The 69,129-nt window shown below is 40.1% G+C and overlaps 2 protein-coding genes and 3 pseudogenes across 2 annotated transcripts; 3 read left to right on the forward strand and 2 right to left on the reverse strand.

Annotated features, from left to right (window-relative positions):
* Positions 1 to 4,014: 4,014 nt before the first annotated feature.
* Positions 4,015 to 5,078, reverse strand: LOC137027558 (trace amine-associated receptor 13c-like). The gene has a single exon (XM_067395746.1). The coding sequence runs from the start codon at positions 5,023 to 5,025 to the stop codon at positions 4,015 to 4,017; it is 1,011 nt and encodes a 336-aa protein (XP_067251847.1). The 5' UTR covers positions 5,026 to 5,078.
* A 15,816-nt stretch (positions 5,079 to 20,894) lies between these two features.
* LOC137029488 (trace amine-associated receptor 13c-like) lies at positions 20,895 to 21,962 on the forward strand (annotated as a pseudogene).
* An 18,500-nt stretch (positions 21,963 to 40,462) lies between these two features.
* On the forward strand, positions 40,463 to 41,530 carry LOC137029489 (trace amine-associated receptor 13c-like; annotated as a pseudogene).
* A 4,904-nt stretch (positions 41,531 to 46,434) lies between these two features.
* Positions 46,435 to 60,456, reverse strand: LOC137028300 (uncharacterized). The gene is made up of 11 exons (XM_067397072.1): positions 60,370 to 60,456; positions 59,948 to 60,052; positions 59,330 to 59,434; positions 58,712 to 58,816; positions 58,094 to 58,198; positions 57,476 to 57,580; positions 54,250 to 54,312; positions 51,564 to 53,547; positions 51,385 to 51,453; positions 50,631 to 50,759; positions 46,435 to 46,655 (listed from the first exon to the last, which is right to left on the reverse strand). Exons 1-11 carry the CDS (start codon positions 60,454 to 60,456, stop codon positions 46,435 to 46,437), a joined length of 3,078 nt encoding a protein of 1,025 aa, XP_067253173.1.
* A 5,055-nt stretch (positions 60,457 to 65,511) lies between these two features.
* Positions 65,512 to 66,569, forward strand: LOC137028301 (trace amine-associated receptor 13c-like; annotated as a pseudogene).
* Positions 66,570 to 69,129: the final 2,560 nt, after the last annotated feature.

Here is a 69,129-nt window from a genome sequence, read left to right on the forward strand (position 1 = left end):
CTACAATATAGGTAGATTTAAATCCAAGTAATCACTTATATCAATGTAACAAAGTTCGTAGATAAGGAAGAAGGAGGTGGGAACCAACGAATGTTAAACATAACTTTAATTCAAAATAAACCAATACAAAACGAAAGAAATGCCGGCAGACGTCCGTGAGGGTCATACAAACATAATAAACACACAAACATAATAAAACATAAAATAATATCCAGGCCTGGTCCTCTCTTGTCCTTCACTGTCATCGCTCCTCCTTTTATGCTTCCGGAGCTCCTCCGTGAGAGAACATGATATAAACATGATCCAGAAGTGCAGGCATTTTCTCTGGACCAAGGCTCATTTAAAATGGACTGTGGCAAAGTGGAAAACTGTTCTGTGGTCAGATGAATCAAAATTTGAAGTTCTTTTTGGAAAACTGGGACACCATGTTATTCGGACTAAAGAGGACAAGGACAACCCAAGTTGTTATTAGCGCTCAAGTCAGAAGCCTGCATCTCTGATGGTATGGGGTTGCATGAGTGTGTGTGGCATGGGCAGCTTAGACATCTGGAAAGGCACCATCAATGCTGAAAGGTATATCCAAGTTCTAGAACAACATATGCTCCCATCCAGACGTTGTCTCTTTCAGGGAAGACCTTGCATTTTCCAACATGACAATGCCAGACCACATACTGCATCAATTACAACATCATGGCTTCGTAAAAGAAGGATCTGGGTACTGAAATGGCCAGCCTGCAGTCCAGATCTTTCACCCATAGAAAACATTTGGCACATCATAAAGAGGAAGATGCGACAAAGAAAAACATTCCTATTCCTAAACTTGAGCAACTTGTCTCCTCAGTCCCCAGAAGTTTGCAGACTGTTATAAAAAGAAGAGGGGATGCCACACAGTTGTATGGCCTTGTCCCAACTTTTTTGAGATGTGTTGATGCCATGAAATTTAAAAACAACTTATTTTTCCCTTAAACTTATAAATTTTCCCAGTTTAAACATTTGATATGTCATCTATGTTATATTCTGAATAAAATATTGAAATTTGAAACTTACACATCATTGCATTTATTCACAATTTGTACAGTGTCCCAACTTTTTTGGAATCGGGTTTGTATATCAATACAATATATACGGTATGATTTTACCTCAAAATCCAACAGTTTGACACAAAATGATAACTGCAAATCCATGTTTCTCTGCTTGCAGTCCAACTGTTTCTGTGCATTGCAATGATCCTTTTGCTTTTTTTTTCCTGTTGCTTTCTGCAGTTTTTAAATATATACCTCAGGTTTTGTGTCAAAGCTATTTGTGCAGTCAATCACAAAGCTCTTTGGATTTGTTTTGGATGTTTTTCGCTGCATTCACGCCGAAAATCAATGCTGCCTCTCAGTTTTTTGCCACTTAGTGGGCGTGACCGTAGTCCTAACGGTCGATGGTGACGTCATGTGCATACCCTCCATATACACCCGGAGGTCTGAATACAAATGCATGCCACAATTTTCAGATATTTATTTGTTAAAAAAAAAAAAATGGACACCATTTATCATATTCCTTCTTCTTCACAATTATGTGCCACTTTGTGTTGGTCTATCACATAAAATCCCAATAAAATACATTTTTGTTTGTGGTTGTAACGTGTCAAAATGTGGAAAAGTTCCGTGTGTATGAATACTTTTGCAAGGCACTGTATCCTAATGGACCTGTTTTATTTCTGCAGATAGGTCAAATCTTGCTGCCCTCCTCGCCTTTTCTAGGCATGGCTTCATGCGATGGCACAGGGAGTTTTGCCCAGGATAAAATTGTACAACCAAACACAACTGTCGCCATGTATGAATAAACTGTTAATGAAAGTGGACCTGACTGAATTGATTTCAAACAGGATTTGAGCTTGACTTGAGCTAATAGCAAGATACTTTAATAATCATAAAATACACAGCACACACAATTGCTAGCTAAAACTGTCCATTTTTAATTACACAGAACTATTTTGTATATATGTATTTAACTGCTTAATGAATTAAGTTTATATAAATAGTATCAACATTTCTATTACTTTGCCCACATTTACTTTTTTTTTTAAAAAGTAAACAAAAATATTGCCTTAAAAAATATTGAAAATATTTGAAAAAAAAATATTGAAAAAATATTGAAAAAAAAAAATATATATATATATATATTGCCTTGTCCATGAAGGATACATGTCATGCTGCCTTGGAACATATAAAAAGATACTAGGCAATATCTGACAGCTTCAGTCATCATTCACTGTCATTCACATTCTTTTTTTTTCCCCCTTGTTTTTTTGTCCATACAATAAAACTGAAATGTGACAGAGGCAGTCATAACATCTCCCTAAGTGTTAAGAAAGTCATACAGATTTGGACCAACCTGACGGTAAGTGATTATTTTTTAAATGTTTGGTTGAACTCTCCCTTTATTATTAGGTTAATGTTGATCACTGGATTGTATGTGTCATTCCTGTACCTGAACACATGAATACATAGCACATATTTTGTAATAACGGTATTTGTGCATTTTTAGGTATTGAACTTCTCAAGTTGTGCTCAAGTTAAACAAAAATTCATATATTCAATCATGAATGACATTCTGTAAAAATGTCCATCAGAGAAGATGCTGGCTGAAATATTCTAAGAGTTAGGATGTGTTTAACTGATATTTTAAACCAGCGGTAAAATAAAGCATAGACAATAGGATTCAGACCTGAGTTCATATGAAAGGTCCATACTAGCAATGTCATTGTAGTGGATGAAATAGTTGTGGTTTTTGTTAGAGAACAGATGTAAAATGGAATCCAGCAAAGCAGATAAGCTGTTACAATGATTCCTAATGTCAGAGCAGCTTTACTCTCAGATTTCCTCCTCACTGAAACTTCCATTACACATTTTACACCATTCATTTGAGAGTTAATAACCTTCACTTGCTGATGTGCAACATAAAATATCCTCAAATATGCAGTGATTATCACAGTACAAGGAAATAAAAAGGAAAAGATCAAATCAATGATTCTCCAAGCAGGAGTAATCAAAACCATACACTGACCATAACACATTGTTTTCTCTGAGATGTTAAAATATCCGTTACTAATTACATACCAAATATTGTAAACTGAACAGCAAAACCAAGAGAGACAGATGCTTGTTAAGGTTTTAGTTATGGTTATTTTCTGTGGGTACAATAAAGAGTAACACACAGCCACATAACGATCAACAGCAATTAAAACTAAATTACTAAGAGATGTAGAAAGAAGCAACCTAACAATAATTACAAACAGTCCACAGTCCACAGTCCACTGTGACTTGAGCTAATAGCAAGATACTTTAATAATCATAAAATACACAGCACACACAATTGCTAGCTAAAACTGTCCATTTTTAATTACACAGAACTATTTTGTATATATGTATTTAACTGCTTAATGAATTAAGTTTATATAAATAGTATCAACATTTCTATTACTTTGCCCACATTTACTTTTTTTTTTAAAAAGTAAACAAAAATATTGCCTTGAAAAAAATATTGAAAATATTTGAAAAAAAAATATTGAAAAAATATTGAAAAAAAAAAAATATATATATATATATATTGCCTTGTCCATGAAGGATACATGTCATGCTGCCTTGGAACATATAAAAAGATACTAGGCAATATCTGACAGCTTCAGTCATCATTCACTGTCATTCACATTCTTTTTTTTTCCCCCTTGTTTTTTTGTCCATACAATAAAACTGAAATGTGACAGAGGCAGTCATAACATCTCCCTAAGTGTTAAGAAAGTCATACAGATTTGGACCAACCTGACGGTAAGTGATTATTTTTTAAATGTTTGGTTGAACTCTCCCTTTATTATTAGGTTAATGTTGATCACTGGATTGTATGTGTCATTCCTGTACCTGAACACATGAATACATAGCACATATTTTGTAATAACGGTATTTGTGCATTTTTAGGTATTGAACTTCTCAAGTTGTGCTCAAGTTAAACAAAAATTCATATATTCAATCATGAATGACATTCTGTAAAAATGTCCATCAGAGAAGATGCTGGCTGAAATATTCTAAGAGTTAGGATGTGTTTAACTGATATTTTAAACCAGCGGTAAAATAAAGCATAGACAATAGGATTCAGACCTGAGTTCATATGAAAGGTCCATACTAGCAATGTCATTGTAGTGGATGAAATAGTTGTGGTTTTTGTTAGAGAACAGATGTAAAATGGAATCCAGCAAAGCAGATAAGCTGTTACAATGATTCCTAATGTCAGAGCAGCTTTACTCTCAGATTTCCTCCTCACTGAAACTTCCATTACACATTTTACACCATTCATTTGAGAGTTAATAACCTTCACTTGCTGATGTGCAACATAAAATATCCTCAAATATGCAGTGATTATCACAGTACAAGGAAATAAAAAGGAAAAGATCAAATCAATGATTCTCCAAGCAGGAGTAATCAAAACCATACACTGACCATAACACATTGTTTTCTCTGAGATGTTAAAATATCCGTTACTAATTACATACCAAATATTGTAAACTGAACAGCAAAACCAAGAGAGACAGATGCTTGTTAAGGTTTTAGTTATGGTTATTTTCTGTGGGTACAATAAAGAGTAACACACAGCCACATAACGATCAACAGCAATTAAAACTAAATTACTAAGAGATGTAGAAAGAAGCAACCTAACAATAATTACAAACAGTCCACAGTAAGTGTCTCCAAAGTACCAACACGTCTCAATTTGCTTGATGCCCTCTATGGGTATCACAATAAGTCCAATAAGCAGGTCGGCCACAGCCAGAGAGAGAATGAGCAGGTTGGTTGGAGTGTGAAGCTTCTTGAAGTGAGAGATGGAGATGATCACCAGCAGGTTCAGAAACACAGTCCATACTGAGAGCAATAATACAAAAATGTAAATGATATTATGTTCAAAACTGGAGCGTGTTCCCTTGATACATGATGAGTTGATGGCAGGAAAGCAGTATTGAGTCTTATGCTCCTTATCATAGGCCATGACATGAGTGAATCTCCTTCTGTTAGGAGTTTGTTCTGCTCTCCTTGGTTTCCTTTTATTTATATAGTCTGGCTCAGGCTGGCCCACCCATTTTTCACCCAATCTGATGCTGCATAATGACATAATTATTGTATTATCCAAACTTTTGATATGATGGATATACACAACTGTAATTAGAAGCTAAGTCTTACTCCTTTTTGAAGCATAATACAAATCACAATAACCCTTATTCTTGTGAGCATCAAACAATCATTTCATAATTATTAAATATGCACCGGTCGATCAATTAATCCTATTAATCCTACCAATCAATCGTAACTGGACGGTTTTTGCTCCAAACACTTGAGTGACAGCCAGATTTTTTTGGTTTTATTTTGGCTGATCTGTGTTCCAGACTTCCAGACTAAAGAAATAAAATAGGCTCAAAGAAAATAAATAAATTGTAACTTTGCAGATACTGTTTATGCTCAAGTAGCAACATTACACACTAACTAAAGTTAAAAAAGTGCAATCGCATTGAACCACCCCTTTAAAATATAGAAGCCACTTGTATTGTGTACAGCGGTAACCAAGGAAATGCTATATCACTGCAGCAGAGAGTGAATTTGCACTTTCATTCAGTCTGTCTGCTGTTTTTGTTTTGTGCAGGTATGTTTAATGTTGCATGATTACACAAAACTAAAGACTTCAAGATTAAATCTTGAAATTATACAATCTTTGTTAGGCTCGTGATTGAAATGCAGTGGTTGCCTGTAATTTCAAATTGCTAAAGCCAGTTTGGCCTGTGATAGTGCAAATAAAAAAAAAATAAATTTGCTCAAAGGATTAATCATCTAGTTGTAACATTTTAACACTGCATCATTTCACACTGTACAAGTTTGACACCACAATGTGGAGTTAACACCACAAAAGCAGTGCTAACCCAGCTCCAGAGCAGGGTTTCATAACCCTGGGTAAAAAGCAGTGCTAACCCTGCATCTAAATTACAAGTGTGATATGCTCCTTTAACCGGGGTTAAAAGCAGTGTTCAGAATGACGATAACCCTGGGTTAAGTGCAGGGAAAAACCCTATAGTGGACTTCAACAGGGACCAATGGGTTGAAGGTCCAAATTGTAGTTTCAATGCAGCTTCAAAGGGCTCTATGTGATCCCAGCCGAGGAAGAAGGGTTTTCTCTAAATAAACCATCGGTCATTTTCCCCCAAAAAAAATAAAAAATAAAAATAAAAATTCTATACCTTTAGGCCTGGGACGGTATTGAATTTTTCTTACCGAGGTTGAAAAGCAATAAATTCCCGTGGTATTGTGGTAAACTGCAACCCGCAAACCTTTAGAATAAGAACATTTAGAACAGAAATTATGTCTGAAAAAAAAAGTGCTGGCTAAACGAAAGGCGCTATGGTTTACATCCCAGCCTTCATATTTTTTGCTAGAAAAACTAGCATGTTCACTTTGTCAGGTTTAAGGGAGGCCCTGAAAGACGTAACGACGTTACCTGCAGCACTGAACACACGTTCTGAGGGAATGCTTGTAGCGCAAATAGTCATATATTTTCGGGCTACTTTGGAAAGCAGAGGGAATCGGACACTATTGTCCCGCCACCAGACAAGAGGGTCTGTGTGGGAATCCAGGGCTTCCTCCTGCAAATACCTTCTGATCTCTGTGTCTACACAAATTCTCTTGGGGGTCGGAGTAGATGTTTTTTCTTTTTTTTCTCCAAGTAAGTCAGCCAGATTCGTTTTTTTGGGAGGGTTGGGTGCACTTGCTCCCTTTCCATCACCGTCATCACGCTGCTCTTCGGGGACATTCATCATCTCCTCCATGAGCTCATCCTTCACCTCGTCAGAAATGTCAATGTCCTTATACCTAGGGTCGACAAACACGGTCTTTGCCAATAGCTGTTGAGTTGAGGGTGCACTGTATTTTTCCATCAAAACGGCAGACAGTCTTTCTTTTAGGTTGCGCGTCATTTGGGTTTATAGGCCTATGTCTCGTGTACGCTTTGGTCTCAGTGTGGTACAAGGCTATAATTTAACGAATGCTATTTAATTTAACAAAGTGTCACACACTGCCGTGATTGTAAGCCTGGATATCTTTTTCGATGGCCTTTTGATGAAAATGGAATTTCAGAATCACATACTATAAATGTTTAATTGCCTTAAAGGCTTGCTTCTTGACTAAGTTAAATGGCAACTTTTCCTCCACTAGGAGGCGAGTCACACTATCCGTCAGGGTTCGCCACTGATGGCTGTTGCGTTGGTACTTAGTCCCTTTAGCAAATGAGTCTGCGATGCCCAGCTGTCGTCCCTGGCCTGAGGTTGTGGGCCGATCTTCAGACGAAGCACTGGGCAGCAAATGTTGCCGGATGATGGATTCGAAGATGCGTCCTCAGGTTGGACGTATTTGAACGTGATACCGGAATCTTTTTGTAGCAAATTCTACAAATGGGCTCATTAAAATTGCCTGGAAGTCCTTTTTCATCAGGTTCAAGTTAGCCACCAAGTTAGCCCTCTCTGCCATGTTTCGATGGAATAGTACCTTAAATGCGCAATTGTCGGCTGCGCAACCACGTGAGAGAATTGTGTTAAGCAGAATAAGCACGTGCAATTAAAAACTGAGGTCCTGCTTTTTTGGCTTTCTCATGAGTCATCCGCCTGTATTTTATGCTTTAGTAAAATGAAATGAAATTCAATATATAGGCTACAAGACATTACACAGGTACTCCAGGCTTAATAGTCAATACAAATGGAATGCTATTAGCCTATTAGAGGCGCATAGATACATTTTTTAATCTAGATTAATCTCACTGTAATCTTGGAATTAATCTAGATTAAAATGGCTCATTTGACTTCTGCCGAAGGCATTCAGATGTGCAGGCCAATGTTTTTTTTTTTTTTTTTTTGCTGTGATGACGGTTACAGGTTTGACGCGGTAGGCGTCACGTGACCGCAGTATTGCGGTAATGCGGTAACTGTCCCAGGCCTAACCTAAAATGCTCATCTTGCACTACCTCTGAGATGCACATCCATATCTTCACTCATTACTGTACGTAGTCATGATAGTTCACGCATGACGTAGGCGAGTGACATTGTTGAGTGTTGATGACACTAGGGGGGCAACGGTTCAAATTGCTCACGGTTCGGTTTGTATCACGGTTTTAGGGTCACGCTTTCGGTACATGCTATTAGCACATACTGAACCGTACCGAAACCGTGACCCTTAAAATAGGACTACTGTCAAATAAAAATAAAGAAAATAAGAACAAACAATCAAACTACAAGCAACATCACAAATAAGTACAATAAAGCAAATATTCAAATAAAATAAACAGTGCTTTTCAGGTATCTAACAGTAGTTTTCAGGTACAGAAAATGGATAAAGTAATGAAATATAAAATAACACTGCATATTATCTTTACTGTATAAAATAAATAAAGATGAATCATTATTGAAGTTACAAAAACTATTCAGTCAAGAGCAGTGAGTGATTTCTTTGTTATTTGTTGTTTGATTTAACATTAAATACAGGCAGCAGGAATAGTTTTTTTTTTCCCTTTAAGACATGCACGATCCAGTACATATACTGTTACACATGCGCTGTCTTTCTCGACTGTTATACGTTCACTTAAGACATAACCGACTATGTTTGCTAGGATACTCGACAAGACGGGCATGTTGACATCATTTTTTGTATGAATGTGGCCGTCAAAGCGCAAGACTTGAAAGAGAACGTCTCAGGTTACAGATGTAACCCTGGTTCCCTGAGTAGGGAACGAGACGCTGCGTGGTAACGCATTGGGAACCTTCTGCGTGATGTCGTCACTGAAGCACTCATGTATCTAGCCAATCGCGAAGCGAGACGTCACAGACGGGTGACGTCACGGACCAGGAAACTATAAAGCACACTCAGATGCAGAGCACGCCAGCTTCTAAGTAAGTCTGAAGCAAGCACTTGCAAGTGTGCAGGGATACGGCAAGAGACGCAGCGTCTCGTTCCCTACTCAGGGAACCAGGGTTACATCTGTAACCTGAGACGTTCCCTTTCGTGGGAACTGTCGATGCTGCGTGGTAACGCATTGGGAACGCAATCCCAACTGAGCCGTAGCTCAAGCACTTGCCAAGGTTATCTTGACAGGACAGAGGACCCCGGAGTGGAGCCAACATCAAGGTTATAATATTTAATAAATGTGTGCTGGTATGACCATCCAGCTGCATCACATATGTCACTCATGGAGAATCCTGACATCAGAGCTTTTGATGCCGCCATACCCCTGGTAGAATGGGCGCGAACATTCAAGGGAGAGGGCTGTCCGGCCGCTTCGTATGCAAGTGAGATGGCCTCGACCACCCACTTGCTCATTCTCTGTTTTGATGCTGGGCCCCCTTTTCTAGGGGACCCATAACAGACAAACAACTGATCTGACTTACGCCACAGGGCAGCTCTGTGGACATAAGTATCCAAAGCCCTTACTGGGCATAACAGATTCAATTTTTCCTGATCCGCAGATTCAAATGGAGGAGGATAGAAAGACTGAAGCACAATGGGGCCTGGGACATTGGTAGGGACCTTTGGGACATACCCTGGTTTAGGATACAGGCTTTCACCATTCCTGGAGCAAATTCAAGGAAAGAGGGAGCAACAGAAAGTGCTTGTAAACTTCAGAGAAGTGATAGCTAATAAAAGAATCGTTTTCAGAGTGAGGAACCTCTCAGGAACCTCCTCTAATGGTTCAAAGGGAGCCTCAGCTAACCCTTGTAAGACCACAGCCAAGTCCCAGGTTGGCACCCTTGTGCGCACTGGAGGCCTCAACCTCAGTGTGCCACGGAGGAAGCGTGTGACGAGGGGGTCTCGACCTACTGAGATATTCCCCTCAAGAGGAGCATGATATGCTGAAATTGCTGCAACATAAACCTTTAAGGTTGAGTGAGATAGGCCCTCCGAGAATTTTTTCTGGAGGAATTTTAGCACAAAGCTAACAGAAGAAAGGACAGGGTCCGTATTATTGTGTCTGCACCAGGTAGAAAACAATTTCCATTTGTAGGCATACAACTTCCTCGTGGCGGGAGCTCTGGAGTTAAGAATGGTCTCCACAACCTCGGTTGGGAGACCAGCATTTATGAGTCTGGCCCCCTCAGAGGCCAGGCCCATAGTTTCAGTCGTTCTGGGCGGGGATGTATAATCATGCCGCCCGCTTGAGACAGGAGGTCCTGTCTGAGAGGAAGCTCCATTGGGGAGCCGTTGAGTAACGACACTAGGTCTGAGAACCATATCCTGGTTGGCCAGAATGGGGCTAAAAGTATTAGATTGGCCCCTTCTCGGCGTACTTTTTCCAGAACTCCCGGGAGCAGGGCGATCGGGGGAAATGCGTACAGGCGCAGCCTCGGCCACGTCTGTACCATCGCATCCAGACCCAGAGGTGCTGGATGTGTTAGGGAGTACCAGAGCGGACACTGGGTTGACTCTCCCGAGGCGAACAGGTCGACTTCCACTCGACCGAAATTTTTCCATAGGAGACTCACCACTTCTGGGTGGAGTCTCCACTCCCCGGGCCTTGGCCCCTGCCTCGACAGGGCATCTGCTCCCACATTTTGATGTCCCGGGATGTAAGCTGCCCTCAGCGAGAGCAGCTTCCCTTGGGACCACAGGAGGATCTGACGGGCCAAGTAATATAGTCGGCGAGACCGCAGACCCCCCTGATGATTTATATATGCAACCACTGCAGTGTTGTCCGTACGAACCAACACATGGTAACCTCTCAGGTCTGGGAGAAAGTGTTTCAGAGCTAGGAACACTGCCATCATCTGTAGCCGATTTATGTGCCAAGAGAGCTGATGGTCTTCCCAAAGACCCTGAGCTGAGCGACCACTCATGATCGCTCCCCAGCCCGTGAGGGAGGCGTCCGTCGTAAGCATTACTCGACGAGTAGTGGCCCCCAACACGGGTCCCTGGGACAGGAACCGGGGGTCTTTCCACATGGTCAGAGAACGAAGACATCGTTTTGAGACTTTGATCATGCGAAAGGGATTTCCCCTCGGGGAGAACCCCCTGGTCCTGAGCCACCACTGTAGGGGCCTCATGTGCAGAAGGCCAAAAGGTATCACGTTGGACGCAGCTGCCATCAGACCCAGCAGTTTCTGGAACTGTTTTACAGTGAGTGACTGGCCTAACTTCACCCCTTTCATAGCCATAAGAATGGCACTCACCCGAGCGGGAGACAAATGTGCCCGCATCGTGGTGGAGTCCCACACTACACCCAGATAGTTGGTGGATTGAGCTGGAACTAGCACACTCTTTTTGGCATTGAGCCTCAGCCCAAGCCTCTTCATATGGGACAGAACAGCATCTCGATGCTGAACTGCTAGTTGCTCTGACTGAGCTAGAATCAACCAATCGTCGATATAATTCAGTATGCGAATGCCCTGGATCCTCAGCGGAGCCAGAGCTGCGTCCACGCATTTCGTGAATGTGCGGGGTGATAATGATAGGCCGAACGGAAGAACCCTGTACTGGTAAGCTTCGCCCCCGAAAGCAAACCTGAGGAACTTCCTGTGAGAAGGATGGATGGACACATGAAAGTAAGCATCTTTCAGGTCTATTGCCACAAACCAGTCCTCGGACCTGATCTGTGGTATAATCTGTTTGAGTGTCAGCATCTTGAACTTGAGCTTTTGTATTGAGCGATTTAGCACACGTAAATCTATAATAGGTCGTAGACCTCCATCCTTCTTTGGAACAATGAAGTAACGGCTGTAGAACCCTGACTGATTGCTGGGAGGAGGAACCCTTTCTATAGCTCCTTTTCGCAAAAGTGTCGCAACTTCTTGTTCCATAACCAGAGACTGCTCGGGGGTTACCACTGTGGGAAGAACCCCGTTGAATCTGGGCGGGCGAGACCCGAACTGGATCGTGTAACCCTCTTTTATAGTGAGCAGCACCCATTTTGATATATTCGGAAGAAGTTTCCATTCTACCAGAAAATTTACTAAGGGAACCAGTCTCTCGAGACTGGCCTCTGGTGTTTTTTGAGCACCTGATTCGATGCTCTGAAGCGGCGCACCGGCAGAGAACAATCGAATCAAGTGGCCGGCCCTCCTCGGAGGGTCGGTGGAGACCGCTGCGCCCTGACGCACCCTGGGTGGCAGGGTTGGCATAACGATCCCCTGAGGGCGCCGAAGGGAAGCGGCTTTTAGATGTATTTTTCGCCGGCTCCCTTCGGAGGGGGCCGCCCTCATCGGTTCCTGACCCACAGACATCAGGACCGCTTCGAAGCCTTCCGGGCCAGGATAACGGCGCGCAGGTCCGTTCTGCCCCTAGAAGGCTTCGGCTGAGCGGGCCGACCCGATCCCCAAGCTCTCTGCGGGGGAGCACGGGCGGCCACGCTAATCTTTTGTTGCGCTCTGTGGTGCGCTGAGGAGCTCGTTGACGGCCGAGGCTGATCCCGCTCATCAGCCTCAGGGGGAGGGATTCTTGGTTTGCGGGGGATGAACCTCTGGAATGCCGCAGATTGTTTCTTAGCCTCCTGGAACCTCTCGACGACTGTTGTAACGGCGTCGCCGAAGAGGCCCGCAGGAGACAGCGGCGCGTCCATAAGGGAGGCTTTGTCACGCTCCCTTATGTCAGAGAGGTTCAGCCACAAGTGCCTCTCCGTAGCCACCAATGCTGCCATAGAGCGGCCGATTTCTTTTGCCGTCTCTTTGGTGGCACGGAGAGCCAGGTCAGTTGCCATCCTGATTTCCTGGATGCACTCATACGTGGCCTCCCCGCTATTCTCCACTTCCCCCAGCAGGTCGGCTTGATATGCCTGTAGGAGCGACATGGTATGTAGACATGCCGCTGCCTGACCTGCTGCCGCATAAGCCTTGCCCACCAAGCCTGATGTAGTTTTTAATGGCTTGGTGGGCAACGTCGGGGTTTTCAGCGACGATGCAGACTCGGGGGAGAGATAGCCCGCAAGCGTCTCTTCCACCCGAGGCATCGCCGCATAGCCTTGCTGCTTCAGCCCCACGATGTTAATATACATTGAGGTCTGGGGGCTGAAGACGCGATATGATGCCGGCTTCTTCCAAGACCTCGAGACCTCGGTGTGGAGGTCCGGAAAGAAGGGCAAACCCCGACGCTGGGGTAGTGACCGAGCGGGCAGAAAGCGCTCTGCTGGCCAGTCAATTTTTAATTTGGCCACAGCCCTGGTCACTACCTCCAGGAGCTCCTCATGTGCTGGGGAAGAGGATGGCGGTTCCTCTTCCCCCACGCTCATCACATCAACCTCCTCAGAGGAAGAGAGATGAAGCGCGGGTGCCTCTCTCTGGGGGGAAGAAACCGCAGCGCGTGCTTCCGCCGCCTGAGAAGAGGCACTGGGGCTGGCAGGTAAAGGGCGAGATAAGGCTGGGCCCGTCTCAACCCCCTCTGCCAGCTCCATTTGCGAACCCCACGAATGAAGCCGCCGCTGCGCCTCAGCAACAGCGGGACCCGATCCGCGGGGAACGCCGACCGGAGCACCCTCTTTATCGTGAAAGAGTGCCCGGCGTGATCTTAAAACTCTGAGTGTGAGCTTCTCACAATGAACACAGACAGCCCCCTCGAGAGCTGCCTGTGCATGCTCAACCCCCAGGCAGACAACACACATCTCATGAGTGTCCCCATCTGGAATAAACCGTGTGCATGGGTGAACACACTTTTTAAATTGTCTGCCTTCCGCCATTTCACTCGTGTCTTATTCACTATATATATATATATATATATGTGTGGTGCACAATAACACTCTTGTCCTCAGACGAAGAGATAATGTTTTCCAAAAATAAGCAGGACAAACAACACCAAATAAGACACACAAGATAACATAGAGCGCTTGCTGAAGACACAGAAGCTGGCGTGCTCTGCATCCGAGTGTGCTTTATAGTTTCCTGGTCCGTGACGTCACCCGTCTCTGACGTCTCGCTTCGCGATTGGCTAGATACATGAGTGCTTCAGTGACGACATCACGCAGAAGGTTCCCAATGCGTTACCACGCAGCGTCGACAGTTCCCACGAAAGGGAACTCAGTATTTGCGTGCTGACTGGAATAAGCGTGAGCGCACACAAATCTTCTCACAGCGCGTGCGAGTTCTCTTTCGCGACTTGTTCTTGAAGGTTTAAATCAGCAAGGCTTAAATGAGTTTAGTTTAAACACAGATAGCAATGTGTGCTGTTCAGGTCTCACCTGCGCTCGCGCGCTATCAACACCCGGGTGATGACGGCGTAAATGACTGGACATTAGAGCATACGGCACTAGCTGTTAACAGTTTACAAAGAGTGACTGTTTTGTCCACGCTTTTTGATTATCTTTGTTGTAACGTTTTGTGCATCCATCGACTGAAACATACATTACATTGTCTGTTTTCCACGTTGCTATTTTAAACAAACCATATTAACCAATAGATACGCTGAGCGCTGGCTGATGGCTGCATGTCTCTGTGGTGTACGTCATCACGCAAATAGCCAATCTTGTTCTGCTCTTTCTAACCGCTGCGCCTCAAGTCAGTGAGAAATGCTGTAATGTATATATCGAAATACCGGAAATGTGTTTAAAAATCATATCACCGTTATCGGAAAAAATTATACCGCGATATATATTGATATTTAATTATTGTCCAGCCCTAGCCACACCTATAGTTCCAATTGTTAAGAAAAGTGGTGAGGTACGAATTTGTGGTGACTTGTGCAGGTGGACCAGTACCCATTGCCTCGCATTGAGGAATTCTTTGCGTCACTATCGGGTGGACAGCGTTTTTCAAAAATCGATCTGGTCCATGCGTACTTACAAATGGAGGTAGAAGAATCTACAAAAAAGTACCTGACAATAAATACACACAAGGGTCTCTTCCGCTACAACAGACTCGTTTTTGGGGTGTCATCAGCACCAGCGCTGTGGCAAAGGAGGGTCGGTGGAGACCGCTGCGCCCTGACGCACCCTGGGTGGCAGGGTTGGCATAACGATCCCCTGAGGGCGCCGAAGGGAAGCGGCTTTTAGATGTATTTTTCGCCGGCTCCCTTCGGAGGGGGCCGCCCTCATCGGTTCCTGACCCACAGACATCAGGACCGCTTCGAAGCCTTCCGGGCCAGGATAACGGCGCGCAGGTCCGTTCTGCCCCTAGAAGGCTTCGGCTGAGCGGGCCGACCCGATCCCCAAGCTCTCTGCGGGGGAGCACGGGCGGCCACGCTAATCTTTTGTTGCGCTCTGTGGTGCGCTGAGGAGCTCGTTGACGGCCGAGGCTGATCCCGCTCATCAGCCTCAGGGGGAGGGATTCTTGGTTTGCGGGGGATGAACCTCTGGAATGCCGCAGATTGTTTCTTAGCCTCCTGGAACCTCTCGACGACTGTTGTAACGGCGTCGCCGAAGAGGCCCGCAGGAGACAGCGGCGCGTCCATAAGGGAGGCTTTGTCACGCTCCCTTATGTCAGAGAGGTTCAGCCACAAGTGCCTCTCCGTAGCCACCAATGCTGCCATAGAGCGGCCGATTTCTTTTGCCGTCTCTTTGGTGGCACGGAGAGCCAGGTCAGTTGCCATCCTGATTTCCTGGATGCACTCATACGTGGCCTCCCCGCTATTCTCCACTTCCCCCAGCAGGTCGGCTTGATATGCCTGTAGGAGCGACATGGTATGTAGACATGCCGCTGCCTGACCTGCTGCCGCATAAGCCTTGCCCACCAAGCCTGATGTAGTTTTTAATGGCTTGGTGGGCAACGTCGGGGTTTTCAGCGACGATGCAGACTCGGGGGAGAGATAGCCCGCAAGCGTCTCTTCCACCCGAGGCATCGCCGCATAGCCTTGCTGCTTCAGCCCCACGATGTTAATATACATTGAGGTCTGGGGGCTGAAGACGCGATATGATGCCGGCTTCTTCCAAGACCTCGAGACCTCGGTGTGGAGGTCCGGAAAGAAGGGCAAACCCCGACGCTGGGGTAGTGACCGAGCGGGCAGAAAGCGCTCTGCTGGCCAGTCAATTTTTAATTTGGCCACAGCCCTGGTCACTACCTCCAGGAGCTCCTCATGTGCTGGGGAAGAGGATGGCGGTTCCTCTTCCCCCACGCTCATCACATCAACCTCCTCAGAGGAAGAGAGATGAAGCGCGGGTGCCTCTCTCTGGGGGAAGAAACCGCAGCGCGTGCTTCCGCCGCCTGAGAAGAGGCACTGGGGCTGGCAGGTAAAGGGCGAGATAAGGCTGGGCCCGTCTCAACCCCCTCTGCCAGCTCCATTTGCGAACCCCACGAATGAAGCCGCCGCTGCGCCTCAGCAACAGCGGGACCCGATCCGCGGGGAACGCCGACCGGAGCACCCTCTTTATCGTGAAAGAGTGCCCGGCGTGATCTTAAAACTCTGAGTGTGAGCTTCTCACAATGAACACAGACAGCCCCCTCGAGAGCTGCCTGTGCATGCTCAACCCCCAGGCAGACAACACACATCTCATGAGTGTCCCCATCTGGAATAAACCGTGTGCATGGGTGAACACACTTTTTAAATTGTCTGCCTTCCGCCATTTCACTCGTGTCTTATTCACTATATATATATATATATATATGTGTGGTGCACAATAACACTCTTGTCCTCAGACGAAGAGATAATGTTTTCCAAAAATAAGCAGGACAAACAACACCAAATAAGACACACAAGATAACATAGAGCGCTTGCTGAAGACACAGAAGCTGGCGTGCTCTGCATCCGAGTGTGCTTTATAGTTTCCTGGTCCGTGACGTCACCCGTCTCTGACGTCTCGCTTCGCGATTGGCTAGATACATGAGTGCTTCAGTGACGACATCACGCAGAAGGTTCCCAATGCGTTACCACGCAGCGTCGACAGTTCCCACGAAAGGGAACTCAGTATTTGCGTGCTGACTGGAATAAGCGTGAGCGCACACAAATCTTCTCACAGCGCGTGCGAGTTCTCTTTCGCGACTTGTTCTTGAAGGTTTAAATCAGCAAGGCTTAAATGAGTTTAGTTTAAACACAGATAGCAATGTGTGCTGTTCAGGTCTCACCTGCGCTCGCGCGCTATCAACACCCGGGTGATGACGGCGTAAATGACTGGACATTAGAGCATACGGCACTAGCTGTTAACAGTTTACAAAGAGTGACTGTTTTGTCCACGCTTTTTGATTATCTTTGTTGTAACGTTTTGTGCATCCATCGACTGAAACATACATTACATTGTCTGTTTTCCACGTTGCTATTTTAAACAAACCATATTAACCAATAGATACGCTGAGCGCTGGCTGATGGCTGCATGTCTCTGTGGTGTACGTCATCACGCAAATAGCCAATCTTGTTCTGCTCTTTCTAACCGCTGCGCCTCAAGTCAGTGAGAAATGCTGTAATGTATATATCGAAATACCGGAAATGTGTTTAAAAATCATATCACCGTTATCGGAAAAAATTATACCGCGATATATATTGATATTTAATTATTGTCCAGCCCTAGCCACACCTATAGTTCCAATTGTTAAGAAAAGTGGTGAGGTACGAATTTGTGGTGACTTGTGCAGGTGGACCAGTACCCATTGCCTCGCATTGAGGAATTCTTTGCGTCACTATCGGGTGGACAGCGTTTTTCAAAAATCGATCTGGTCCATGCGTACTTACAAATGGAGGTAGAAGAATCTACAAAAAAGTACCTGACAATAAATACACACAAGGGTCTCTTCCGCTACAACAGACTCGTTTTTGGGGTGTCATCAGCACCAGCGCTGTGGCAAAGAGCCATGGATCAAGTTTTGCAAGGGATTCCAGGCACACAGTGCTATTTAGATGATATTATAGTCACTGGCTATGACGATGACGCCCACCTAGCAAGCCTAAAGGCTGTTCTTGAAAGGCTTGCAGAGTATGGACTGACGGCAAACAAGAGCAAATGCTAATTTTTCAAAGACTCAGTTGAGTACTGTGGACACCAAATCGACAAGGATGGCCTTCACAAATCTCCAGACAAAATCAACACTGTTTTGAGGGCACCAAGGTCAGATAACGTGAACCAGCTCTGTTCATTTCTTGGACTTGTGAATTATTATCATAAATTCTTGCCAAATCTGTCTACAGTGCTACATCCACTGAATGCGTTGCTACAACGGGAAAGCAAATGGATGTGGTCCAAAAAGTGTGACATGGCTTTTAAAGAAGCTAAAGCATTGATTACTTCAGAGACTGTGTTAACACACTTTGACCCTAGTCTCCCCTTGCGTCTTGCGTGCAGTGCATCGCCATACAGAATAGGCGCTGTATTGTCTCACAAAATGACTGATGGATCTGAGAGGCCGATCGCATTTGCATCTAGGTCCTTGACTACTGCAGAATGCAAATACGCCCAGATTGATCGAGAGGCTCTAAGCTTGATATGGGGAGTGAAGAAGTTTAATCAGTACCTCTATGGAAAACACTTAAGTCTGATAACTGATCATCAGCCTTTAGTAACTATTTTCAGCCCCAGTACCACTCTTGGTGGTCATGATTATTCATGATTATTCAATTGAGTTCAAAGGCACAAAATACCATGGCAATGCAGATGGATTGTCACGCCTTCCTCAGGAGAAACCAGAGGAGGTTGAGAATGACAGGGATATGTTTCACATCACTCAGATGGAACCCCTGCCTGTCACGAGTGCTCAAATTCAACGGGAGACAAATCGAGATCCTGTATTGGCCAAGGTGTTTGATCTGACCATCAAAGGATGGCCAGCTAAAGGTGATCCCCAGCTACCTGACTACTCAAGCCATCGTTAACAACTTTCTATAACACAAGGATGTGTCATGTGGGGTACCCGAGTGATCGTGCCACCCAAGCTGCGTGCCAGGATACTTTCTGCCCAACACAAAGGACAGTTAGGTGTCGTTAAAATGAAAAGCCTGGCAAGAAGCTATGTTTGGTGGCCTGGACTAGACCACCAAATTGAAGACCTAGCTAAAACATGTTCTGGGTGTCAACAGATTCAACGACAGCCACAAGTAGCCCCTTTGCACATGTGGGAATTTCCCACCAGTCCCTGGCAACGAGTCCACAATTGACTATGTGGGACATTTCCTTGACAAAATGTTCCTGGTATTAGTGGATGCATATTCAAAATGGCGAGAGATATTTCTTGTCAAAAATGCTACGTCCACAAAGACTGTTGAACTGCTTCGCACATTGTTCTCCCGCACTGGCTTACCAGAGCAGTTGGTCAGCGATAATGGTACCCAGTTTACCTCAAAGGAATTCCAGGCATTTGTTAAGGGAAATGGAATTAAGCACACTACATCTGCTCCTTACCACCCTGCAACGAATGGCCTGGCTGAATGCTTTAGTCAGTCCCTGAAGCAGTCTCTGAAAGCCATGGGAGGAGAGAGAGTACCACTGCAAGAAAAGATTGCAAACTTTCTCTTGGCCTATAGGAACTCAGCTCACCTAACCACAGGTCAGTCTCCAGCCACACTCTTTATGGGAAGAAGTCTTCGCTCATGTCTAGATTTGCTTAAACCTGACTTATGGCGAGATGTGCAAACCAAGCATTGTAGCCAAAATCCGAAACGATCTGCGCTGGGCCCTGCAAGTTGGTCAAAATGTGCTTGCTAGAGATTATAGACAATCACACCCAAAGTGGCCACCTGGTACAATATTGTCTAAGACTGGACCTCTCACTTACACTGTACGAGTGGGTACTGACATGGTTTGGCGTGGACACATTGATCAGCTTTTGAGCGCAACCACAACATGGGTCAACTCTTCTAAATACACCACAGAGAGTGAGGAAACCTCACAATGCTCGGACGAGTATGCCCTAATGACAGCAGAGGCTCCATCAACAGCAACTGAGGTGATTAGACCAGAAATTGTGGAACCGTCCCGCTCACCATCTCTTCCCCAAAATGTGGAGTCCCAAGAGAGACGTTCTCCTGAGCGTGTTCTGACCGCCTAATAGGCTGGACTTGTAGTTGTATACACACTGGTAGATGCCATTAAAAAAGCAAGAGAAGTTGTTTGAAAATAATGGTCATAATTGTTGACATGGCTCAATAAGGTGTTTGCTGTTTTGCTGTTTTGTAAAAGAAAAGATAGAGACTGTTCTGTATACTGATGTTCTTTGTGTTCAATGTAATTCGGTGCACCTTGAAGTGAGTACATCAAGGCTGGAGAGGAGGAACTGTTGTGTATTGAGTCTTTAACTAAAAAAGGGTATTCTGCATTTGCGCTCTCTAGTGTTGAATGTAATAATTGCAATTGTGCAGTAAAGTATTGTTCAAGCTAATCTCCGATCTGAGTGTCTGTCTCATGTTATGTAAACGCACAAACATAACATGAAGGTTTTGCTCTACGACACACTATATGTTGTTTGTAACAACAGTTATTACTTCTGCCATAATGACATTTCTAATATGAACTTTTTATGTTAACTCTGCTCTGAATTCTCTTATCTATGCCTATGAATGGAAAATATACAGTACATATAAACAGTATAAAAGTACAGATGGTTTAAACTATTGGGAGAGGTTATTATGTTTTCATATGTCATTAATATTAGTGACAAACATCACAAAGCCCCGCTGTAGTCTTTGTATTGTGATCATGTCAACTGATACACCTTCATCAGCTGTGACTTCATATGAATGTACTGTATGTTAGTGACTGGCACAAACTGGGCACAGAGTCAGGGGCTATCAGCTGCAGTCTATTGGTATATCTATTGATGTGGACAGGACCATCTCTATAGGGGCTCACATTAACAATCTGCATCACAGTTTTTGTTAGTCATTTTTTTTATTTTCTACCATATGGAAAGTCATTTTACTATTGGAAGAAAATAGTTGTTATTAGACAGCATTAGAGTGGGCGGTAGTTGGGTTGGTCAATCTGATCCAGAAACTGTATAAATGAAAGGACAGTAAGGAGAGCAGAACAAACTCCTAACAGGAGGAGACTCACTCATGGCCTATGAGACAGAGAATCATGAGACTCAATACTGCTTTCCTGCCATCAACTCATCATGTATCAAGGGAAAACGCTCCAGACATGAATACAATTTCATGTATGTGTTTTTTTCATTGCTGTCAGCATGGACTGTGTTTCTGAACCTGCTGGTGATCATCTCCATCTCTCACTTCAAGAAGCTTCACACTCCAACAAACCTAATTATTCTCTCTCTGGCTGTTTCTGACCTGCTTGTTGGACTTATTGTGATGCCTGTGGAAGCCATGAAGCTGATTGAGACATGTTGGTACTTTGGAGACAGTTTGTGTGACCTGTTTATGATAATTATGGGTCTGCTCCTCTCAACATCTTTTTGTAATTTAGTTTTAATTGCTGTTGATCGTTATGTGGCTGTGTGTCACCCTTTACTGTACCCACATAAAATAACCACAACTAGTACCTTAATAACCATCAGTCTCTGCTGGTTTTTCTCCTTTGCCTACAATACTGCCTATATGATTAATGGCAGAAATTTTGAAAGTTCACAAAGAACAGACACATGCTATGGAAAGTGCTATTTAATAATAGGTTTTTCATGGAGAGTTGTTGACCTGTTCTTTTCATTTTTGTTTCCTTTGACTGTGATCATAACTTTATATTTGAGGATATTTTATGTTGCACATCAGCAAGTGAAAGTTATAAACTCTCTGATGAAGGGTGGTAAATGTGTAATGGAAGGTTCAGTGAGGAGGAAATCTGAGAGCAAAGCTGCTCTGACATTAGGAATCATTGTGACAGCTTATCTGACATGCTATATTCCATACTATATCTTGTCTTTAACAAGTAGTACAATAATCTCTTCTGCTACAATCACATTTCTACTATGGACTATATATGCCAACTCAAGCCTGAATCCTATTATCTATGCTTTATTTTACCCTTGGTTTAAAATATCAGTTAAACACATCTTAACTCTTAAAATAGTGAAGCCAGCATCCTCTCTCTTAGACATATTTACATATTATTCATGATTTTTGTAGAGGAGGAAGTTTTTGATTTACCTTGCAATTAGAATCTGATGTGCATATGTTAAAGCCAACATTTAAGCCAACATTTTTATTCAGTCAACATTTGATTTTGGATTTAATTTGTTCAAATTATTATTCATTCTTAATCATTCATTCATTTTTAGGCCTCAAAAACAGAAATAGATGGAAAAAAACAGAAGAGACAATGCATTTTAATTGCAGTAATTCTCCAATAGGATGAAACAAATACTTTGAAGTGGACATGACATTAAACACTTCATGGAGTCAGAGTAATGTGAGCAATAAAAATACATTTTGCTAAAATCTTCAGTTGTGTAAAATTGAATAGATGATGATTAATTTTCCCCTGAAGCAACAGTTGTACTAATGTGCATTTACAGTTACAGAGCATTTACAGTTATTCTGTTCTTCTAAGCAGCTGAAGACCATAGACAGGCCTAGTGTTAAACCATACTGTTTAGATGCAAAAGGGAATTTACATTTTCATATCCCAATTCAGCCAGAAGATGGCGACAAATACTTGTGCAAAACCAATGCATCATTGTCTCGCCATTGACAAATTCTAAAGCTTCATCACATACATCCTTCGTAGAGGAAGGAATCCCAAAGTTCATTGCGACAGATTCATGAGGTGTTAATATTTTTAACACCTCATTAACAATTTTTTTCATTTGTATCATGTGTATTTTTATTCTTATTAATGTATCTTACTATTAAATTGTACAGTATGTTAACATGCTAAAGTCAGATTTTATTGAAATCATAATAGTGTGTTTTAGAGAGTGCTTCTTTATAATGAGTTTTATGTGGAGAATCACTTATTCTTCTGAGGAAATCTGAGCGCAAAGCTGCATTAGGAATCATTGTGACAGTTTATCTGCTCTGCTTTATTCCATATTATATATTGTCTTTAACAGGGATTACAATAATATGAAGAGTTTGGTTCCAAAACGCTATAAATCCATTTTGATTAATTTGAGTAAAAAGGTGTTTTCTTTACCAAGAAAGTGGCAAAATGAAAACCACTCTTTTCTGTTTCAAACTTTAACATAGCATCTTTTGGTTATAAAAACATTAAAAATTCAAATCTAGATTTTGATTTTCAAAGGTTTATTATAAAAAATTATTATTTTTTTCCCCAAAATGCAATAAATGCATGACACGTTTTTTTTTTTTTTGATTTTTTTTTTTTCAAAATGCAATTAATCCATCGATATAAAAGTTATTTTTTCATATTGAAAGTAAGTTAATTCACATATATGACAGCCTCTGAACTTTGTCAATACTAATCTTATGTACATGCATTTGACTAAAAATACATTCAGTCGTCGCTCCCAAAATGAATTCAACGAGTCATCTTGTTAATGTTATAAATTAATTATGTCTCTGTTTGTCATTACCGATCAAGGCGTATCTGGCGTCACCGCATGGTTAAAATAAACAGTTCAGTTTAGGGAGCGTGATAGAAGTTTGATGCTGTCGTGAAACAAGCAACAGCCGGCATTTTTCCTCCTCCCGACTCGAGTGCCTCGCCTTCTTAATCTCCTCACGTAAATGATTTCGATGGCTTGCGTTTCTTCCCCACTGCAGAAACCACAACAGGTTCAGCAATGTTCATCGAAATTATTCATTTTTCTGTTTTTGTTGATCACAAAGTACAAAGTAGATAAAGGATGCGGGGTGTATTCAGAGCGCCGCCATTACGGTTTACAGTGCATGGAATGGTGCGCTGTGATTGGTTGAGCGGATATATCGCGTTCTGCAGAGAAGGGAGACTGGCGTTTGCCGCGTTTTGGAAAGAAAGGGAGAAAACATGACAGAATAACACAACGGATATCGCATTTTGCGCAAAATTAATAAATGACTTTTCAATACCGACCAGACACAAAACTGATTTTGGCAGAAACAAAATTTTTTTGAAAATGGCGTTTATCGCGTTTTGGAACCAAACTCTTCATATCTTCGACCACAATGACATAGACTTAGCTGTGGTCTGGTCTGAATAACAAATCTGCCTTTAGATCGTTAATAAGAAAAAAAAAAGAATGTGAGTTCTTAAACCAGTACCAGAAAGGGCCTGCTCTACTCCGCTTTCATCAGCAATGTTTTTTTTTATTAATGCTTACCGCTTTCATCATTGTTTTAACGTCGATTCAATCAATAGCTCAAAGGAGGCGTCGGTCAGCTGCTCGCAGATCACGCTTTCTTCAACAGCTTGTTAAATATGTCAAAGTATAATCACCTTTTTAGCTAGGAAATTTTACCTCAGAATAAAAATACATCTGTGAATATCACGACAGAGGCTGATTTGAAGCAACGAAATTAAGTAATTTATTGTTAAAAATGAATGCATATAAAAATACACGCGAAACAAAAGACATGAATCAATAAACAAACTTGAATACATTATATATAAATAAAAAATGTGTAGATAGACAAAGAGGGCGAGAGAAATACACAACATAGCCTAAATATTAAATACACAATATATACAAATAAATACAATGATAATAATATACATATTCTAAAAAAACTACAAACTGTGAGCCCTATAAACTACTGCCGCCTGAATGTTGCTGTCCCTTAAGTTTTCTAATCTCATTAAACTGCTTAATAACGAACGTCTCTGTTAAATAAAACAGTGTTAACAAGCGGATGTAACGTTATCTCGACCTGGGGTGAGTTTCCCGAAAGCATTGTTAGCCAACTATGGTCGTAAGTCCCATTGAACTCTATTGGTAACGACGGAACTTACGACCATAGTTTGCTTTGGGAAACGCACCCCTGTTCGTTTGCTTGATGTGCTGTCAGTAATAATGATTAAACATCTTTTTACAGCCAACTCTTAATCTTCTCATTACATTGCTTAAACTTTCAATAAGTCAGCCGTTTAATTACATTATCTTAAACAAGTGGAATTTAACCACAATAAACACCGTTTTTTCCCTGAGGTACTTAAGGACTTGAATGAGCTGCATATCGCCGCTTTCCGCCATTTTTGAATATGAAGAATCCTCTACTGTGGCATCATGGGATAGCGCAGCATCCATCGTATGCCTACTACAGAATTCGGGCGGAAGCAGGTCATCCGGGTACTTCTCGCCTACTGTTTTTCGAATACTATAGGCGTTTCTCAATGTCAAGGATACTTCCTTGGCAGGACTGGTCCTTCCAAGTCACTTCCTTCAGAGTCTAGGAGAGGCTCCTCTTTAGCATTCAGAGAACACGTAAATGGAACAGACTAGCAAGTGCACGTCATTGCGTCATTACCCCCCGGTAAACAGCTGCTTGTTTTCTACACGGAGACGTATGAACGCCTCCGTTTGTTCCTTGGTCCCTGTTAAAAAATACGAGAAAGCTATGAATAACGCTGTGAATGGTATAAATGGTATAATATTAACGTTAAATTACTTTAGACAACTTAACTAGTTATTTATAAAGGATGCCGGTGATGGCAAACAAGTTAACAACGGTCCGGTTCAGTTAGCCATCAATAACGTAATTTGTATATGTATAATTCATAATATCAATACTGTAGTAATTTGTACTGGCATTTAAACGTTAAACTTTATTTATCTGACATATTTACAACTGTTATAACAAATGTTTGGTAACGTAAATATACTTACATTTGAAAGCATATTGCCCGCTAACGTCCAACATGTTTTAAAAACATTTTTGAACAAGATTGCAAAGCTGCACGCATAGGATTGTGGGTGATTTGAGAGCGCGAAGAGCGCGAAGGATACACATATGCATCCTTTCCTGTGTATGGGATATTTTTCGAACGAAGGACTCAGTCCTTGTTTGAAATTCCGAGGATCCTCGACATTGGAACAGTCCTTTGACGGATGTCGATGATGTAGCATCCTCGAAATTCTGGCTTCCGAGGATCCTTCCTTGACATTGAGGAACGCCTTATGAATTTGGACATACTATTCGCCTCGCATACTGTTTTCCGCATACTATATAGTAGGGAAGTATGCGATTTCGGATGCAGCCATAGATTCATAGTGTATTGTATTTGTGCAACAGTTTAACAAGCCTTTTCTTTTAACAGTTTTAAATTTAAGTTACTGTGCGTGTGAAGTGCTCTCTATTAGGGATGTGTGGTATACCGGTCTTGGAAAAATACCGGTATATATTTTATTTCATATGGTACGATATTTTGATTTTGGTCATTTTGGTATATGCTGCTGTTCTGAAGTACACCACTAGGTGGCAGTGTGCTACCCAAACTGACACAAAACTATGGAATTACATTTCTGCCACAATTCCGCGCACACAAGATCATATTTTGAGCACTCAAAAGGGCATTTTGCACACGCGTGAACGAGTTTAATGTTTGTCTCGCAAATAAAAAAGTATTTTGAGTGAACGAAAATCAATTCTGCATTTAAAAGAAGTTTATTTGGATGTGCGCAGATGTTTTTTTTCGCGTGTGCAACGTTCCACTTGCTTGCTCTCCTGATACCCAAACTGAGTGCTCTCAATCGTCAATGGCTCATGCGCTCAACACAACAGAGCATTACAGTGTGCCACAATTGACCCTTCGCCGGGAGTTTGATTGACAAGCGATCTAACCAATTAGAACGCAGAATCCGCCATTTTGTCCGACAAAGCAGTCAGGAAGTTTACAAAACAGTTCAGTTAGAAGTTTAACCTTGGTGGAGTTAAACTTGAAAAATGGTGCATATTGACATCTTTCTGCGTTTGAAACAACATTCATTCTCATGTTCATTCATGTTTATTTGATGCTATAAATGGACTAGTAGGAAGAGATGATCGGTTTACCGCTTGAGGTGAGGCGCTACAGCAATCTGTCACCACCATGGTCACGACACATTAAAGAGCCACAAAGCGTTTTTTATTGTTTTCATTTCTTAAAAAACTACACAGTTTGAAAGCTGGGACTTTGTTTAATATAAGTAACCTGGTTTGTCTTGTCTGTCGACGTGTTGTCAGTGTCCTCTTTGCTCCGTGATGTATTTTTCACTGCGTGTGGCATGACAGTGCCAGGGTTTGTCGGACAAAGCAACAGTAACTAAGGGGGGCGGGTCTTTGCGAAGGATCAATTCCAGCCAATCAGAGATGAGGCTGCTAAATTCTGATTGGCTGGCTTGACAACCAATAACAAGACTCCCTGCTTTACCAACAGAGGAAGAGGAAAAATACATGGTGGAAGAGGCTTTTGTTCAATGGCTTGAACACTATCAAAGTCCCTTTACGTCTCTATATAAAGTCTTTGATACTATTTATTTTCAAATTCAAATGTCTACCACTCGAAGTAGATTATTGTTTTTATCAAAATCATATCATATTATTACATAATGGCATGTCCCAGTGTTTCCTACGCCTCATAATGACTATGCAACGGAGCGTTTTTTAGAACTTCTGCATTAATATAAGCCAGCTCGAAAACATCCAGTGAGATGTCATTTGCTGGTGTGCTGAGCATCAGTAGTTTAATACTTAGTTTATAATCAGAATATAGTCACTTAAATAGTCAGGTATAGCATTAATTTAGTTATTCAAATTAAAGAAATGATAATAATAAAATATAGACATCATTGTTCCTCCTCGGCTAAATTCAATTCGACCATCAGTTTTCACACTTTCGTGTGAAAAAAAAGCGTCAAAAATTACATATTTATTGTGCACTTTAGTTAGATTGATTGAATAAAATGTGTTTGTGCTGAAATCATTGATCTTGTGCTGCACTGACTGACAGCTGTTGTGTAGCCTAATTCATTCACAAGAAAGTTGTTTTTCATAAACTTTTGTGAGTACTTAATACTTCATATTGACAAAAAGTATTTTTAATTCTAGTTATTTTATAATGTTTAATATTTAGTAAAAAACTAAACCAAGCGATATATGAGGAAATAAATACTACTTTGCCGCCACCTGCTGGTTAAAGTGGTAATTATTGTGTTTGTTTTTAATTTTTAAATACGTTTTCTATCAAATGTTGAATTTTCTACATTTTGAAACATTTGGTTTTACAATGGGGACAATCTCAGAAGGATGAACAAGTAATGTTTGTGGTCATCACATTAAAAATAATAAGTGCTGGAAATAAATGTGTGTGCGTGTCTAATTAAAGACATGTAATTTTTAAACGGTCCCAATAGCTTTGTCGTTATTGCAATCAATAAAATAATAAAAATTACGTAAATGTGATAACTGCATTAAAATGTGAATACATTACATTAAAAAGTCAACCATTGATGGTTTTGTGTCGATGTACAGAATTAACAGCTCAGTTCACCGGAAATGCCCGAGCTGGTTTTGTAACCGTGCATATTGTCAATTAGCTGGTAAGTTAGTTCTAACTTACTGAACTGCAGGTTATGTAACTAGTGGAATTTAATAGTGACTGAGCTGGGGTCTCTAATGTTACATGCTTTCAGAAATGAAGATGGACAGACTTTTGCCCTTTTAATTACTTATGTAACAATGCAGCGGTTATTAGTCAATTTATGGGTGGAATATCAATATAATAATTCATATGGTTTTATTAATTATTATGCACATATTGACCCAAGGGGGAATTAAACATATATTGTGAATCAATTACAACGAATTATAATCAATTATATATATATGATTAGTTCTGGTTTAATAATTATTTAGAGAAACTGTTCGTTTGTCCAGCAAACTAAGCCCCTCACAGAATATTATAAACGGAGTTATTCTCTGGCCATGAGAACAACTTGCTCTATTATAGCATCAAAGCATAAAATTGGCTTGTTCCGTTCCGCGGGAAGGTTTGAACTGAGGACTTGAGAGTGAATTTCGCTGGAAGATGGCGGTCCCGAAGATGAGCGCGGTGGCAGCGCGTGGTCACCGGAGACGTCCGAGAGAGACGTGCACGAGGTGCTCGTGAGACAATCGGGAGAACACCTGGAAAAGGTGTTTGTCGTTGTTTTTAAGGAAACCCAAGCCAACACACCTCCTGAACTGTAGCGGCCAATAAATGCGCAGCACTATTTGGCGGGCAAAGTTCCTTTGTTTGGTCTCCTAGCTGAATTTGCATACTTAATGACTATCAGATCGGATTTCGAGATGGAGTACGTTCTTCACAGTATCATTAAACACATAGAAAAATGCATTTGTCAGCTATGTGACATATCTCAGTGAATAGCTCAAGTCCGGACCTTTACGGAGAGATCAAACTCGATACATCAGAAATGCATATAAAAGTTATGGTTTACAGACAAAATTCCATAATAAAAATGCACACTAGCAAAAATACACTAATTTAAACACTAGGAAAACATGCATATGCCCTAAATACATGAAGGATATATTTTGGCATAGTTGTATTTTACATATACAGTCAAAAGTGTATGTGTGTTTCTGTATGTGTTTGTGTGTGGGTGTGTGTGTGTGTGTATGTTGGAATGTGTTCTGGACAGTCTTCGGGGGGGAGTGTTCCTTTGACTTCACCAAAGTGAGGAAGTCACTTTTATGGGAACATCGACGCTGCGTAGTTGCTTTGGGAACGCCTCTGCGCGTTTTGTCTTGAAGCACTCGTGAAATCGAACCAATAGTGTGACGGGACGTCAGTGCGGGTGACGTCACGGACCAGGAAGCTATAAAGCACTCCTGAGAACAAAGAACGCCAGCTTCTGTGTCTTCAGCAGCACTCTGTGTTATCGTGTGTCTTATTTGGTGTTGTCTGTCATTTACATATACAGAAACGATCTCTTTTGTTTGAGAACAAGAGTATCAGTATTACACCACATATATATAGTATATAAAAGACACTATAATGGCGAGGAAACGGCATCAGACCGTGTGTTTCCCTACTTTCATTACTTCACGTGTGGGGATAAACACGAGCACTGTGTTGTTTGTCTGGGAGCGGAGCATGCCCAGGCGGCCCTCGAGGGGGTTGTTTGCGAGCATTGTAATATAAAACCTCTCCACTCCCGCCGGGCGCTCTCTGAGGAAGGTGCCGCGGCTCGCGTTCTTCGTGGTCGGGTCCCGCGCATCTGCCGAGGCAGAGCGGCGGCTCAGATCATGGAGTTCGCAGATGAATTTGGCAGAGGGGTTAGAGACAGGCGCTGCCCTTTCTCTGCCCTTACCTGCCAGTTTCAGTGCCGTCTCCCAGGTGGAAGCACGCTCTGCGGTTTCTTCCCTCGGGTTGAGGTGTAGAACTCATGTGAAGGTGTACTTCACATGTCCAGCTCTGAGGAGGTGGATATTGTGATATTGATTTGAGGACTCGCCACCTCACACACATATCGTGTTTCAAAATCACACGTTTATTCTAACATCAAAAACAAATCAGTTGTGTTTGAAAGCCATGATTATTTTGTTTAATATTCAGACCGTGAAATACTTGTCTGATTAATTTCTCGATTTAACTGAGAAGTTAAATATCTTTCTGAATTTGTCAACTTACAAATATTGAAGATATATTTGTATATATAAAGAAAGTGAACAGCAGTTTGAGTTGCGTTCCTTCCAGTGCTATACTACAAAGCGAGTAAGGATGCACACGATGTTTTGTTTGCTGAGAGTGGAGCATGCACGTCAGTTCACAGCTGACAGTGTTCATTCATAAAAATGTCCCGAAGTGTAAAGAGAAGTATGCACTAGCGGGAGTTTTTAGCTCCACTCCTGTTGGCTTTATTCTCGAGGGAATAAAAGTCTAACGCAAGGCTCGAATCTCGCGTTTGCCGCGGCAGCGCGTGGATTAAGCCTGCAATAAAGAACATGTAGCTCGGATCTCGCGTTTGCCAAGGCAGCGCGCAGATTAAGTCCGCAAAAAAGAATATACGGCTCGGATCTCGCGTTTGCCGAGGCTGCGCATAGATATCGTGCCTGTAATATATATATTATATATATATAATATATGTTTATATATATTTGGAGGGAACTGAGTAGACGGGAGTTCCCTTTCTCTCTTTCCCTATAATATCTTGCAAACTATTACGAGCTATAATTATTTTTGTATTCTAAAATATTCAGCCTGTCATTTTTGACTGTTTGTTTTTGGCTGCATTTAATTTGAGGATTAAATGAAATATTGAATACATTAAATTCAGCAGCGGTTTCCAGTGATCCTCCAAGGAAAGGAGGGTCATAGAGTGGTCAGTTCAGTTGTTCCCTGCCGGTTCGCCGTTTCAGGGCACTGGTCTGACCGTTCATTCATTCATTCATTCAAAAAAAAAAAAAAGTGTTGCCGCCCGTGCTCCCCACAGAAAGCTTGGGGACCGGGACAAGCAACACAGCTGAAGTCTTTGTGGGCTAAGACCGATCTACGGACTGTTATTATCACCAAGAAGGCTTTGAAAAGGTCCTGACGCCAGTGGCATGGGACAATTGAGGGTAGCCCCCTTCCGAAGAGGGTTCTTTACCACACTATATGGTATCCGCCCCTCCTCGGTGCCCTCAGGGGGCCTTTCTGCCAACCCTGCGGTCTCCACTGACCCTCTGAGGAGGGCCGGTCGACATTTGATTCGGTTGTTCCCTGCCGGTTCGCCGCTTCAGGGCGCCGAGTCAAATGCTCAAAAAAAAAAAAAAAAAAAAAAAAAAAAACAAAACAAAACACCAGAGGCCAGTCTTGAGAGATTATTATTATTATTTCCCTTAGTAGATTTCTGGTAGAATGAAAACTACTTCTTCCAAGTATTTTTCAATGGGTACTGCTCACAATAGAAAAGGGTTAAAAAATTCGGGTCTCGCCCGCCCCAATTTAACAGAGTCTTCCCTGTGGTGGACCCCTTGCAGTCTCTGGTATTGTAACACATAGTTCTGGCGCTCTTGCAAAAAGGAGCTAAAGAAGGGGTTTCTCCTCCCAGCAAGCTGTCAGGGTTTTACAGTCTGTACTTTGTTCCAAAGAGGGTTGGAGGGTATTTTCATGTATCCATCCATCCACAGCACAGGAGGTTCCTCAGATTTGCTTTCGGGGGCGAAGCTTATCAATACAGGGTTCTTCCTTTCTGGCTAGCTCTTTCACCCCACACCTTCACAAAATGCGTGGATGCAGCTCTGGCTCCTCTGAGACTCCAGGGCATTCGCGTGTTGAATTATACCAACACTTGGTTGAATTTAGCTCAGTTTGAGCATATAGCAGTCCAACATCGAGATGTTGTTCTGTCTCACATCAGAAGGCTAGGGTTGAGAATTAATGCCAAGAAGAGTGTGCTTCTTCCAGCTTAAACTACCAACTGTCTAGGGGTAGTCTGGGATTCCATCACGATGCAGGCACGTCTGTCTCCTGCTCTGGTGCGTTCCATTCTCTCAGCCGTGAATGGGGTGAAATTAGGCCAGTCACACACTGCAAAACAGTTTCAGAGACTGTTGGGTCTTACGGCAGCTGCGTCCAACGTGATATCTTTTGGCCTACTGCACATGAGACCCTTACAGTGGTGGCTCAGGACCAAGGTGTTTTCTCAGAGAAGAAATCTTTTCGCTTAATTAAAATCCTTTTCGCATGATTAAGGTCACGCGGCGATGCTTTCGTGCCTTAGTCATGTGGAAGAAGCCTTGGTTCCTGTCCCAGGGACCTGTGTTGGGGGCTCCTTGTCGTCGTGTAATGCTAACGACAGATGCTTCCCTTACAGGCTGGGGGGCGATCATGAGTGGTCGCTCAGCTCAGGGTCTTTGGGAGGACCATCTACTTTCCTGGCACATAAATCATCTGGAAATGATGGCGGTATTTTGAGTACTCAAATACTTCCTCCCAGACCCGAGGGGCCACTTTGTGTTGGTTCGCACAGACAACATGTCAGTGGTCCCTCATATCAACCATCAGGGGGTCTGAGGCCTTGCCAGTTGTGCAGATTAGCCCATCAGATCCTCTTGTGGGCCCAGGGGAAGCTCCTCTCCCTGAGAGCAGCACTTATCCCGGGGCATCAAAATGTGGGGGCAGACATCCTGTTGAGGCAGGGGCCGAGGCCCGGGGAATGGAGTCTCCACCCTGAGGTGGTGGAGCTCATTTGAGAACTTCGGTCGTGCAGAAGTTGACCTATTTGTTTCGAAAGAACATCTCTTTGCCCACTGTGGTGCTCTCTGACTAATCCGCCCCTCTGGGGTTGGATGCCATGGTGCAGACGTGGCAGAGGTTACGTCTGTACACACTTTTTCCCTGATCGCTCTGTTCCCTAGGAGTTCTGGAGAGGGTTGCCTAGAGAGGGTCTATCTCATTCTGATAGCCCCGTTCCGGCCAACCCGAGTTTGATTTGTAGACCTAGTGTCTCTTCTACACTGCTCCCCCATGGAGATCCACATCAGACAGAACTTTCTGTCTCAAGCGGGCGGCATGATAATTTACCCCCGCCTGGAGTTGTGGAAACTCTGAGCCTGGCCTCTGAGGAGGCTAGGATCATAGAATCCGGTCTCCCAACTGAGGTTGTCGAAACTATACTCCACTCCAGAGCTCCTTCCACGAGAAAGCTATACAGAAACAATTAAATGGAAGTCATTTTCTACTTGCTGTAGACAACGTCAGCTGGACCTATTCCACTCTTCTATCAGTCTTGAGCTGCAATTTCACCAAGTATAAAACTTGGATGGTTTATCTCCTTCTACACTGAAGGTTTATATAGTGGCTATTTCCACTTATGCTTTGTTGGGGGACTCTTCTGTGGAAGAGACTCCCCATTTATATGCTTTCTCTGTGGTACCCAGAGGCTGAGGCCTTCGGTGCGTACAAAACTCCGGTCTGGGACTGGGCTATTGTGTTGAAAGGGTTAGCTGAGGCTCCCTTTGAACCATTCGAGGAGGTGTCTGGAAGATTCCTCCCTCTTAAAACTGTCCACCTGTTGGCAATTTCATCTCTCAAAAGAAATTGGAGATCTTCAAGCACTTTCGGTTGCTCCCTCATGTTTGGAATTTGCACCTAGTATTTTCAGGGCTTTCCTTCACCTTAGACCTGGTTATAAATCCAAGGTCCCCACCAACGTCCCAGGACCGATTGTACTGCAGGCCTTTTGTCCTCCTCTTTTGATTAATCCGGATCAGGAAGAATGAGCAAGTGGGTGGTTGAGGCCATTTCTCTTGCCCATGAGTCATACGGGCAGCTTTCACCTTTGGCTGTCCGGGCACACTCTACTAGGGGTATGGCTGCCTCAAAGGCTTTGATCTCGGGGGTTCCCATTAACGAGATATGTGATGCGGCTGGGTGTCATCTCAGCATACCTTCATTAGGTTGTATAACCTTGATTTGGGCTCCACTCCAGGGTCCTCGGTGCTCTCATCGTAAGATAACAGACAGGCACTTGGTCTTATGGCCTAGTTGGGATAGCGTTCCCAAAGCGACTACGCAGCGTCGATGTTCCCATGAAAGGGAACATCTCGGGTTACGTCTGTAACCCTGGTTCCCTGAATAAGGGAATGAGACGCTGCGTAGCTTAGCCATACTCCCTGCACGCCTGTGAGCGTCTGCTTCATCCATATCAGAAGCTGGTGTTCTTTGTTCTCAGTAGTGTTGTCACGATACTAGAATTTCTAACTTCGATACGATACCTTGAAAAATATCGATATTCGATACCATTTTCGATACGACGGAGAAAAAAACTGCCACAATATTAAGGGGTTATTTTTTTTATTTAAAGCTAAATATAACAAGTCTAGAACATATATTTTACATTAACAAAACTGTCCTGAGGTAGTGCACTTGTTCAAAAGCCTGTCAGATTGCAATACATTCAAAAACCAATAAATTGCAAGTAAAAAAAAAAAAAAAAGTGCAATCTTTTGTATTTCCAAGTAAAATCAAATCACAATGTCAACAAAAGATACTTAAACTTCAAGCAAAAACAAAATCAGTGCAATCTTATGCATAAAGTATCAAATTAATAAACAAAATAATTAAATAGAATCTGTTGCTGCAGTTTTATGCAGATTTTCTCTACAGAGGTGAGTGAGATTGACACCCATTACTGTAATGCAATGAAAAATACTTACAAAACATTTGTTAATCAAAGTTAAAAGTTGATTTAAACTAACATTCACTAATACATGTACTAATTAAAATCCAAAGTTCTATTTGTTAATATTTTTTCATTGGACCGGAGCTGACATGATCCGCTATATTTTTATTACCTAATACCTACTGTTATCAAAGACTAAAATATACTGTAACAAATGCATTGCTCATCGGTCATAAAAAATTATTTTATGAACAGATTTAAACGCAAACGTGCGTGCATCACACGCGAAAACAGTGCTCACTGGATCGACATGAAGTCGTCAAGTCACCTTTATTTATATAGTGCTTTTAACAATACAGATCCGGCTGTCGGTCTCTCAGGTGCTTTGATATATTAGTGGTGTTAGCGCCTTTTGTTAGCACTGTTCTGTAGCATCTCTTGCATATTGGCTTATAAATATTTCCAGATAGCACTTCTGCTGTGTTCCTTATCAACCAAAGCCGGTCGCGCGGGCGCTACACTCGCCATCTTTCCATTCACTTCACTTTTGCTAACCAGAGCAAATTAGACAACTGCGAGTGCGCGTGCGCATGTGGTGGTCGTCAACGCGCCTTTGGAGAGAAGTGAAAGTGAAAGCGCGGCTAGTATCGATACTTCGGGAAATTAGTATTGGTACCGTTCAGATATTTCAGTATCGATATTTATCGAAATATCGATATTTTTTACAACACTAGTTCTCAGGAGTGCTTTATAGCTTCCTGGTCCGTGACGTCACCCGCACTGACGTCCCGTCACACTATTGGTTCGATTTCACGAGTGCTTCAAGACAAAACGCGCAGAGGCGTTCCCAAAGCGACTACGCAGCGTCTCGTTCCCTTATTCAGGGAACCAGGGTTACAGACTTAACCCGAGACGTTTTCTGTTTACCCTCACAGGTCCACAAACCTGCCGAAAGTCACAGCCGTCCGGAGCCGATTTAGTGATTTATAAACAAAGTTCATCAGGTTAAAAGCGTTCAGAAAACTCCTAAGTTTTTTGACTCTGAATGGATACATCCAGATGTTATACTTAATATTACATTTTAAAATAAAACCTATAAAATAAATGCAGAAATGCAATGTAACAATGGTAAAGTAATTATCAAAATACTTCACACTATTTAGGATGGATAGCATGCATTTCTGCATTTATTTGATATGTTTTATACATGTTTACATTAACTGCAGTTCAATAAGAAGTTACCAGTTAACTGAGGTGTAGGAAACACTGGGACATGCCATTATGTAATAATACAATATGATTTCGATAAAAAAAATAATCTACTTTGAGTGGTAGACTTTTGAATTTGAAAATAAATAGTTTATATAGATGTAAAGGGACTTTGATAGTGTTCAAGCCATTGAACAAAAGCCTCTTCCACCATGTATTTTTCCTCTTCCTCTGTTGGTAAAGCAGGGAGTCTTGTGATTGGTTGTCAAGCCAGCCAATCAGAATTTAGCAGCCTCATCTCTGATTGGCTGGAATTGTGGCACATTTTAATGCTCTGTTGTGTTGAGCGTGCGAGCCATTGGCGATTGAGAGCACTTAGTTTGGGTATCAGGAGAGCAAGCAAGTGAAACGTTGCACACGTGAAAGGGAACATCTGCGCACATCCAAATAAACTTCTTTTAAATGCAGAATTGTTTTTCGTTCGCTCAAAATACTTTTTTATTTGCGAGACGAACATTTCTCCGCAAAACTCAGTTCACGCGCGTGCGAAATGCCCTTTTCCGCGTGGAATTGTGGCAGAAATGTAATTCCATACGAAACCGGCAAATGTGACAACATAGAGGAATAAAATGGATAAAGCAGTTGAATCTCACTCAACACATAAGGGCCTTATCTAACTAAACCATCGGTCATTTTCTAAAAAAAATGAAAATTGATATACTTTTTAACCACAAATGCTCATCTTGCATTAGTCTGCACGTTCACTTTGGGTCGGAACTTTCGCCTACGACACGCATGATCTTTCCAACGTAACTATGTAATGCATGAACTCATGGACATGCATCACAGAGCTAGTGCAAGACGGGCATTTGGGGTTAAAAAGCGTTTCTTCTTTTTTTAGAAAATGAGTGATCGTTTTTCTAGATAAGACTATGGTGGCCCAGTAGTGCACAACACATTTAAAAAAGCAAACATAAGTTCACAACACAACGAAATCGAGCCACAACACAACGGAAACAAGCCACAACACAACGAAATAAAGCCACAACACAACGGAATAAAGCCACAACATAATTGAATGAAGCCACAACACAACGGAAATGCTCCCGACCACTAGGGGGCTCTCAGAGCTCGGTAATGGTAGTATTCCTTGCCAATGTTCTATAAAGTTGACAGTTTTACAAAGATATCAATACCATGATTAGTTTTAAGTATGTAAACGTTGTATATCGACATGAAATATTAATTAATGCACAATAGTTTCATCTTTATACCTGTGAATGACTTGACGTGCTACCACGGATGAAGGGAACGTCTGACAATTCCATCAAGTGGTTAAAACGTATAATTTGTATTCATTACAATGACTTTGTTTAACATTTAAAAACAGAAATGTTCAAATTCCAAAGCTTGTTACTTCCTGTTGGTAAGACTGATAAGCTTTGTAATTTGAACATGTCTGTTTTAAAATGTTAAAAGTAATTTTAATGAATACAAATTATACGTTTTAACCACTGGGTGGAATTGTCAGACATTCCCTTCATCATTCGCAGTGGTAGCGCATCGAATCATTCACAGGTATAAATATAAAGCTATTGTGCACTCGAGTGATTTTTAATTAATATTTCATGTCGATATACAGTGGTTATATACTGTTGAAACTAATCGTGGTATTTATATCACTGCCGACTCTATAAAACATTGGCAAGGAATACTAACAATAACGAGCTCTGAGAGCCCCCTATATGGTCGGGAGCGTTGTGTTGTGGTTCAATTCCGTTGTATTGTGAATTTATGTTTGCTTTTTTAATTTCGTTGTGTTGTGCACTACTGGGCCACCGTATAAGACCCATATTCCTCGACTGGGATTGTGTAGAGCCCTTTGAAACTGCAGTTTGGACCTTCAGCTCATTGGTCCCCATTGAAGTCCACTATATGGAGAAAAATTCTGGAATTTTTTCCTCAAAAAAAAAACTTTTTCTTTTTGACTGAAGAAAGAAAGACATGAACATCTTAGTTAGTAAATTATCAGGAAATTCTTATTCTGGAGTGAACTAAAAAACAAAAATCAAAACAAAAGCAGAATCTGAATTGGCTCTAATAAAAATCATGATTAGTGCATACCTATAAATCAGTGAACATTTATTTAATATCCTCTCATTGTCACAGACTAAGTGTTTAAGATTGTAGTGCAGCAAAAATAATGCTGAGAGAAGTTAAATAGAGTTGTACCATAAATACATGGACTGAATGTTCTTCCTTTCACAATTGAGTGGGAGCAACATTATGGAGCAAATAAGAGTGGTTTTGAGGTCATTTCTAATGGATGTAAGAAGTCAGTTACCATCAAGACACAGGTTGGTCATTTGCTGTAAATGTCACATTTACATTTACAGGCTCCAGAGTTAATCATATACTCAGAAATCAAACACTAGAATGTTAACAGAGAATGCATATAGTATTGAGCTTTGTGAGAAAGGTCAACCTGATCTAAACATCACTGAACTTAGTTCTGAATCATTAATATAAGAGCCTGATTCATTAATATTAAAGGGGTGGTTCATTGTTTTTTTTTCTGGCTTGATTGTGTTTTTGGGGCACAGTTTAACATGTCTTAATGCTTCGTTTTTTTTTTTTAAAACGCTGTATTTTTCATATATTTTAGCTTTATTCTACCCCTCTGTTTCTACTGTCATATGAACAGTTCATTTGACTTCCTGCTTCTATGAAGCCACTCCCTCCGAAATAGGCAATGTGCTCAGATTGGTTAGTGGGCCCAGTATAATCCAGAGCCATCGTGATTCGCTGAAGCGTCCGGAAACGCCACGCCCCTTAACATTTGTTACCGGTTACGTGGACTTCGGTATGCTTTGTATGCTCAGTTTGATTATATTGCTGTATCAAATTGAGCCCGAATCAGACCCAGATGAACAGCAATTGCGGCTTTTAAAGGACGTTTATGAATGGTATTTCATTTTGTATTTGTGTCAAAGTGTTTAGATATGCTGTCACTGCTGTTTGTTAGCTTTCAATATACAGTTTTATCCTGATTAAAGCTTTACTGTAGCTGAATACATGACTGAGTAGTCACATTTTTGTAAAGGTAGCGTTTAATTTACGGCATGAACAACTGTTTGTCTATGAACATAGAAGTTTGTTGGTGTTTGTTGGAGAACTATGCACTATAATAGAGCTAACTGGCTAGCGAAGCAAAATCGAGTTGCTCTTTGTCTTTGATGCAACCAAAAAATAGCAACAGAACTATACGTTTAAAAGACATGTACAAACAATAAGTACTTACAGTTTGAAGCCAATAAACAGCAGCTTCTGATTTTAAAGTGGGAACTGCTCCATCTTTTAGTAAAAGCCTAGCTTTGTGCAAATCCAGCACTGAACTCGTGTAGATTCTGGAAGCTGTCTTCAGCACCGCATCCAGTGTAGAAAATATCCCTGATTATAATGGGTTCTATTATCTTTTGACGCGTCGCGCCGCTCGCGTCCGGTGTACACAACTCTTCCGCTTTCATTATGCTGCACAACATGGCCTCGCCCACTTTGTTGCGTGTTCCTGGGGTGTTTTGCAGGGTTTATGATGTCACCAACCCGGGAAGAAGCTCGTTGTTGTCCAAACTGATCGTTTTTGTAGGCATTAAACTGCCATAACTTTAAAAGACAATATCTCCGTTTGCAGAGAACTTTTAGTGCTGTAACTTTGCAGATACTGTTTATGTTCAAGCAGCAACATTACACACTAACTAAAGTTAAAAAAGTGAAATCGCATTGAGCCATCCCTTTAAGTTAATGTTGATAGATAAATTGTATGTGTCATTCTTGCACGTGAGCATAGGAACACATGATAGTATGCAGCAATATCTGTATTTAAAGAAGTATTTCAAAGTGAAAAAAATAAATAAAAAATAACAAACAAAATCTCCAAAGTACCAACACATCTCCATCTGCTCGACAACATCCACAGGCTTCACAATAGTATTCAAACATTTGACAAATCAATCTGAAAGTATTTGCAGTGGATATAAAATATCAAAACAAGTGACATCCACACACACAAAAAAGGCGTTTAAGTATTTTTTGATAATGTATGAATCCAAACTTTTTTGTTGCATGTTTTATTTGAAAACAGTTTATCTTAAAATGTATTGATATTTTGTTGAAATCCGTATTAGTGTGGAACCATCAGAACCATCACTATAGGGTCTCACCGCAACAATCTGCATTACAGTTTTTGTTATTCTTTTTTTTTTTTTTTTTTTTATTTTGTACCATATGCAAAGTCATTTTACTATTGGAAGAACATAATTGTTATTAGACAGCATTAAAGTGGGCGGTAGATGGGTTGGTCAGTCTGATCCAGACACTGTATAAATGAAAGGACAGTAAGGAGGACAGAACAAACTTCTAACAGGAGGAGACTCACTCATGGCCTATGAGACAGAGGATCATGAGACTCAATACTGCTTTCCTGCCATCAACTCATCATGTATCAAAGGAAAACGCTCCATATATGAATACAGTTTTATGTATGTTATTTTTTCATTGCTGTCAGCATGGACTGTGTTTCTGAACCTGCTGGTGATCATCTCCATCTCTCACTTCAAGAAGCTTCACACTCCAACAAACCTGATTATTCTCTCTCTGGCTGTTTCCGACCTGCTTGTTGGACTTATTGTGATGCCTGTGGATGCCATTAAGTTGATTGAGACATGCTGGTACTTTGGAGACACTTTGTGTGACCTGTTTATGACAATCATGGGTCTGCTCCTCTCAACATCTTTTTGTAATTTAATTTTAATTGCCATTGATCGTTATGTGGCTGTGTGTCACCCTTTACTGTACCCACAGAAAATAACCACAACTAGAACCTTAATAAGCATCTGTCTCTGCTGGTTTTTCTCTTTTGCCTACAATCTTGCCTTTATGATTAATATCAAAAATTTTGAAAGTTCACAAAGAACAGACACATGCTATGGAAAGTGCTATTTAGCAATAGGTTTTTCATTGATAGTTGCTGACCTGATCTTTACTTTCTTGTTTCCTTGTACCCTGATCATAACTTTATATTTGAGGATATTTTATGTTGCACATCAGCAAGTGAAAGTTATAAACTCTCTGATGAAGGGTGGTAAATGTGTAATGGAAGGTTCAGTGAGGAGGAAATCTGAGAGTAAAGCTGCTCTGACATTAGGAATCATTGTGACAGCTTATCTGACATGCTATATTCCATACTATATCTTGTCTTTAACAGGTAGTACAATAATCTCTTCTGCTACAATGACATTTCTACTATGGACTATATATGCTAACTCAGGCCTGAATCCTGTTATCTATGCTTTATTTTACCCTTGGTTTAAAATATCAGTTAAACACATCTTAACTCTTAAAATAGTGCAGCCAGCATCCTCTCTCTTAGACATATTTACATATTATTCATGATTTTTGTAGAGGAGGAAGTTTTTGATTTACCTTGCAATTAGAATCTGATGTGCATATGTTAAAGCCAACATTTAAGCCAACATTTTTATTCAATCAACATTTGATTTTGGATTTAATTTGTTCCAATTATTATTCATTCTTAATCATTCATTCATTTTTAGGCCTCAAAAACAGAAATAGATGGGAAAAAAAACCCAGAAGAGACAATGCATTTTAATTGCAGTAATTCTCCAATAGGATGAAACAAATACTTTGAAGTGGACATGACATTAAACACTTCATGGAGTCAGAGTAATGTGAGCAATAAAAATAAATTTTGCTAAAATCTTCAGTTGTGTAAAATTGAATAGATGATGATTAATTTTCCCCTGAAGCAACAGTTTTACTAATGTGCATTTACAGTAACAGAGCATTTACAGTTATTCTGTTCTTCTAAGCAGCTGAAGACCATAGACAGGCCTAGTGTTAAACCATACTGTTTAGATGCAAAAGGGAATTTACATTTTCATATCCCAATTCAGCCAGAAGATGGCGACAAAAACTTGTGCAAAACCAATGCATCATTGTCTCGCCATTGACAAATTCTAAAGCTTCATCACATACATCCTTCATAGAGGAAGGAATCCCAAAGTTCATTGCGACAGATTCATGAGGTGTTAATAATGTGGATAATAAACTTATTTAATTCAGTACTGAAAAATATCAATACAAAATGTTTTTCATTTGTATCATGTGTATTTTTATTCGTATTAATGTATCTTACTATTAAATTGTACAGTATGTTAACATGTTACAGTCAGATTTTATTGAAATCATAATAGTGTGTTTTAGAGAGTGCTTCTTTATAATGAGTTTTATGTGGAGAATCACTTATTCTTCTGAGGAAATCTGAGAGCAAAGCTGCTCTGACATTAGGAATCATTGTGACAGTTTATCTGCTCTGCTTTATTCCATACTATATATTGTCTTTAACAGGGATTACAATAATATCTTCGACCACAATGACATTTCTAACATGGACTTAGCTGTGGTCTGGTCTGAATACCAAATTTGCTATTAGATTATTAATAAGAAAAAGAAAAAAAAGAATGTGAGTTGAAATAATTACATTAATTTATGACATAAATAAACTAGTACTAAAGATGGGACAGTATGAAAATTTCATATCACGATTATAGTGACCAAAATTATCACGATTATCAATATTAACTGATATGCACACTGAAAACATTTCAACAAGTTTTATATTAGAAAATCAACAAACAACAAGTGAAATTAGCAGCTCTATGCACTTTTTTAAGCATAAACATTTTAAATGAGGATAACCTATAAATGAGGTTAGTGGATAATTCAGCAGCAAAAGTTATTCTTCTAGTTATTATTATAGTAAAATATTTGTGGGGAACAAATAAAAGGTAAAAATTTCCACATTGCTATTTGTATTATAATAAAAACACATTAATGATAAACAAGTAAATGTATTATACTGTAAAATGAAAAGACATTCCTTTTAAATGTATAGCAGAGCTTTTTAAAAGGTAAAATTTTCCACATTGCTCTTTGTATTGTTATAAAACACATTGATGAATAACAAGTAAATATATTACAAAAGTAATGTATTATACTGTAAAATGAAAAGATTTTAGATACATTTCTTTTAAATGTATAGCACAGCTTTTTATTGAGGCAACAACATATGATAGATAGAACAGAACAAGAAAGGCTATTAATAATCTTTTGTTGTGTAAAATATATAATAACATGAAAGGCTCCAATACAGAGTGGCAAAGCGCTTGTGCACAGAATGATGTGCTTGAAACAACGTTGAGTATTAACCTATGCGCTTTATTTCCTTTTCTCGTCTGGCGAGGCTTACCCGTCTGATGCCATGAGCACTGGTCACCTGGAGCCTTGGTCTCCCATCAGACGCTGCGAGAGCTCTCCTGGCCGGGCATTCCAATTCCGTCCACCTCACTATCGACCAATATTAGGTCACATATTACATACATACATATTCCTAAACCCTGGGTTAAAGTCCTTATCTGCATATTTGGATATATCTGCATATATATCCCTTACCCAGGGCTAAAAGCAGTGTTTAGAATGACCCAGGGTTAAGTGCAGGGAAAAACCCTATAGTGGACTTCAACGGGGACCAATGGGTTGAAGGTCCAAATTGTAGTTTCAATGCAGCTTCAAAGGGCTCTACATGATCCCAGCCGAGGAATAAGGGTCTTATCTAACTAAACCATCGGTCATTTAAAAAATAAATAAAATTGATATACTTTTTAACCACAAATGCTCATCTTGCATTAGTCTGCACGTTCGCTTTGGGTTGGTACTTCTGCCTACGTCACGCGTGATCTTTCCAACGTAACTATGTAATGTAACTCCTGGACGCGCATTGCGGTTAAGTTTTTTTTTTTTTTTAGAAGAAAGTTAACATACAAAGTCCATGTTAGCAGTGTCATTGTTTTAGAAGATATGTATTCGATGAGCTGCTAATCATTTAAAATGTCCTCTATTTAATAATCCTTATACCTGGATCATAATACGTAACCCACTCTGGCGAAATGAGTCGGAAGTCGCAACGTTCTATTTTAAGATATGGGCTGATAATGTGGAAAAAACAATGAAAAAATCAATTTTTTTTTTAAAGTAAAGGTATTTAAATGTCTATTAAATTTGACATGGTTTTACTAAATTCGCTGGAAATTAACTTCTCAACTCCTCTGGTCACTTATGAGCATTTCCCGGTATCCCCTGAAAGGTCACTATCTCTGCTCTCCAAATATGGTGTTACACGTTGTATAGATCCAATCAAAAAGCTTAGAAATGTAAACACACTGACATAAACGCTGATTTTTATCAATGGGAAGCCCCGTTTCGACTGACAGGCACGCGATTGGTCCAGCCATCCTCCTGTCAGACTAGCGCGCTGGTATGAATTTGATCGTTATGAATTTGTTAAGGGGCTCGCACACAGGACGCTCAGCTCAGTACCGCGCCGCGTCTTTAAAATTTGAACGCATTGTTTTCTGTGAGTGTACGCACACCTGCGGCGACATTTGGCGCCTGTCCGCGGCACCCAGAAAACAATAGAAAACAATGCGTTAGAGTTTTAAGACGTGTCGTGGCGCTGAGCTTCGCGTCCGGTGTGCGAGCCCCTTTACACTGTTATTGTCAACTAGCCTACACAAAGATATGATTGCATAGGCTAACATTATTTATTCTCTCTTTGCTTGTCTCTCTGCCTCTCTCACTTTTTCTCTCTCTCTCTCTCTCTCTCTCTCTCTCTCTCTCTCTCTCTCTCACTCACACACACACACACACATACTGGTTTCCATGTTGGATGGGGACCAACTTTATGATCATCACTTGTGGGGACCACCCTTTCTAAAGATACTAGAGGCATGAAAAAAATCAGGGATACTTACCATAGCTTTGTTAACTTATACACGCCTTCAGATGTCTGAATTGATGATGTAATGGTTTTACCATGTGTTATGGGGACTTACGAAAAATCGAATTAACATGTCTTATAGGGACCTAATTTGCATTTTATTTGCATAATTCACACAACTTCCCATTTGATTTGTGGGGACCTCATTTGCATAATTCACACAACTACCCATTTGATTTGTGGGGACCTCATTTGCATAATTCACACAACTTCCCATTTGATTTGTGGGGACCTAGCAAGAATAATAATTAGTATATTATAATAATTACAATTAATAGGCATTTATTTGAAGTAAATCTTTATATGGCATTTGTCCATTTGCCTTTAAAAATGGGTTTAATCTACAACCAAGTAGAATTAAAATATACAGTAGTAGTACAAAAGTTTAAATGTTGAAAATTTCTTAATGTGGAGATGTTGTGAAGCCTGCAAATGGTGCTAGAGATGCAAAGCTTCACTCTTGAATGCATGTTTGAGCTGTTTTAACTGTCTGAAAGCATATCTTAACATATGCCAGTGTCATTGTTTTGTCTCAGGGAAAAACAAAAACAAAAAAAACAGTACTGTTATGCATCCTAAGGCATATTTATAAAAGCAACTTAAATGTCTTTATTGAACTAAGGTCTAACCTGGCTTGATCTAAACCCTGTCTATGAAACCAGGCCTGAGGGTTTTGATTGTAATCATCTCAGTATGCAGAATTTTTGGTTGGATCGATTGATTTTATGTTTGATTGGGATATCAGTATGATTGATGTTGCAGAGAAAAGGTTCCCCTTTCACATACAAAGGGCTGTATGAGTAGTGATACGAGTAGATTATTATTATCTGGATATTTTTAACCCAGAAGTCAAACATTTAAACCTTTCCACTTCAAACTATTATTTCTACAATTGTAATTTTCTTTACATAGTATTCAACCACAGCGTCATCTACTACTCATTCACCTGATACTTACCACTATGATAAATCTACTACTAATTGAACTTGAAGACATTAATTCACATTACAATTGCTGAATTCAACTTTTATTGAGTCCAGACTCCCCCCCCCCCCCCAAAAGAACTCAAATGAAGTTAAACCTCAAAATGTCCTGTTATTAAAAGTATAAAAAAAATAAAATCTTATAAACATATTTATATATATATCTTAACTTTAACTTCCACACATGCTTCCTTTCACAGACATGTGAATTTTAACAAACAACAACTTAACTTTGTTAGACCAATGCTTTTCTGCTTGTGGCCTTCATCATGGTCATCATAAAACATACACTCTATTTGAGTGTTGTTTGCAGTATGTTTTATGATGACAGCATTGAAGGCCACAAGTAGAAAATCATTAGTTTAACAATAAAGTTGTTCTATAGCCAACAACTGTTGCTATATTTTTAACATCTTTAAACAAAACCTGCCATGCCAGCGAGTCGTTTCTTCACATTATTATTTGCACTGCAATTTCTTTTTGTAAGCTGTAATACGATTATAAATGTAAAACTTTACGGTCTTCCAATTGCGGTTCTTCAGCGCTTCTGGTTCAGCTTTAAGACATTTGTCACAGTCGCTCTTTGCTGGAACAGTGAGTGATGTGATAAAACGCTTCATGTGCCTTTCCACTGCCTGCACCTCAGTCTGCTGCCAGGGAATCTTCTGTGTAGTTTTACCTAAAAGTGGACAGAAAATAATTAAAATGATAAATGAGTGTGTGCTGGAATTCCAATTTGAAGTTCTGAATCCTATTATCAGTAGTTTTTAGTAGGGCTGCCACCTAATAGTGGTCTAACCGTTAGTTGACTAGAAGAGGTTTGGTTGACCAAAATTGTATTAGTCGGTTAGTCGCAAGGGGAAAAAAACCTCCAAAGGAAGCGGCGAAATCACACAGGCTGTGACGGACAGATCGTTAACGGCAGGAAATCCAAACATTCGCCTATCATTCATCAACCTAAAATATGGGTTATCGCTTGAAACATGTAAGCAGTAGCATCTTTACAAGTCTAATGTTAACCTGGATAAATGTGCACTATTATTAGGCTCATATCTGTGTTTGTGCGGAGAGAGTACTTTACTGCATGACATACAGGCGCCGGCGCGATCACTGCATTTAACTTCAAATACTCCGTCATTTTAGTCATACAGATAAGAGTAATGCAAACTGTAAAGGGTCTACTTTTACTTCTGCAAACAATAAAATGTGCTTTTGTAAAATAATTAGGGCTTCAACTAACAATTATTTTGATAATCAATTAGTTGGCCGATAATTTGATTAATTGGATAAAAATCCCTTTTTATTTTATTGACAAAACACATTATTCTACATCCTGCCCAATGCTGTCCTTCAAAAAAACATACATACAATCTACCATTACATAAATTAACCATGGTTTTACATTAAATAAAACGTTCAATGGTTATTCAATGGTAACCACAAATTAACCATTATCTTGCTTTAAATCCAGTTTAACTATATGGTATTTGTGTGGTTATACAAATGGTAATCAATACACCAGACACATGGTTTTATTACAATAAAACCATGGTTAATTTTCATAAGGGTATGTTTGTGCTATACATTATGTGCAAAAAAGCCTCAAGCCCCAGCTGGCCCGCTTTGGACCAAGGTTTTCGGCGGGCCGAAAAACCCGTGCCTTTGGCACAGAGGAAGCACCGAAGAGGCACGATCAAGCCCTGGAAGTGACAGTCTAAACGCGACCGGCCCTGGCACGCACTAGCACGCCCGCCTTTGGCCTGGCAGTGGAAACGTGGCTATTGATCCTGGAGGGCCAGTGTCCTGCAGAGTTCAGCTCCAACCCTAGTCAAACACACCTGAAGCTAATCAAGGTCTTCAGGATTACTAAAGTTACAGGCAGGTGAGTTTTTTTTTCAGGGTTGGAGCTAAACTCTGAAAGAGAGTGGCCCTCCAGGATCAACGTTCCCCACCCCTGGCTTAAATGAACGAATACTAGTTGACTAGAAACATCTTTAGTCGAGGACAGCCCTAGTGTTTATGTCAGCATCTACAGTGCAAGTAAAATTATGTGCACTCTACCTATAAATAGAATTACATTGAATGTAAAAATCACTGTTTGTTTGATTGACAGTCACTTTGCCTAAAATGATCTCATTAAACTGCTCCAGGGGTTAGTTAAATTGATGTTTCAATTATTAGAATAGCTAGAGTTCCTACTAGTCCCACTTAAAGCACCTAGTAGATTCTAGCATCAACCAAGTAACCCTATAAACTACAGATGGGTTCCTGAACATTATGATCTTGAAATTCATGTGTAGAAAAGAATTTAAGGTTGCCAGCAGCAACAGTTCTGTGGCAAAGTGTTAAAATCTCAAAAGGGACACAGGAAATAATAAAATCACCATTTAGTGATCTGAGATCTGGATGTTAAAGTGCTTTTCAACTCTATTCAAAGTGTCTAATTTAGTTTTACAGGTCTACAACAGGTTTACATGCATCCAAGGTCAAAAATTCTCTCATAATATACATTGCAGCATCAGTGTCAGAATAGGCTTGCTGCGATAGTCGGTGTTACGGCGCAACACCGGTTACATCACTTGCCCACTGCAGCACCGCCCCCACCGTTGTTTCGATTTTTTTTTTTTTTTTTTTAATAGTAATACAATTATTTAGTTCAGCGTTTCCAGTTCAATTTAATGTTTTCAATTCATTGAATGTTGGGTTTCCGCGGACAGTTTTTGGGTTAAAAAAGGGTTCCTTGGTTTAAAAAAAAGTTTGAGAACCCCTGCTCTAATCTGTTAACATGGGTACTGAAAAAAAAATATGTACAACATACGGATCATATATGAAACGGGCATAAGATCTGCAGCCTGCTGACAGCTGATAGTTTCGGCTTAACAGAGGAAGGTACTGAAGACTTTGAAAAATGATAAATTTATGCCTTGAATGACAAAATGACAAAACAGAACAGACCTTTTAATGACTGACAACCTTACATCTGTTTATGTTCCCATGTGGCTGCTACTGCAACATTTGGCCCTTTCTTAATTTAATTTGTAAACTGACAGTACATCTACAGAAAGAATCAGACATACAGGTCCTTCTCAAAAAATTAACATATTGTGATAAAAGTTCATTATTTTCCATAATGTAATGATAAAAATTAAACTTTCATATATTTTAGATTCATTGCACACCAACTGAAATATTTCAGGTCTTTTATTGTTTTAATACTGATGATTTTGGCATACAGCTCATGAAAACCCAAAATTCCTATCTCAAATTAGCATATCATGAAAAGGTTCTCTAAACGAGCTATTAACCTAATCATCTGAATCAACTAATTAACTCTAAACACCTGCAAAAGATTCCTGAGGCTTTTAAAAACTCCCAGCCTGGTTCATTACTCAAAACCGCAATCATGGGTAAGACTGCCGACCAGAAGGCCATCATTGACACCCTCAAGCGAGAGGGTAAGACACAGAAAGAAATTTCTGAACGAATAGGCTGTTCCCAGAGTGCTGTATCAAGGCACCTCAGTGGGAAGTCTGTGGGAAGGAAAAAGTGTGGCAAAAAACGCTGCACAACGAGAAGAGGTGACCGGACCCTGAGGAAGATTGTGGAGAAGGACCGATTCCAGACCTTGGGGGACCTGCGGAAGCAGTGGACTGAGTCTGGAGTAGAAACATCCAGAGCCACCGTGCACAGGCGTGTGCAGGAAATGGGCTACAGGTGCCGCATTCCCCAGGTCAAGCCACTTTTGAACCAGAAACAGCGGCAGAAGCGCCTGACCTGGGCTACAGAGAAGCAGCACTGGACTGTTGCTCAGTTTTGCATGTCATTCGGAAATCAAGGTGCCAGAGTCTGGAGGAAGACTGGGGAGAAGGAAATGCCAAAATGCCTGAAATCCAGTGTCAAGTACCCACAGTCAGTGATGTTGAGCTGCTGGTGTTGGTCCACTGTGTTTTATCAAGGGCAGGGTCAATGCAGCTAGCTATCAGGAGATTTTGGAGCACTTCATGCTTCCATCTGCTGAAAAGCTTTATGGAGATGAAGATTTCGTTTTTCAGCACGACCTGGCACCTGCTCACAGTGCCAAAACCACTGGTAAATGGTTTACTGACCATGGTATTACTGTGCTCAATTGGCCTGCCAACTCTCCTGACCTGAACCCCATAGAGAATCTGTGAGATATTGTGAAGAGAAAGTTGAGAGACGCAAGACCCAACACTCTGGATGAGCTTAAGGCCGCTATCGAAGCATCCTGGGCCTCCATAACACCTCAGCAGTGCCACAGGCTGATTTGCCTCCATGCCACGCCGCGTTGAAGCAGTCATTTCTGCAAAAGGATTCCCGACCAAGTATTGAGTGCATAACTGAACATAATTATTTGAAGGTTGACTTTTTTTGTATTAAAAACACTTTTCTTTTATTGGTCGGATGAAATATGCTAATTTTTTGAGATAGGAATTTTGGGTTTTCATGAGCTGTATGCCAAAATCATCAGTATTAAAACAATAAAAGACCTGAAATATTTCAGTTGGTGTGCAATGAATCTAAAATATATGAAAGTTTAATTTTTATCATTACATTATGGAAAATAATGAACTTTATCACAATATGCTAATTTTTTGAGAAGGACCTGTATAAAAGAAGTGTGTAAAGAGTTCACCTTTGGAAGAAGGCCTCATAGCATTGGCTCTTGAAGGCATCTCTTGATCTGATGGTGGTTTGCGTCTCTTGGGTGGTGGCGGCATATCATTCCTCTCGGTAGGAGAAAGTGCCACCTCTGCTGATGGTTCTATGGAAAATAAAATCAACATTATTTTATATAATAACATTATCAGAAAGATATATACAGGTACTCTAGAATGCTGACAATACACAACTGATGTGTTATTTGTCTCACTAATGATTTTAAATTAGTGCATAAAAGTGTAATACAGGTGCAATTGTGTTCATTATTGCAAGAATAATTGAACTACATCTACATCATACATCTTTCTAACGGACATTTAATCAAACAAAAGCTCATGTAAACTGAGTATTTAACCGTATTATTTCAACCTTAATCATCTGACATGATTCGTTCTGTGCCATGACCCAACCAACATGAGAAGACTGGATCAGCATTTTTCGACAAATTTACACGTTCAAGTTTTATGGTAGTAAACTCCACAGAAAGAAAATCAATCCAGAATGAATGTTTAGTGTAAAACATGTTGAAGAATAGCTTGGAGGCATTCGATACACAAGCAGTTTCATAAAAAAAAAAACACTTTTGCTTGGCATACTGAAGAATCTTCTTCTTCAATGTTGGAACAATGTTTTTGCCTGTCAGGTCTTCACAAGTTACTTGACAGAAAAGTATGAACTGAATAAAAACTATGCAAAATGAAGTAGTGTATTTTGACAGTAATACAAACCGTCGACGGTAGATGAACAGTGTTCCTCTTGTATGCACCCATCTTCCTCGTCACAGTCAATAACTTTTTCTGTGGAAGTTGAAAGTGCAGCTTAACAATAGTATATAATGGATCCTAAACACATGGTATATGTAAACATGGTAAACAGAAAATCTAAAAAGTCAAATAAAATAACACACCATCAGGATCTATCCCAATTTCGTCCAAGTTCTTGCCATGGAACTCAGCTAATTTTCCTTGCTCAAGAGCCATTAGAACTTTGCTGATCTTGGCAAGTTGCAGGGTCTTCTCGGGGAGTCGATAGAACTCACGATGGATTCTTATGTCGTGTCCAAGAAAGTTTGCCAGCTGGTCCATCTCGGTGTCGGTCATATTCAGCACTGTTGAAAGGGTTGCGGCATGCTTTCGCAGTCTGGTAGATGTCAGTGACTTGGGACACTTTGCACCACATGCCTTGGCAAAGCCACGGAGGCAGTCTGACCCTCGAAAATGTGTCATGGCTTCTGGTCTAGCAAACATATAGGCATTGTCTTTTAAAACCGCACAAGCCTCTCTCTGCTTAACAAGGAGTTCTAAGGCACACAGCATTTTTGGTGTAAGAAGAATTGGAACTGGTCGACCACGCTTTCCCCTGGTGACAACCCTTGTGAAGTGTCTGCAGAGTTTTTTTTCCACTTCAGAGAGTGCCCAGTCCACATCCTCATGCGGATCAGAGGTGTCTCTTGATAGAAAGGCAGACAAAGGCATGCTGGCCACCTCTCCTTCCCTGCGCCGGTTAAAGAGAATCATCTGGGCTAGACATACCTTCGCCAGCTCCATCCAGGCTTTAGTAGAGGGACTTTCAGAGAGTGATTTGAACCACTCGTCTTGCACTTCACTGAGATATGCATGCATTTTTTGAACATCTTCAGTAAAGGGCATGACAGTGGGTAGATTCCACTTTGCTTCACTGATGTTCCTCAATGCTGTAGCCGAGATCATCTCGTTCCACTTGTTCTCATGGACTTCAAGAAACTCACTGGCATTATTCACAAGCTGTTTGTCATTTGAGATTAAGCCCTGGGCTTTTAAGAGTTTGCTTACTTTAACCAGGGAATTACCAAGCTTGTTTGCAAGCGATGGAATCTTGAATTTGTCGGTTTCACTGTCATACCCACACGTATACTTGACAGCTTTGACAGTCTCCATGTACTTCTTTGGATTTACACAATCTTCCATTCTTTTTAAGGAGGTGACTCTCCTCGCATTGTGAATCAACCTTCCCAATTCTCGCATCTTCTCTCGCACATGCTGTTTATTCTTGGCTGATAGCCCACCTTTGTTTAACAAGTGCTGCCCAATATCAGTAATTACTGTGTCATTTTTTATTATATCTGTGATTGGGTCAGGATTCATAGCACTGATTACTCCCCACAGTTGTTTGGACATGTTTGAAGGCACAGGCCCAGTGTACGTACACATGGACTGAACACGGTTTTTTCCTGGTTTGGGGAGGACTGCCTGAGGTTTAAGTCTACAAGAACGCATGTGTCGCCACAGGACCTTTCTTGTAAAAAGTCCTTGACAGTATGCACAATGCATGAAATCTTCTCCCTGCACTTTTTTAGGTGGCCGTTTAAATGGCACTAGTTCCCCCTCTCCTGATTCCATAACAGCAGCATTGTGGGCATAGTTTCCTCTGTTGCGAATATAATCCAGCTGTTGTTTTCTCTCCTTTGAACCCTTTGGAAAGCTTAGAGCTCTAGCCACATCAGATTTATTTACATGTGAACTTTCTAGATGCCTTGCCATCTTAGCATAAGGTTTAGAGCAATACAAGCAGTAATGTCTCTTGTTGTACACTCTACTGCCATCTCTTTTTTGGTATTCACAAACAACTACGGCATTTATTGTGTTCTGACTTGAACTGGGTTCTTCTCCTGTTCCAGATGCTTCAGACGTGAGGCTGTTCATTTTGTCTGTGGTTGTTGTGTCACAGTCAGGGGAACTCACTGAGCCAGATTCATCAACATTCAGTTCATCAAGAAGCTGACGTTTTGTTGGGTTTAGTGTAAGGCTAACATCACTGTCACTTTCGGAAGTGGTATTTGGAACGTAATTATCTGAACTCTCTGGTGTAGAATCAAAGAGCTCACCAGAATCTTGAAGATCCGTGTCTTTCATCTATATAAAAAAAACAAATTAGAAATGGGTAGAACTGCCGCAATTAATTGATCAGTAAATTAACAGACATAAACTGGCAACTATTGTGATAATCAATGAACTGTTCAAATATTCCATTTTTGATGATTCTCTAATATTTTATAATCACAATGATTTCACATAAGAATATATTTTATTACATTATGTTACACAATTCACTTAGTAATTGATAGAGAATAAACGTTGATGGCAGCTCTAAGCAAAATCCCTGATCAACACGAAATAATTTGTTACGTTTGCATGCAACCAAAATCCATTAGTAATTCCATTATTAATTAACGGCTCAATCGGACTAAAAAGCCTTTATGTAAACACCTTAAATCGATCCAAATAAAATTTCTATCGGATTGGATTCCTTTTCCAATCTGATCGAGAGGACATCTAAACACTTGATCGCATTGAAAACACTTTTTACATTTTGCACACGCTTTGCACATTTTACTTTCGCTTATTAGGCATGTGAGGGGCCCTTGACGATCCTGAAATAATTATTTTACGATTGTGCACGTACATTGCGTCTGCGCTTCGCAGGCACATCAGCCCGATCACTTTATTTAGTTTTCATGTAAGCTACCATCGGATTCATCAAACAGAATTAATTAATTCCCATTGAAACAAAAGGTGTGCATGTAAGCATAGCCATTGAGTCTCGTTGCGACTTACTATGATACTTTTAGTCCGTCTCAGTCTGGGTACAAAAACTTCATTTTGAAGCTGTGTCACAATCTGTAAACAAAAAGTATAAATCAACATTAATTATTATACAGGTCCTTCTCAAAAAATTTGCATATTGTGATAAAGTTCATTATTTTCCATAATGTAATGATAAAAATTAAACTTTCATATATTTTAGATTCATTGCACACCAACTGAAATATTTCAGGTCTTTTATTGTTTTAATATTGATGATTTTGGCATACAGCTCATGAAAACCCAAAATTCCCATCTCAAAAAATTAGCATATCATGAAAAGGTTCTCTAAAAGAGCTATTAACCTAATCATCTGAATCAACTAATTAACTCTAAACACCTGCAAAAGATTCCTGAGGCTTTTAAAAACTCCCAGCCTGGTTCATTACTCAAAACCGCAATCATGGGTAAGACTGCCGACCTGAAGGCCATCATTGACACCCTCAAGCGAGAGGGTAAGACACAGAAAGAAATTTCTGAACGAATAGGCTGTTCCCAGAGTGCTGTATCAAGGCACCTCAGTGGGAAGTCTGTGGGAAGGAAAAAGTGTGGCAAAAAACGCTGCACAACGAGAAGAGGTGACCGGACCCTGAGGAAGATTGTGGAGAAGGACCGATTCCAGACCTTGGGGGACCTGCGGAAGCAGTGGACTGAGTCTGGAGTAGAAACATCCAGAGCCATCGTGCACAGGCGTGTGCAGGAAATGGGCTACAGGTGCCGCATTCCCCAGGTCAAGCCACTTTTGAACCAGAAACAGCGGCAGAAGCGCCTGACCTGGGCTACAGAGAAGCAGCACTGGACTGTTGCTCAGTTTTGCATGTCATTCGGAAATCAAGGTGCCAGAGTCTGGAGGAAGACTGGGGAGAAGGAAATGCCAAAATGCCTGAAGTCCAGTGTCAAGTACCCACAGTCAGTGATGGTCTGGGGTGCCATGTCAGCTGCTGGTGTTGGTCCACTGTGTTTTATCAAGGGCAGGGTCAATGCAGCTAGCTATCAGGAGATTTTGGAGCACTTCATGCTTCCATCTGCTGAAAAGCTTTATGGAGATGAAGATTTCGTTTTTCAGCACGACCTGGCACCTGCTCACAGTGCCAAAACCACTGGTAAATGGTTTACTAACCATGGTATTACTGTGCTCAATTGGCCTGCCAACTCTCCTGACCTGAACCCCATAGAGAATCTGTGGGATATTGTGAAGAGAAAGTTGAGAGACGCAAGACCCAACACTCTGGATGAGCTTAAGGCCGCTATCGAAGCATCCTGGGCCTCCATAACACCTCAGCAGTGCCACAGGCTGATTGCCTCCATGCCACGCCGCATTGAAGCAGTCATTTCTGCAAAAGGATTCCCGACCAAGTATTGAGTGCATAACTGAACATAATTATTTGAAGGTTGACTTTTTTTGTATTAAAAACACTTTTCTTTTATTGGTTGGATGAAATATGCTAATTTTTTGAGCTGTATGCCAAAATCATCAGTATTAAAACAATAAAAGATCTGAAATATTTCAGTTGGTGTGCAATGAATCTAAAATATATGAAAGTTTAATTTTTATCATTACATTATGGAAAATAATGAACTTTATAACAATATGCTAATTTTTTGAGAAGGACCTGTAGTATTTGAAGTATTTCTTAAGTGTGTGTATAACTTTTGATTACCAATGGGTCACACTCATAGCGTTGCAAAAAATGCAAATTTACAGAGCTTTTTTTTTTTTGTTTCAATACTTTGCATTTTAAAATAAACTTCTAGATGTCTGTTCAGGTGCTATGTTAGCTTAGGGTGACCAAACGTCCTGTTTTCACTGTCCTGGCTGTCCTGGTTATTTTTTTATAAAGTGATGAAAATGTCCTGGTTTTCATCATTTTTCATTGGGCCATTAAATTGAACGGTGTTACGAGATTTTCGGCTTCCGAAGGCGGAGCGTACATTAATATTAATGAGTTTCGCAGACATGCGCAAATGCACGTGCATCTGAGAATATTAGTTCACATTGTATCTCAAGACAGGATTATTCCATAAAGGAAACTATATTCTCAGAGTCGCGGCTGACTTATGCCTAAACTAGAGTTGTTTTCTTCTAGGTAACAGTTTATATGTTTTCATTAGTTGTATGCATGATTTGTGCAGTTGTTTGTAACTGAATAACAGATACTTTGTGTAACAGCAGAGCAACCTTCAGCTGTCGTCTACAATGAGTTCAGCTCGTTGTGCTCTTCCTTTGTACCTTGCGATGTAACAGCTGATAGGCCTATATAAATTTCTTTATAACTTTCATGCTTATTTGATAAGCAACAAAAAACTGCTTGGAAAGATCAGCTCTACAGCAAAATATAGATGGGCAAACAAGAAGGATGAGGAAGAAAAACAGGATGAAGAGGAAAACGAGGATGAAGAAAACTAAAGATACAGATTTTTTTGTTAGTTTTTGTAAGTTTGTGAGAGCTATTTTAGTTAAATTTGGATTGCTAATATAGCAGAGGTATTTAGTTATTTATTATTTATTTATTTTTCTAATACAGAAGAGACATTAACTTGTCATAATAGAACATGTTGAGTAACCTCTGAGAATCTGAATTTGTGTATTTGGTTATAGATAGTATTTTGTAATATAACAGTTTTCTATCCATACAGAGGAGGCATATTTTAAATGTATTGAAATTATAAGGCATCTTTGAGTAAACTTCGAGGTATCACTTAAATATTGCCGGCCGAGTGTCCTGGTTTTCGGTAATCAAAATATGGTCACCCTATGTTAGCTACGCTAACTAACAGAAGACAATTTTAAAATTGTGGAGCTTCTAAATTAACTGACAAAAAGCAGTTGACAATGTTCAAAATACACATACCCTACCCATATTTGCACCGATAAAAGTGCAACACTGTGTTTTACTACCAAATTATACGCAATATCTGATTAACTTACTGGAATGTTTTCCTCGACATCTCACGATTTCGGGGCATGAGAGTTCCTGACCATAATGCATGATGAGATACGTTTAGCCTCGAATACGGCTCAGAAGCGTGGGTTTAGTGTGCTTTAAGGGCACTGCACTTTGGCATTTAAGACATGGGACAGTTTTGCGCAATTACTTCGTAATTTACGCCTGATACGCATCAAAATATGCTTTAAACACACTAAATAGGGCAAAGAGAGACAGCAGAGTTGAATCTTTAGTGATGAACATGAACGCACCAGTTGAGGAGAGCTGATATGAGCAGATTCATCGTCCACCCGAGTCTCTGACCGGAGAGATGGATCAGAATCACCTGTACTGGTATCAACAGCAATGCTGCTCATCTGTAAGAGACAACATTCATAATGACAAGATATTAGAACATGGAAACACAAGAGAGAGATCTGAAGACGACACCACATGACTTCAGAGAGAGAGAAATCAACTTTATCCTAAAACATTTGCTACTGTCCAGTCAACCTCTGTCTGTGCTCTCACACACACATCTGGAATAAAACAGGCTTCATGAGGACCTTTCACACACAACATTATCATTCCTTATGGGGACCAGTTTCATCCAATTCAACACACAAGTTTGAAGTCAAACACGACTGAAAGTGTGTTGTGGGGACGTCGTGAGTGTCCATTTTAAAGTCACTATTAAACCAGAAAAAAATACCTGGGGAGAGTAAAACTGGCCCTAAATTCTCCACTACCACTAAGCTACAGCACGCATATCATTAAACTGTTTGGTGTAGTAATTTACGCCTGATACGCATCAAAATATGCTTTAAACACACTAAATAGGGCAAAGAGAGACAGCAGAGTTGAATCTTTAGTGATGAACATGAACGCACCAGTTGAGGAGAGCTGATATGAGCAGATTCATCGTCCACCCGAGTCTCTGACCGGAGAGATGGATCAGAATCACCTGTACTGGTATCAACAGCAATGCTGCTCATCTGTAAGAGACAACATTCATAATGACAAGATATTAGAACATGGAAACACAAGAGAGAGATCTGAAGACGACACCACATGACTTCAGAGAGAGAGAAATCAACTTTATCCTAAAACATTTGCTACTGTCCAGTCAACCTCTGTCTGTGCTCTCACACACACATCTGGAATAAAACAGGCTTCATGAGGACCTTTCACACACAACATTATCATTCCTTATGGGGACCAGTTTCATCCAATTCAACACACAAGTTTGAAGTCAAACACGACTGAAAGTGTGTTGTGGGGACGTCGTGAGTGTCCATTTTAAAGTCAATATTAAACCAGAAAAAAATACCTGGGGAGAGTAAAACTGGCCCTAAATTCTCCACTACCACTAAGCTACAGCACGCATATCATTAAACTGTTTGGTGTAGTAATTTACGCCTGATACGCATCAAAATATGCTTTAAACACACTAAATAGGGCAAAGAGAGACAGCAGAGTTGAATCTTTAGTGATGAACATGAACGCACCAGTTGAGGAGAGCTGATATGAGCAGATTCATCGTCCACCCGAGTCTCTGACCGGAGAGATGGATCAGAATCACCTGTACTGGTATCAACAGCAATGCTGCTCATCTGTAAGAGACAACATTCATAATGACAAGATATTAGAACATGGAAACACAAGAGAGAGATCTGAAGACGACACCACATGACTTCAGAGAGAGAGAAATCAACTTTATCCTAAAACATTTGCTACTGTCCAGTCAACCTCTGTCTGTGCTCTCACACACACATCTGGAATAAAACAGGCTTCATGAGGACCTTTCACACACAACATTATCATTCCTTATGGGGACCAGTTTCATCCAATTCAACACACAAGTTTGAAGTCAAACACGACTGAAAGTGTGTTGTGGGGACGTCGTGAGTGTCCATTTTAAAGTCACTATTAAACCAGAAAAAAATACCTGGGGAGAGTAAAACTGGCCCTAAATTCTCCACTACCACTAAGCTACAGCACGCATATCATTAAACTGTTTGGTGTAGTAATTTACGCCTGATACGCATCAAAATATGCTTTAAACACACTAAATAGGGCAAAGAGAGACAGCAGAGTTGAATCTTTAGTGATGAACATGAACGCACCAGTTGAGGAGAGCTGATATGAGCAGATTCATCGTCCACCCGAGTCTCTGACCGGAGAGATGGATCAGAATCACCTGTACTGGTATCAACAGCAATGCTGCTCATCTGTAAGAGACAACATTCATAATGACAAGATATTAGAACATGGAAACACAAGAGAGAGATCTGAAGACGACACCACATGACTTCAGAGAGAGAGAAATCAACTTTATCCTAAAACATTTGCTACTGTCCAGTCAACCTCTGTCTGTGCTCTCACACACACATCTGGAATAAAACAGGCTTCATGAGGACCTTTCACACACAACATTATCATTCCTTATGGGGACCAGTTTCATCCAATTCAACACACAAGTTTGAAGTCAAACACGACTGAAAGTGTGTTGTGGGGACGTCGTGAGTGTCCATTTTAAAGTCACTATTAAACCAGAAAAAAATACCTGGGGAGAGTAAAACTGGCCCTAAATTCTCCACTACCACTAAGCTACAGCACGCATATCATTAAACTGTTTGGTGTAGTAATTTACGCCTGATACGCATCAAAATATGCTTTAAACACACTAAATAGGGCAAAGAGAGACAGCAGAGTTGAATCTTTAGTGATGAACATGAACGCACCAGTTGAGGAGAGCTGATATGAGCAGATTCATCGTCCACCCGAGTCTCTGACCGGAGAGATGGATCAGAATCACCTGTACTGGTATCAACAGCAATGCTGCTCATCTGTAAGAGACAACATTCATAATGACAAGATATTAGAACATGGATCATTGTTTGTGATTGCATTTTACCCATTAGTTGCAATATGGCCATTGTATGCCACACATAACTTTGAGAAAGTTTAGGGGCAAAAAAGTTACTTAAATCGCATTGAAGCTTTCTGAGATTTGGATATCATTTATTTGTGTATGACTATTACAATTTTTATTTAAATAGTAATACGGATAAATTAGATTAGATTAATATTTAAATCTGTTAGAAATATATTAAGCAACCACCAACTTGCTTGACATTTTGCAACAATGAGCTATTCTGTACACAGTGTGCCTTGCAACGTACTTGTGTTCTCCATGGGTAGTCTTCTCCTCCATAATCATAGGTAATTTCTTCTCCTTCTTTAATGTCATTAAGGGCAAACAGACAAAGGTGTGGCTTTCCATTCACATCAATTTTCTTCATCTTACAATTTGGATGTTTGTGGTCATCATTAACTATCCGCCCGAAAGATCCATCTTCTCTTGAGGCATCAATACTTAAAAATATGAAAACATAAGAAAAGGATAAATACAAATATTACAATATACCACCACAAATCACTGTCTTTTTTACTATAGTATAGCATAAGGTATATAGCTTTTGTGCATCTTGACATCTTACCACCATGTTTTCCCTCGCCACTTGAAATCAAACATAAACGCAGCACAGGATGCATGGTAACGTTTTCTTCTCCTCTGCAGTTCTGCATCATTTATCATATCTCCCCTGTACTCAACAACAAAATCACCTTTGCAAAAGGAACTCTTTGCAAATACACCACGTCCTGCAAAACACAGAAAAAACATTTTCACAACAACAACAACAAAAAACATCTTGCAGATAAAGGATGCCAATTACACACACAAAAAAATACATCAATAGTTAGCTGATTTTAAATAAGCTGCAACCAGGAGCCAAATTAATGTACCCAGATATTTTGCATTACATGCTCATAAGATTAAGGTTAGGACATTCATATGATAGCAATTATTGACTGATAAATCACACCATACACCACCTTACCTTTCTCTGCATTTATATACTTCACGTCTAATTTGAATGTCTTGTCAGTCTTCGAAACAACATGATGCATGGCATCCTTAAGGGGGCTGATTCGTGGTGGCATTTCAAACTTGAAAAAAAAAAAAGTGTGAACAATTACTGTGAAAATGGGGAGACATGCAAAATTAAACTAGTATGTTCAAAAAGCAGAGAAGAATGTTATTGTAATGTAAGACTGTACTTATTACGTTCATGTAACACTACATTACAATATAACAATGTATCAATGCAAGACAAGAAATTGGAACAAGGATAATTAAATGTCTGGCACAATGCTAGCCTTAAGGGCATCAACTCACTATTTTCACTTAAACTCTAATCTCTCACAAAATCAAAAATCTGTTCCTATATATTGCAAGGTAGCCTTGAGCAGTTATTTAAAAACGATTTGGAACTTAACCTATTCTTTTGGACGATCTCACCATAAAAAAACCCCGTTTATTTAAACTACTGTCATATAAATAAAATAAGTTTAATCATTTATTCGTTTAAAGCTACTTACCATTTTAGTTTTTGCTTAATTGTACTTAATTTCTCTGTGAAGCACTTTGGTAATGATCTGTGGCTTGTATACGTTTTCTACAAACTTAAATGGACAAATACTGATAATGTAATTCTTCATATTAAAATTAAGAGTGAAACACTATACACTCTCCCCACGAAATTCGATTTCAACATGTTCCCTGACAAAAATATAACATTTCTTTTATATAAAACATAAAATAATCCACCCCTCAGGCACTAACGCGAACTAGACAGAAACAAATTTAATATTAACCAAATCGCTTCATTAGCAATCAGTCACGCTAAAAATGACATTTCAGTTAAAATTAAGTCCTTAACATTAAATTGTATGATTATGTGATCGCTAATATCGTACAAACACATAACGTTAGCCACACTTAGCCTCAACAGTTAATTAGCACTAAGTTAACTAGCTAGCCTGCTACCTAAGCTAATTAGCCCAATTTAACTAGTTTAATACATGTGCTTACCTTGTGTTTCACCTTTTTCCTCTTCGTAAGTTTATATCCTTGGCATTTTCTACATATAATCTTCTTTGTGTGAAGTCTTGTTGTTGTTGTTGTTGTTTATTAGAGTTTGTGTGAAGTCAAGTGTAAATTTAATACGCATTTCCATGCTGAAACCCTTCCTAACGAGGACCAGGAAGTGGGCGGAGCCCAACCATAATTGGAAAATGTGTGTGTGAAGACGTGAGTGCATTACCAGTCAGAAATGTTTGGGGGCGCAACTGAGCTCCCCCTACATACACACACACAACCTCAAAAGCGTGACTTATGGGCCAATGCTGAAACTCCGCCCAGCACCTTCAGAATAGCTCCTCTATTCATTTATATGGGTTTCCCTTATGGGGACGTGATTTTTGGTCCCCACAACGCAAGAGGTCCCCATGACGTGACTGTGTAAACAGCTTCTTGTCCCCACAACGTGATGATTACCAGAACACACACACACACACACACACACACACACACATACATACACACACACACACACACACACACACCCTCTCTCTCAAGCAAAAATGTAGCACCTCTGTTCAATCTTTCTGATTTTAGTAAATCTTTGTAAAAGTGCCTAATAAAATATTAATTCAAATAAATATTTTAAAATAATTTGAGCTCCAGCTTGGTGTAATGTCTTATTATGCCGCTTTCATCGTCGCTCAGATCGTCTTCAGAATCAGTGAGCGCTTGTTCATAAGCATCCGGCTTGTCGAAGAAGTACTTCAAAACATTTTCGGTGTAACGGCCACGGTTCTTCATTGAATTTTGATATCAGCTAGGGCCGGCCAGAGCACTGCATAATAAAGCACTGCATAATAAGTAGCCACACTTCCCAGTATGGAAATACACACAGACATGACACGCCCCTACTGCGTACTAGAATCTCTGAAAAACAAGCCGATTTCAACCTCAAAATGTACGCTTTTAAATATATCAATACTGCTATCTCAAACAAGGAAAGGCTTCTTCGTGATCTCAACTAACAGATTCTGCAAAAAAACGAAAATCACCAATTTTGAAAAAAAATGCTTCTTTCTCATTTTGCTCAAGATTTGTGCTGCCGACTTGTGTCCCTGGTTTCCGTGACCTGATCCAGCAAAATGAGTCACAGTCACCCAAATTTCAAAACTGAGATTTTGGTATCAAAGAAATATGAGACAATAAGCTTTAAAATGATATCCTAGTCAACAGTCATACCTTGAATCGTTTTAAAGATATAACCATTTGAATTGTGGTCGTCTGCCCTCTTTTACCAAATGAAAACCTGAGAAAATAGCTTTTAAAGTTTTTTGCCTGTTATCTGTTGATATCTTTCAAAATCCAGTGCATTTAAAGGGATAAACTATTTATTTTACAGCTTAATTTGACCAAAGACATTTTTATATATATATATATATAAATGCTATTACCTCTCTGGAGTCGGGTAACGCGTCGGCGCATTTTGCAGGATTTTTTTCACATTGCAGCAAAACAGACTTAAAATACTCCATCATTTTTTGTCATAGAGACATAAGTAATATATCAATTGAAACTATAGAATGTCTTCTTTTATTTGTGTACACTCAGAGTAAAAACAAAATGTTGTGCTTTTTGTAAAATAAAGACAACTAACATGATGCGTGATCTCTCATCTCCCTCTGAACGAAGTCCAATCTGATAGTTCTCAGAAAATGAACTGTAACTTAGTGAATACTAATCATAAAAAAATTATACTTGTGTCTGAAAAAATGTTGAAATGTCAGGTTTTAAATCGTGTAAGTCAAATCGAAAACAAACATTCTGTGTTTATGTAATCTGTATGAAAAAAGAGCCATGTCAGAAGTCTGTGATTCAGCTCATTATCCGCTAATGCGGCCACGCCCACGGAGGGAGTGCTATTCAGACACAAATTCCGTCAATGCATGCATTCATCGTCTCAATCGTGTATTTATTGTCTTGAAAAGTGTTTTGAATAGCCATAGTTAGCGATCTCTGGCCTCTGTTAGTCCAGTTAGTTCCTGGATTGCCTATTCTTCTTTAACAGGCTTCTCAGGTGAGAAAATTTCATTTCATGATTATAGTGACCAAAATGATCACGGTTATCACAGAATCCTGTTCAAAAAGTAAATTCACCAAGTTTCATGTGGAAAACCAGCAAATAACAAATAAAATTAGCATCAATATGTACTTTTTCTTTACATAAACATTAAAATATTAACATTAAAAATGATGGGCAGATTTTAAAGGAGTGTCTTACAACAATCTACTGTACAATGCACAAGTTCAAATAGAGTTTTGACAAAAAAAAGTCACATATTTCAGCCACATATTTTTCAGTCACATATTTTCATTCTTTTTATAAAAGTCAAAAAAGATAAATTACTGACATTTATAATGCACATTAACCTTTATTATTAATAGTATGCGGTCCATGCAGCTTTACAGGGGGTATGGTTTATCTAAATGAGATGTAAATGAGCCCTATTGTCACTCCCAGCAGGTGAGAACAGGTGAGAACTGCAACTTTAGAGGCGTTTTTCTCCCTATAGAGCTTTCTTGACTGCCTACCTTCAAATGGCCACAACTTCTCCAAACATTATCAGATTTCCATGTGTCACACATCGTTGGAAAGCTTGGAGACTACACTTTCAGAATCTGTGAATAACTCAAAATGCCCCAGAACCGACTTGTGTCCCTACTTTCCGTGACTTTCCGTATTATATTCAAAGATATTTTATGCAAAGCATCAGCAAGTGAATGTTATAAATGGTTTGGCGAAGGATGAAGGTTTTGGTCTATTCCACACTATATGTTGTCTTTAAGGACAACAGTTATTACTTCTGCCAATAACATTTCTAATATGGACTATATATGTTAACTCTGCTCTGAATTCTCTTATCTATGCCTATGAATGGAAGATATACTGTACATATAAACAGTATAGAAGTACAGATGGTTTAAACTATTGGGAGAGGTTATTATGCTTTCATATGTCATTAATATTAGTGACAAACATCACAAAGCCCCACTGTAGTCTTTGTATTGTGATCATGTCAACTGATGCACCTTCATCAGCTGTGACTTCATATGAATGTACTGTATGTTAGTGACTGGCACAAACTGGGCACAGAGTCAGGGGCTATCAGCTGCAGTCTATTGGTATATCTATTGATGTGGTCAGGACCATCTCTATAGGGGCTCACATTAACAATCTGCATCACAGTTTTTGTTAGTCATTTTTTTTTTATTTTCTACCATATGGAAAGTCATTTTACTATTGGAAGAAAATAATTGTTATTAGACAGCATTAGAGTGGGCGGTAGTTGGGTTGGTCAATCTGATCCAGACACTGTATAAATGAAAGGACAGTAAGGAGGGCAGAACAAACTCCTAACTCACTCATGGCCTATGAGACAGAGGATCATGAGACTCAGTACTGCTTTCCTGCCATCAATTCATCATGTATAAAGGGGAAACGCTCCAGACATGAATACAATATCATGTATGTGTTTTTTTCATTGCTGTCAGCATGGACTGTGTTTCTGAACCTGCTGGTGATCATCTCCATCTCTCACTTCAAGAAGCTTCACACTCCAACAAACCTAATTATTCTCTCTCTGGCTGTTTCTGACCTGCTTGTTGGACTTATTGTGATGCCTGTGGAAGCCATAAAGCTGATTGAGACATGTTGGTACTTTGGAGACACTTTGTGTGACCTGTTTATGATAATTATGGGTCTGCTCCTCTCAACATCTATTTGTAATTTAGTTTTAATTGCCGTTGATCGTTATGTGGCTGTGTGTACCCCTTTACTGTACCCACAAAAAATAACCACAACTAGAACCTCAATAAGCATCTGTCTCTGCTGGTTTTTCTCCTTTGGCTACAATCTTGCCTATATGATTAATGTCAAAAATGTTGAAAGTTCACAAAGAACAGACACATGTTATGGAAAGTGCTATTTAATAATAGGTTTTTCATTGATAGTTGTTGACCTGTTCTTTACTTTCTTGTTTCCTTTGACTGTGATCATATCTTTATATTTGAGGATATTTTATGTTGCACATCAGCAAGTGAAAGTTATAAACTCTCTGATGAAGGGTGGTAAATGTATAATGGAAGGTTCAGTGAGGAGGAAATCTGAGAGTAAAGCTGCTCTGACATTAGGAATTATTGTGACAGCTTATCTGCTATGCTATATTCCATACTATATCTTGTCTTTAACAAGTAGTACAATAATCTCTTCTGCTACAATGACATTTTTACTATGGACTATATATGCTAACTCAAGCCTGAATCCTGTTGTCTATGCTTTATTTTACCCTTGGTTTAAAATATCAGTTAAACACATCTTAACTCTTAAAATAGTGAAGCCAGCATCCTCTCTCTTAGATATATTTATATATTATTCATGATTTTTGTAGAGGAGGAAGATGTTTTTTTTTTTTTTTTTGTCTATTTGACAAAGCATAGACTAATGTATAGTACTTTTATGCATTTATAAACTGAATGTGAACATACTGGATACCAGATGTGCCATAAGCTCATTAACTTATATTAAAAAATAATTTTAAAACTATTTTAAATAAAGGTAACTAATTATATTTACCTTGCAATTAGAATCTGATGTGCATATGTTAAAGCCAACATTTAAGCCAACATTTTTAGCGTTTGATTTTTGGGTTTAATTTATTTAAATTCTTATTCATTTCTAGGCCTCAAAACATAAAAAAAAAAAAAAAAAAAAAAAGAACAAAAAAACAGAAGATACAGTGCCTTTTCATTGCAGTAATTTTCCAATAGGATGAAACAAATACTTTGAAGTGGACATGACATTAAACACTTCATGGATTCAGAGTAATAGAGTAATACATTTTGCTAAAATCTTCAGTTGTGTAAAATTGAATAGATGATGATTAATTTTCCCCTGAAGCAACAGTTTTACTTATGTACATTTACAGTAACAGAGCATTTACAGTTATTCTGTTCTTGTAATAAGCTGAATGACCATAGACAGGCCTAGTGTTAAACCATACTGTTTAGATGCAAAAGGGAATTTAAATTTTCATATTCCGATTCAGCCAGAAGATGGTGACAAATACTTGTGCAAAACCAAGGCATCATTGTCTCTTCATTGATAAATTCTAAAGCTTCATCACATACATCCTTCATAGAGGAAGGAATCTCAAAGTTCATTGCAACAAATTCATGAGGTGTTAATAATGTTGATAATAAACTTATCTTAGTATCTTACTATTAACTTGTACAGTATGTTAACATGCTAAAGTCAGAAATTGAAATCGATTGTGAGTTCACTCTTTTCTGCTCTTTGTTTGTTTGTGTGCAGTGGCAGCCTAAAGAGAGTGTTCCAAATCAGTTTCTTTTAAGGTTCCATGACAGTTGGAAGACAATTGCCTATGTAGGTTGTTATACATAAAGTATCTGTAAATCACAAGATTTATGTGTAAATGCATCTCAGATATGATTTAAAACAGGACTTCTCAACTCTGGCCCTCCAGGTCCACTTTCCTGAAGAGTTTTGCTCCAACTCTAAACAAACACACCCAGGGATGGACTGGGACCAAAAATCAGCCCTGGCATTTTGGCCCAGACCGGCCCACCACCACATAAGATGACAAATACCATATAAATATATAAACATTTGTGTCAATTTGACGTTGCACATCATGCAAACTTTCTTAATCAGAATTGTAGCTTTTCTATCTGCATTGGCAGACAAAAACTCATGAAAGGCCTCTTCAAATTAAAGCACAGGGCCTCTTCAGTCATGAAATTATATTTATATATATAATTTCATGACTATATAGTTATATATTACTAATATATATATATATATATATATATATATATATATATATATATATATATATATATATATATATATATATAAAATTTCATGACAGAAGAGGCCCTGTGCTCAACGTTTTCACAATAATACAACGGATCATCATCATAATATATATAAAAAAATTATTTTACTTAGCCAGGAAGATGTAAAACAACTAGCTGAAAGGTCAACTAATTCTTGTTTACTAGCTGCTCCGACCTTTTTTAACACTGACGTTATGGCTTTCTACACCCGCACACTTAGCCAAACTGCAATCATACAGTGTATAGCCTGCCTACTTCTTTTATTGTTGTAGTGTTATCATCAACAGTTTGTCCACCACTTGTTTTTGGCTCATTTTTATCAAGGCTTACCGCAGGTTCTACCCTCACTCCCTCATCTCTGTCCCTCTCCTCCTCACTAACTCTGTTAATGCCACTGCCGTCAACACCACCACCACCACCACCACCACCACCACCACCACCACCACCACCACCACCACCACCACTTTCATCAGCCACGGAAGCTGGTGAAGCTCCTGCTACTGCCAAAAACATTTGTGTCAATTTGACACATTTGGCAGCGTCTGCCTGAAGAGCCTGTTTTTTTTTTTTTTCTCTCTCACACAGCTTCTCTGGACCTCCTTTGCGTTTCTTCTCCATGATCACACTGAAACTGCATCTCAGAAGGAAAAAAACTAGCTTATGTGATATTTTTGACTAAAGTGTTTTGGGCCAGCAGCCCAGTGTCAACTGAAAAAACACTGGGCCGCCGATGTAGGCCTACCAAGCTACCACTATGGGTCTGTTCATGGGCCAAGAGAATTTTTTTTTTTTGTGGTCGGCGACCGTTGGCCCAAAAAAGCACGTCGGCCGACCGGGAAACTGCCCGGTATGCCAGATGGCCAGTCCGCCTGTGAACACACCTGAACATACTCCAACCAACCTGATCATTCTCTCTGTGGCTGTGGCTGACCTGCTTATGACTTATTGTGATATCCATAAAGGCCACTAGGCTGATTGAAATGTGTTGGTAATTTAAAGACACTTTCTGTGGACTATGTATGAAAATCATGAGAAAAGAGTGATCAGTGGGTCATCTCTTAGTAATTTAGTTTTATTTTCTGT

Source organism: Chanodichthys erythropterus, chromosome 10 (assembly GCF_024489055.1).
Source record: "Chanodichthys erythropterus isolate Z2021 chromosome 10, ASM2448905v1, whole genome shotgun sequence".
Classification (NCBI taxonomy): domain Eukaryota; kingdom Metazoa; phylum Chordata; class Actinopteri; order Cypriniformes; family Xenocyprididae; genus Chanodichthys; species Chanodichthys erythropterus.

Excerpts from the sequence above, each read along its gene's own strand:
- LOC137027558 (XM_067395746.1), bottom strand. The coding sequence starts at position 5,025 with ATGGCCTATGATAAGGAGCATAAGACTCAATACTGCTTTCCTGCCATC.
- LOC137028300 (XM_067397072.1), bottom strand. The coding sequence starts at position 60,456 with ATGACATTAAAGAAGGAGAAGAAATTACCTATGATTATGGAGGAGAAG. Across the intron at positions 60,053-60,369 it reads AGTACGTTGCAAGGCACACT|ATGAGCAGCATTGCTGTTGA; the intron begins GTGTACAGAATA and ends TGTCTCTTACAG. Across the intron at positions 53,548-54,249 it reads GACGGACTAAAAGTATCATA|ATGAAAGACACGGATCTTCA; the intron begins GTAAGTCGCAAC and ends TTTTTTATATAG.